At 43.0% G+C, this 72,089-nt stretch overlaps 1 pseudogene; it reads left to right on the plus strand.

The window, feature by feature from the left end:
* The first annotated feature begins 22,147 nt into the window (after window positions 1-22,147).
* On the plus strand, window positions 22,148-22,889 carry LOC132498912 (small ribosomal subunit protein eS6-like; annotated as a pseudogene).
* The last annotated feature ends 49,200 nt before the right edge of the window (window positions 22,890-72,089 follow it).

Raw genomic sequence — 72,089 nt, forward strand, 5'->3', positions numbered from 1 at the left:
CTGAGGATAAAGCTACCACAGGGGGGAGTTTGAAGCTAAGAGATGCAGTGGGAAGAGGTGCCAGAGCATTTTAATTTGCCAGGCTTGGGGTTCTCTTTTGCTGCTGCTGCTGCTGCAGGGAAGCCTAGAGGGAAGGTTTGCTATCACCACACAAAAGGTTGCTATTGTCTGTTAGCTGGAGATGTCCCTCTAGCTTTTCCGGATCCACTCCCCATCTTTCACCTCCCTGTTGCAGGATGTATACAGCTGCAGTCTAAGATGCAGTCTAAGAACTGCATCAATAGGCCTACCTTCCCTGCAGTTTCCGGTTGGGTTGGGCCAATGGGAGCACCAGCAAGAGACGGGAGGGAGAAAGACAGTGAAGCAAGAGTACTGATTCCTTTAGCTCCTCCAGCTGGGGGTCTTGCTGAGGGCTGCCTCCTTTTGCAGTTTCCAGCTCCCATAAGGCAAGCCTCTCTCCACAGGCCTCTCAGTCTCTGGATTCCAGTAAGTGCCCCCTCCCTCTCCTTGCTCCTTCAGGCCTAAGATGGGGAAGAGTGCCTTACAAAGCCCTGAGCAACTACACCCTCCCTTGTGGTTTCTCTATACCCTGCCCATACCTTTGAAAATAGCTTCTTTATCAAACTCTACTCAAAGGATCCCAATATGAGTGCTTCATCTCTTTCCTGCTGGAATCCTGACTGTGTACATTCCTCATTGTTAATCTGGGGGCATTTGAGAAGCAGATACCGAGATAAGACTGTATGTGTAAGAAATATGATGAAAATCTGACTCTGAGTGAAGGGGAGTGAGAAGGAAGGCTTGATGGAAGCATTCTGAACTGCCATGCTGTCTAGAGAAGGTTTGCCTAGGCAGCTACGGAGTTCTCAAGCCAAAGTGGCCATCAGAGCACCAGAGGAGACCCGTGTCTCCCAGCCAGCTCAAGAGCCTTGGAAGCCATCCTGTCTTTTTTCATTGACCTTTCCCATCTAATCTAACATATATTGTTATTAAAGTTTAGCACTCAAAAAGTCAGTCCCATTGCTCTCATTTCTGAATTTTGGGGGCCCTTAAATACCAACAAGTCAAATACTATCAATAAAGCCTCTTTCTCTTTTCAGGGCCCTGAGCTAGAAAGAGGAGCCTCACAGTATATTCCTAGGTCCACCTGGTTTTCATCACTGGCAGAAGACACCCCCCAACTGTTTCTTTTCCCTGCTAATGGAATCTCAGTGGCTCCTTTTCCCAGGGGTGTGGCTGGGAAGAACTGTCTGTAAACCCTAGCCCTCTCTGATTCCTTACCTTTTTGAAAGGGAAATGTAGTTGACCACATCTAACAATACAACCAAGTAATTCTTCAGGCAAATGTCTGCCTCCTAGGAGCCTGCTGAGCCCTCCTGGCAAGGAGAAATCCCTTCTCCTGATTTGGAAAATGGCCCCAGTCATGATGGCAACCTCTCCTGAGGCATATATGGATGGTAGAAACACATATTTTTTGCTTTTTGCCCTCAGGTCAGATTATCCTCCTCAGCCTTAGCCCACATTGCTCTTGTCATATTCATGACCTCCTTCACCAGACTCTGTTAGTATCGAGCATCTAATTCTCTCATTCCACTTGGTGAGAAGGCAGCAGAAAGGGCCTTGCCCCTATGTCCCATCATGATCTTTGTACGGCTGTTACAAGTCCACATATGCCAGCTAGAGGGGCATTTCCCAGGTCCATTTCTCTGTTTCCTCAGACTAAGAGCCACAAGACACATTTGTTTTCAGTCAAATGTGAATAGAGCAAAGATAAAGTTCTGAGAGTCAGGAAACCCAATTTTTAGGCTGGTTTTGTCCTGGACTCACTCAGCAGCCTTGAACAAAACACTTAATCCTTCTGGCATGCAGTTGTCTCCTCCTTTTAAAATGGCAACGGTGACACTTGGCCTCACTCACCTCCAGGAGGAGCTCTTCAGGGGTAAAATATGATCGTGGCTGTGAAAGTGCTGGAGGAGATATGAAAAATATAAAGAGCTCTGCTTTCAGTCGCAACCAAAAAAGATGAGGCGAAGTGTTAAAACTCTCGTGACTTCCAGGGATAGAATCCCATCTCTAAATAACCTGGTCAAGCGACGGGACTTTATTACAGGTACAGTCTCATAACTGAGGCAAGGTTAGACAGAAGTGCAGCTGGACCTCGGGGACAACTGGATTGGGGACTTCGCATCTGCCGGTACAGTTCTGTCTCCAACTCTCATCTGCCACGCTACACTTCATTCTCTTATAAGGATTCCTTTGAAAAGGTGTTCAACGTGGCCACTTTCAGGTGCCAGGACTCACATCTCACATCTTTACTTCCAAATTAGAGCCAATGGTCTTCTCTTAATTCTAGCTTGAAAAGTTCTGGGGAACAATTTTGGCTGGTCTGGTTTGGCTTAGATAGCCACTCCCAGACCAACTACCATGACCAGAAAGACAAATTACCACGACTGGCCAACTTGAATTTGGGCCCATATTCAGGGTGCCAGCTCTGTACCAGTGGTATCTAATGATAAAAGTCAAGGCCAATAATCCAGACACGGCCACAGAGGACAACTCTGTGATTTAGGGTCCTTCCTAGAACAAGGGGTATCATTGGAAGTCAGGCAATCAATCTAATTGCAGGGAGTGAAGGGGAGCTGATACAAATGTCTCCATGTTTTTGGTCTTTTACTGGAGTTGCACTTGTCCAAAAAACACACAGACTGAATGCTGTCTCTGCTCAGTACCACACTTGGCCATGCCACGCTCAGAGGGCTTAAGAACTCTGGGGACCTTGTCTGGTTCTGTTAGATCAACGAAGGCTCAACAGCTGAATATTCACATGAGGGGAACAGAGAGAGAGGGAACAAAAACCTGCCAGTATTTCTCTAAGGATTTTGACTTCGTGATGATATAGATGTTGTCATCCTTTCTCCTCCCCATCCTAAGCATCTCGAGTCATAGTTCAAACCACCAGCTTTGTACTAACTCATTTCCATGACAACAAATTACTAAGTCTCCCTTTTCCCCTTCCTGCATCACTTACACAGGATATAGAAGGGGCAGCAAATGTCAGTATATTTTCACACCAAGAAGAGGGACTTGTGTGAACAAGAAAAATGTGCCTCATTAACGATTACCAAACACTAGAAAAAGACAAATATATACATGAAGAAGTTGATCTTTTTACCCCAGAGATACAAAGTACATTTAATTCTTCCAAAAAACAGTAAAGTAAATGCAATTCACTTCAAAATACAACTAATTATAGGCCAAGTCCTTTGGAATTACAATGATTTTTCTTTAATCACAGAGTATCCTTTTTTTTTTTTTTTCGATACACAGGCCTGTCACTGTTGTGGCCTCTCCCGCTGCGGAGCACAGGCTCCGGATGCGCAGGCTCAGCGGCCATGGCTCACGGGCCCAGCCGCTCCGCGGCACATGGGATCCTCCCGGACCGGGGCACGAACCCGCATCCCCTGCATCGGCAGGCGGACTCTCAACCCCTGCGCCACCAGGGAAGCCCCACAGAGTATCTTTTATAAAGACTTTGTGTTTCAGGTAAAGAGGCTGCACAGGAGAATTTCCCAGAAGACCTCAGTCAACCCAATGTTAGGTGGAGAATTCCCATTTTAAATAAAGTAGAAAGCCTGACTTCTTTTTTAATAAGGAGAACTCCTAGAAACACCAACATAGTCTGAATGAGCAGCCTTAGCAAAAGGAGTTACACTTGATGAGCCACAAATCCTACAGGGAAAAAGAGTAAAAAAGAGGAGAGGGTTTTCTTGATTTTTTTTTTTTTTTTTTGGTTTGTAATATAATTACTCTTTTTGCTTTCCTGATATGATAGTGTGGACCTCCATTTGGCCACTTGCTTAAGTCACAAAGTGCTACAGTGGAAGTGAAATCTCTTCACTAAGTTCTGGGTTTATATAAAACACTTGATCACTAAAAGAAAAAGGTTACACATAAAATCAAGTTCATCCTAAAATGATAAAAATCAACTGAACTGTGAACTTTGTAATGCTCAAGACTACTCACCATCCTAGTGGGTTGAATACTGCCCCCCTCCAAAACAAAAAGGTATGTCCATGTCCTAATTCCCCAAACCTATGATGTGACCATATTTGGAAAAAGGATTTTGAAGATATGATTAATTTAAGGATATTGGATGAGGAGATTGTCCTGGATTATCCTGTGGGCCCTATGACCTATCCAATGACATGTGTCTTTATAAGAGACACAGAAGAAAGAAGAGGAGGAGGCAATATGACCATGGAGGCAGAGGCTGAGTGGTGTGGCCACACATCAAGGAACGCTTACCTTCTTTGATGAAAGAAAAAGAAAAATTCCCGTTATCGGTTAACGGGAAATAAGGGAGCAATTTACTTAGCAAACTAATGAGTTCTCCCTGCTTGAAAGGATTCAAGCAGAAGAGGGGATTAGGGCTGCCGTAGAATAAATTCTTACCTTTGTGAGGCAAGTTGAACTAACCAAACTTTAGATACCCTCCCAACTTTAAGATTCTATCATTCTATAATTCAACATGGCCTAGGGATGCTTGCTTAGTGTCATCCTATCCAACTTCTCCCATTTCTTGGGGTAACCAGCCCAAATATGACATCAGCTGAGAAGGTCACTGAGGGAAGGGGAAATAGAACAGGAGAATTTATGAGAAATATACCAGAGCACCAAGCCAAAATTTGATTACTACATCAATGTGACAGTCCTGAGATAGTAACTGTCCAACAAGTAGGAAGTTAAAATAATCATCAGATAAAGATAAGCCATGAAACTGACCAAAGAACAAGGTAACATGAAACTTACAGAGACACTGAAAAAAAATTGCTTGAAATAGGCCATAGCGTTTTGGCCAATGAATGGGAAGGGCAGCCAGGAGTCTCCGAATGGTACAGTCAAGGAATGACTAAAGCAAGAGCCAGAACCTTGGCGGCTGCTATGGTCAAATATCTCTGAATACTGCAAAGGTTACAGAAATGATCATGGCAAGAGTTCATGAATGTAGCAATTCAAGCTGAGACTAGATCAACCCAAATCTGGACGGGGAGAGTGAGCAAACTCAACTCCCTCCAGAAAATAGGAAGATGCTGACTGCCAGGATATCGCTAGCAAAACCCTAAAGACTAAACCATAGAACCTGAGCCAATAGCCTATCAATCATCAGCAGAGGCCACTGACTAGAACAGGGGTGGGGGTGGGGGTGGGAATCATAACCCAATTCCACTGTTCAAATTCCTGGGAGAGGGAACGTCTACTATGTCATCCACAAAAAAGATCAAAAGAAAGTAACTACTGTGGATACTTTACAAGTGGAACTCCTCAAATGGAAACAGAACGAGCTAAAAGGGCTGAGGTATGTAAAAAATGCAACTTGGCATGGGTATGCCTTCCCTTGGCTCCCCTGGAGGGTGCTTTCACCACTGTGTAGAACCCAAATTCCCTTTCAGATAAAATGCTGTATAGTCAGTCTCCAATTGTGATCATAGTATGATTACACAGAAAGAGCTAGAATGTTTAAGGTTTATGAAAACTTTGGAGTTGGCTTAATATTGAACAAGACTCAGGAGGTTCTAAATAATGTCCTTGCAGGTGAGACATCTGGAGCCTCATGATCCATCTGGGGTTTTTCCAATGCTACGAACTGATGTTGTATGTACCAAGAGGCTGAGAAACCTTAAGACAATAAGATCACCAGGTGAGACCTGCCCAACATTAACAGACATCTCCAAATTGGGGCAGAGGTCATGTTTTCAGCTATGCTGAGACCATCACCACTCACAATGGCCTCACCACTTATTTTGGCGTGTAAGTGATTAAGATGACGATAAGGGGGCCAGGCTGAGGAGACAAGTATGAGAAGACATCTAAGTGAGGCAAAGAGGCTTAACCTGTAAAAACTGTTTTGAGAGTTTATACATTTAACTTGAGTTTGTGATGTCACATGGTCTACTATGACATAGCCTCCATGGTCTAAGTCATAAGTCACGTGTACTTGCAAGCCACATGGAACAATGCCACCATTATGGAGTCAATGAAGTCCTCTAAGATTCTCTAGCCAGGCTGTATCCATCTTATCTCTCTTATGCCAGGAAGGCCATGAATCCCAAGGGGAGGGTCCTTGGTAATATTAATGAAGACCCCAGAGGGGGACCTTCAACATGGCAGAGGAGTAAGGCATGAAGATCACCTTCCTCCCCACAAATACATCAAAAATGCATCTACATGTGGAACAACTCCTACAGAACACCTACTGAACGCTGGCAGAAGACCTCAGACCTCCCAAAAGGCAAGAAAACACCCACATACTTGTGTATGGCAAAGGAAAAAAGAATAAACAGAGACAAAAGAATAGGGACGGGACCTGCACCTCTAGGAGGGAGCTGTGAAGGAGGAAAACTTTGCACACACTAGGAAGCCCCTTCACTGGCAGAGACCGGGGGTGGGCAGGGGGGAAGCTTCAGAGCCATGGAGGAGAGTGCAGCAATAGGGCAAGGTGGAGAGGTTCCCACACAGAGGATCGGTGCCGACCAGCACTCACCAGCCAGAGAGGCTTATCTGCTCACCTGTCAGGGCAGGTGGGGGCTGGGAGCTGAGGCTTGGGTTTTGGAGGACAGATCCCAGGGAGAGGACTGGGGTTGGTTGCGCGAACACAGCCTGAAGGGGGCTAGTGTGCCACACCTAGCCAGGAGGAAGTCCGGGAAAAGGTCTGGACCTGCCTAAAAGGCAAGAGACCATTGTTTCGGGGTGCGCGAGGAGAGGGGATTCAGAGCACCACCTACATGAGCTTCAGAGACGGGTGCAAGCTGTGGCTATCAGCTAGGACCTCACTATCCACAGCCCATCCCTCCCACCCCAGGAGCCTGTGCAGCCCGCCACTGCCAGGGTCCCGTGATCCAGGGACAACTTGCCTGGGCGAACACACGGTGAGCCCCAGGCTGTTGCAACGTTGTGCAGGCCTCTGCTGCCGCAGGCTCACCCCATGTTGCAATTATAACCACCGTACCCCTCCCTCCCTCTGGCCTCAATGAGCAAGAGCACCCTAATAAGCCGCTGCTTTAACCCCCTCCTGTCTGGGCGGGGAACAGATGCCTAAGGGCGACGTAAATGCAGAAGTGGGGCTAAAACCAAAGCCGAATCCCAGGAGCTGTGTGAACACAGAAGAGAAAGGGGAATTTCTCCGTGCAGCCTCAGAAGCATAGGATTAAATCCCCACAACCAACTTGATGTACCCTGTGTCTGTGGAATACCTGAATAGACAACAAATCAACCCAAAATTGAGGTGGTGGACTTTAGGGAGCAACTTTAGATGTGGGGTTTGCAGTTTGCGACCGATTTGTTTCTGATTTTTATGTTTATCTTAGTTTAGTGTTTAGTGTTTGTTATCATTGGTGGATTTGTTTACTGGTTTGGTTGCGCTCTTCTTTTTTATTATTATTTATTTTCTATTTTAATATTAAAAATTTTTTTGTATTTATTATTTTTAAATTTTTATTTATTTTTCCTTTCTTTTCTTCTCCCTGTTCCTCTGAGCCATGTGGCTGACAGGATCTTGGTGCTCCGGACTGGTGTCAGGCCTGAGACTCTGAGGTGGGAGAGCTGAGTTCAGGACACTGGACCACCAAAGACCTCATGGCCCCATGTAATATCAATTGGCGAGAGCTCTCCCAGAGATCTCCGTCTCAACGCTAAGACCCAACTCCACCCAATGGCCAGCAAACTCCAGTGCTAGACGTCCCATGCCAAACAACTAGCAAGACAAGGAACACAACCCCACCCAATAGCAGACAGGCTGCCTAAAATCATACTAAGTTCACAGACACCCCAAAATACACCACCAGAAAGACAAGATCCAGCCCCACTCACCAGAACACAGGCACCAGACCCCTCCACAAGGAAGCCTACACAAGCCACTGAACCAACCTCACTCACTGGGGGCAGACGCCAAAAACAACGGGAACTACTAACCTAGAGCCTGCAAAAGGAGAAACAAAACACAGTAAGTTAAACAAATGAGAAGACAGAGAAATATGCAGATGAAGGAGCAAGGTAAAAACGCACCAGACCAAACAAATGAAGAGGAAATAGGCAGTCTACCTGAAATAGAATTCAGAGTAATAATAGTAAAGATGATCCAAAATATTGGAAAGAGAATGGAGAAAATACAAGAAACATTTAACAAGGACCTAGAAGAACTAAAGAGCAAACAAACAGTGATGAACAGCACAATAAATGAAATTAAAAATTCTCTAGAAGGAATCAATAGCAGAATAACTGAGGCAGAAAAATGGATAAGTGACCTGGAAGATAAAACAGTGGAAATAACTACCACAGAGCAGAATAAAGAAAAAATGAAAATAATTAAGGACAGTCTCAGAGACCTCTGGGACAACATTAAATGCACCAACATTCAAATTACAGGGATCCCAGAAGAAGAACAGAAAAAGAAAGGACCTGAGAAAATATTTGAAGAGATTATAGTCGAAAACTTCCCTAACATGGGAAACGAAATAGCCACCCAAGTCCAGGAAGCGCAGAGAGTCCCATACAGGATAAACCCAAGGAGAAACACACCAAGACACACAGTAATCAAATTGGCAAAAATTAAGGACAAATTATTGAAAGCAGCAAGAGAAAAACGACAAATAACATACAAGAGAACTCCCATAAGATTAACAGCTGATTTCTCAGCAGAAACTCTACAAGCTAGAACAGAGTGGCATGATATACTTAAAGTGATGAAAGGGAAGAACCTATAACCAAGATTACTCTACCCAGCAAGGATCTCATTCAGATTTGATGGAGAAATCAAAAGCTTTACAGACAAGCAAGAGCTAAGAGAATTCAGCACCACCAAACCAGCTCTACAACAAATGCTAAAGGAACTTCTCTAAGTGGGAAACACAGGAGAAGAAAAGGACCTATGAAAACAAACCCAAAACAATTAAGAAAATGGTCACAGGAACATACATATCAATAATTACCTTAAATGTGAATGGATTAAATGCTCCAACCAAAAGACACAGGCTTGTGGAATGGATACAAAAACAAGACCCATATATATGCTGTCTACAAGAGACCCAATTAAGACCTAGGGACACATACAGACTGAGGTGACAGAATGGAAGAAGATACTCCATGCAAATGGAAATCAGAAGAAAGCTGGAGTAGCTATACTCATATCAGATAAAATAGACTTTAAAATAAATAATGTTACAAGAGACAAGGAAGGACACTACATAATGATCAAGGGATCAATCCAAGAAGAAGATATAACAATTATAAATATATATGCACCCAACATAGGAGCACCTCAATATATAAGGCAACAGCTAACAGCTATAAAAGAGGAAATGGACAGTAACACAATAATAGTGGGGAACTTTAACACCTCAGTTACACCAATGGACAGATCATCCAAAATGAAAATAAATAAGGAAACAGAAGCTTTAAATTATGCAATAGACCAGATAGATTTAATTGATATTTATAGGACATTCTATCCAAAAACAGCAGATTACACTTTCTTCTCAAGTGTGCACGGAACATTCTCCAGGATAGATCACATCTTGGGTCACAAATCAAGCCTCAGTAAATTTAAGAAAATTGAAATCATATCAAGCATCTTTTCTGACCACAACGCTATGAGATTAGAAATCAAGTACAGGGAAAAAAATGTAAAAAACACAAACACATGGAGGCTAAACAATACATTACTAAATAACCAAGAGATCACTGAAGAAATCAAAGCGGAAATCAAGAAATACCTAGAGACAAATGACAATGAAAACACAAAGATCCAAAACCTATGGAATGCAGCAAAAGCAGTTCTAAGAGGGAAATTTATAGCTATGCAAGCCTACCTCAAGAAAGAAGAAAAATCTCAAGTAAACAATCTAAACTTACACCTAAAGGAACTAGAGAAAGAACAAACAAAACCCAAAGTTAGCAGTAGGAAAGAAATCATAAAGATCAGAGGAGAAATAAATGAAATAGAAACAAAGAAAACAATAGCAAATATCAATAAAACTAAAAGCTGGTTCTTTGAGAAGATAAACAAAATTGATAAACCATTAGCCAGACTCATCAAGAAAAAGAGGGAGAGGACTCAAATTAGAAATGAAAGAGGAGAAGTTACAACAGACACCACAGAAATACAAAGCATCCTAAGAGACTACTACAAGCAACTCTATGCCAATAAAATGGACAACCTGGAAGAAATGGACAAATTCTTAGAAAGGTATAACCTTCCAAGTTTGAACCAGGAAGAAACAGAAAATATGAACAGACCAATCACAAGTAATGAAACTGAAACTGTGATTAAAAATCTTCCAACAAACAGAAGTCCAGGACCAGATGGCTTCACAGGTGAATTCTATCAAACATTTAGAGAAGAGCTAACACCCATCCCTCTCAAACTCTTCCAAAAAATTGCAGAGGAAAGAACACTCTCAAACTCATTCTATAAGGCCACCATCACCCTGATACCAAAACCAGACAAAGATACTACAAAAAAAGAAAATTACAGACCAATATCACTGATGAATATAGATGCAAAAATCCTCAACAAAATACAAGCAAACAGAATCCAACAACACGTTAAAAGGATCATACACCACAATCAAGTGGTATTTATCCCAGGGAGGCACGGATTCTTCAATATATGCAAATCAATCAACGTGATACAACATATTAACAAATTGAAGAATAAAAACCATATGATCATCTCAATAGACGCAGAAAAAGCTTCTGACAAAATTCAACACTGATTTATGATAAAAACTCTCCAGAAAGTGGGCATAGAGGGAACCTACCTCAACATGATAAAGGTCATTTACGACAAACCCACAGCCAACACCATTTTCAACGGTGAAAACTGAAACCATTTCTTCTAAGAACAGGAACAAGACAAAGCTCCCACTCTCACCACTGTTATTCAACACAGTTTTGTAAGTCCTAGCCATGGCAATCACAGAAGAAAAAGAAACAAAAGGAATACAAATTGGAAAAGAAATAAAATTGCCACTGTTTGCAGATAACATGACACTATGCATAGGAAATTCTAAAGATGCCACCAGAAAACTACTAGAGCTAATCAATGAATTTGGTAATGTTGCAGGATACAAAATTAATGCACAGAAATCTCTTGCATTCCTATACACTAATGATGAAAAATCTGAAAGAAAAATTAAGGAAACACTCCCATTTACCATTGCAACAAAGAGAACAAAATACCTAGGAATAAACCTACCTAAGGAGACAAAAGACCTGTATGCAGAAAACTATAAGACACTGATGAAAAAAATTAAAGATGATACAAACAGATGGGGAGATATACCATGTTCTTGGACTGGAAGAATCAACATTGTGAAAATGACTCTACTACCCAAAGCAATGTACAGATTCAGTGCAATCCCTATCAAACTACCAGTGGCATTTTTCACAGAACTAGAACAAAAAAATTGCATAATTTGAATGGAAACACAGAAGACCCTGAATAGCCAAAGCAATCTTGAGAAAGAAAAACAGAGCTGGAGGAATCAGGCTCCCAGACTTCAGACTATACTACAAAGCTACAGTAATCAAGACAATATGGTACTGGCACAAAAACAGAAAGATAGATCAATGGAACAGGATAGAAAGCCCAGAGATAAACCCACGCATATATGGTCACCTTATTTTTGATAAAGGAGGCAAGAATATACAACGGAGAAAAGACAGCCTCTTCAGTAAGTGCTGCTGGGAAAACTGGAGAGCTACATGCAAAAGAATGAAATTAGAACATTCCCTAACACCATACACAAAAATAAACTCAAAATGGATTGAAGACCTAAATGTAAGGCCAGACACTATAAAACTCTTAGAGGAAAACATAGGCAGAACACTCTATGACATAAATCACAGCAAGATCCTTTTTGATCCACCTCCTAGAGAAATGGAAATAAAAACAAAAATAAAGAAATGGGACCTAATGAAACTAAAAGCTTTTGCACAGCAAAGGAAACCATAAACAAGATGAAAAGACAACCCTCAGAATGGGAGAAAATATTTGCAAATGAAGCAACTGACAAAGGACTAATCTCCAAAATATACAAGCAGCTCATGCAGCTCAGTATCAAAAAAACAAACAACCCAATCCAAAAATGGGCAGAAGGCCTAAATAGACATTTCTCCAAAGAAGATATACAGAGTGCCAACAAACATATGAAAGGATTCTCAACATCACTAATCATTAGAGAAATGAAAATCTAAACTAAAATGAGGTATCACCTCACACCAGTCAGAATGGCCATCATCAAAAAATCTACAAACAATAAATGCTGGAGAGGGTGTGGAGAAAAGGGAACCATCATGCACTGTTGGTGAGAATGTAAACTGATACAGCCACTATGGAGAACAGTATGGAGGTTCCTTAAAAAACTAACAATAGAACTACCATATGACCCAGCAATCCCACTACTGGGCATATACCCTGAGAAAACCATAATTCAAAAAGAGTCATGTACCACAATGTTCATTGCAGCTCTATTTACAATAGCCAGGACATGGAAGCAACCTAAGTGTCCATCGACAGATGAATGGATAAAGAAGATGTGGTACATATATACAATGGAATACTATTCAGCCATAAAAAGAAGCGAAACTGAGTTATTTGTAGTGAGGTGGATGGACTTAGAGTCTGTCATACAGAGTGAAGTAAGACAGAAAGAGAAAAACAAATACTGTATGCTAACACACATATATGGAATCTAAAAAAATGGTACTGATGAACCTAGTGGCAGGACAGGAATAAAGACGCAGATGTAGAGAACAGACTTGAGGACACAGGGCGGGAAGGGGAAGCTGGGAAGAAGTGAGAGAGAGGCATGGACATATATACACTACTACCAAATGTAAAATAGATAGGTAGTGGGAAGCAGCCGCATAGCACAGGGAGATCAGCTTGGTGCTTTATGACCTCCTAGAGGGGTGGGAGGGAGACACAGGAGGAAGGGGATATGGGGATACATGTATACATATAGCTGATTCACTTTATTATACAGCAGAAACTAACACAACATTTTAAAGCAATTATACTCCAATAAAGATGTAAAAAAAAATTAATGAAGACCCCAAACGAAAGAGATCAAAGACCCATTGCATCCTCAAGAAATGTAATGTAAAATGAGAGGAAACGGCCCTACATTTTGGAAAAGAAACACTCCTGTGAGTTCTACAGGTTATGGAATCACACTGGTTTAAGTTGGAATCCTATTTTCACATTCCTTACTATGTGACCCAAGCAAGGGACATAACCCTTCACATCTCAGCCTCCTATATAACAAGGAAATATCATATTGCTCCTAAGGCTATAATGAGGGGTTAAATGAGTTGAAAGTAAAGCACTTAGCACAGAATACTTTGCAGTCGAGGCTCATTAAGCAGCAGCTCTTATTGTTGTAACTCTAAAGGTATAACATAAAGGCACCTTCTCCAAGTTCAGCAAGGATGTGACGGGGTAGTCCTCTATTACCCACCTCCTCTGATGAAGAGACAGTTTCTGATTCATCCCACAGGTCGCACTGTCTGCTGTACCCTCAGTGACTGCTGTATTGAGAAGCAGACACAAACAATTTAAAGACTGATATTTAAAGAACATTTTTCCCCAGTCTCCATTTCCATTCTTTGAGGCTTTAATAATGCCTAGATTCCTAGAAGCCTGGCAGGTAAGATAAATTAGTAAATAGTATTCTGGTTTATAATTGCATGTAAGACAATAATTTGCTACCTCAAGGGAAATTCTGTAATTATGGATCTCTGTATGGGAGCTATTGTTTACTGCCAGCTCCTTGTGGTAACAGTTCTGCAGGATGGTTTAGCCAACAATTTGACTGGTTTCTGACATTAATTAGCTTATTAGCTTGTTAATTCATTTATTTATGAAACAAATATTGATGAGTGTTTTCTATGTGCCACGCACTGTTCCAGGTACCAGTCATAGCAAGTTCTGTAAAGAAAAATAATGCAGAGGATGGGGATAGACAGTGATGGAGGGGTGCAATGGAGTGTGCTGGTTGTTTTGGGTTTTTTTTTTTGCGGTACGCAGGCCTCTCACTGTTGCGGCCTCTCCCGTTGTGGAGCACAGGCTCCGGACGCGCAGGCTCAGTGGCCATGGCTCACGGGCCCAGCCACTCCGCGGCATGTGGGATCTTCCTGGACCAGGGCACGAACCCGTGTCCCCTGCATTGGCAGGCAGACTCTCAACCACTGAGCCACCAGGGAAGCCCGCCCACAGTTTTTTTTTGTGTGGTAGAGGCAGGAGCTGACACATTTTAACTGCATGACTCTGACTGCTGTGTTTAGAATAGACAGAAAAGGGGACATAAGAGCAATAGTAGTTGAGGGGCAGTTATCACAGTCATCTAGACAAGAGATAATGGTGGATTGGGACTGGCAGTGGTAGAGGTGATGAAATATGGTCATATTTTGAAGGGAGAGCCATTGGGATTTGCTAAATAATTTGATATGGGGTATGAAAGAGAAAAGTTCAGGACAACTCAGGTTTTTCTCTGGGCAACTATGATGGTTACTTTTACAGGTCAGCTTGACTGGGCCACAGGATGCCCAGACATTTCGTCAAACATTATTCTTGGTGTCTGTGAGAGTGTTTCTGGAAGAGATTATCATTTGAATCAGCAGACTGAACAAAGCAGATTGCCTTCCCTACTGTGGGTGGGCCTCATTCAACCAGTTGAAGGCCTGAATAGAACAAAAAGGCTGACCCTCTCTCAAGGAAGAGGGAACTCCTCTTGCTAGACTGTTTGACCTGGGACATTGCTTTCTTCTGGCCTTGAGACTCAGACGGAAACACTGGCTCTTCCTGCATCTCAAGCCTGCTGGCTTTTGGACTAGAACTTCCACCATCAGCCCTCCTGATTCTTAGGCCTTTGGACTCAGATGGGAACTACACATCAGCATCAGATAAACCCACTTGGTCAGGGTATATTGTTCTCTATGCTACAGGATTCCGCTTGCTAACATTTCGTTAAGGATTTTTGCATCTGTGTTCATGAAGAATATCTGCCTGTAATTTTTGTTTCTTGTAATTTCCTTATCTGTTTTTATATCAGGGTTATGTTGACCTTATAAAATAAGTTGTATTCACTTTTTTTCTATTTTCGGAAAGAGTGTGTATAAGATAGATACTACTTCTTCTTTAAATGATGAATTCACCCGTGAAGCAAACCTGATCTAGAATTTTCTATATTGGGAAGGTTTCATCTATAAATTCAATTAACAGATATGGAACTATACAGATTTTCTATCTATTTTTGTGTCAGTTTTGGTATCTTTCAAGCAATATATTGTTTTCATCTAAGTTGTCAAATTTATTGGCATAAAAACCTTCATACTATTACTTTACTGTCTGAAGTATCTGAACTGATATTCGCCTTTTCATTTCTGATATTGGTAATTTGTGTTTTCTTTTCTTTTTTTTTTGATTAGTCTTGCTAGGGGTATATCAGTTTCATTAATCTTTTCAAAGAAACAACTTTTAATTTTCTCTATTATTTGTCTAGTCTATTCTATTGTTCTCTGTTCCTTCTGATTTCTGCTCTTACTTGCTCTTTTTTGATTACTTTGGATTTAATTTTTTCTTTTTTCTATCTTTTTAAATAGAAGCTTAAACCACAGATCTTAAAATGACATTTTTTCTTTTCTAATAAGGCATTTAAAACTATAAATTTCCTTCTAATTACTGCACTAGCTACATCCCACACACTTTGATATGTTGTGTTTTCCTCATCATTCAGCTTAAAATATTTAAAATTTCTTCTTGTGATTTTGTTTTTGACCCATGAGTTATTTAGAAATGTATTGCTTAATTTCTAAAGGTGTGGGAAAGTTTAAGATATCTTTTTGTTACTAAGTTGTTACTTAATCCTATATGATCAGAGAACTAACTCTGTATAGTTTAAATCCTTTGAAATTTATTGAAACTTATTTAATGGCCCAGCATTTGCTCTGTATTGATGTATGTTCCATGTATATTTTCAAATAATGTGATCCTGCAGTTGTTGAGTTTAGCATTCTAGGAATGTCAGTTAGACATAGTGCTGTTCAGACCTTCTAAATACTTACTGAATTTTTGTGTAAGTTTTCTATATAGTCCTGAGAGATAGGTGTTAAAATTTCTAACCATAATTGTGGATTTGTCTATCAAGCCCTTAATTCTGTCAGTTTTTGCTTCATGTTTTTTAAGCTTTGTTATTAGGTACATACACATTTAGAATTATTATACATTTCCAGTAAATTGACCCTGTTATGAAATGTCCCTGTTTATCTCTGATAATATTCTTTGCTCTGAAATTTAATCTGTGTGATATTAATATAGCCATTCTAGCTCTCCTACAATGAGGTATTTGCATGGCACATCTTTTTTCATAATTTCACTTCTAACCAATCTGTACATTTATGGTTAAAGTGTATCTCTTATAAACAACATATAATTGTTCTGCTTTTATCCAGCTTGACAATCTCTAACTTTTGATTACAGTGCTTAGTCCATTTACATTTAATGCAATTATTGATACCATTGGACTTGACTCTATCATTTTGCTATTTGTGTTTTATTTGATGTCCTTTTTCTCTGCTCTTCCTTCTTTCTTGTTTTTATTTGGGTTAAATAAATATCTCCGAGTATTCCCTTTCATCTCCTCTGTTGGCTTTTAGCTTTACCTGTTTATTTTATTTTATTAGAGGAACTACTATATACATTGTTAATTTATTATAGTCTACTACAAATTAATATTATACCACCTCACATATACAGGTATAACTTGGAGATGTTGCAGGTTTGGTTGCAGACCACAACAATAAAGTGAATATCAAAATAAAGCAAGTCACACCAATGTCTTAGTTTCCCAGTGCATATAAAGTTATGTTTAATAATGGCCATACATGACAAACCCACAGCCAATTGTTCTCAATGATGAAAAACTGAAACCATTTCCACTAAGGTCAGGAACAAGACAAGGTTGCCCACTCTCACCACTCTTATTCAACACAGCTTTGGAAGTTTTAGCCACAGCAATCAGAGAAGAAAAGGAAATAAAAGGAATCCAAATCAGAAAAGAAGAAGTAAAGCTGTCACTGTTTGCAGATGACATGATACTATACATAGAGAATCCTAAAGATGCTACCAGAAAACTACTAGAGCTAATCAATGAATTTGGTAAAGTGGCGGGATACAAAATTAATGCACAGAAATCTCTTGCATTCCTATACACCAATGATGAAAAATCTGAAAAAGAAATTAATGAAACACTCGCATTTACCACTGCAACAAAAAGAATAAAATACCTAGGAATAAACCTACCTAAGGAGACAAAAGACCTGTATGCAGAAAATTATAAGACACTGATGAGGGCCTCCCTGGTGGCGCAAGTGGTTGAGAGTCTGCCTGCCGAAGCAGGGGATACGGGTTCGTGCCCCGGTCTGGGAGGATCCCATATGCCGCGGAGCGGCTGGGCCCGTGAGCCATGGCCGCTGAGCCTGCGCGTCCGGAGCCTGTGCGTCTGGAGCCTGTGCTCCGCAACGGGGGAGGCCACAGCAGTGAGAGGCCCGCATACCGCAAAAAAAAAAAAAAAAAAAAGACACTAATGAAAGAAATTAAAGATGATACAAATAGATGGAGAGATATACCATATTCTTGGATTGGAAGAATCAACACTGTGAAAATGACTATTACCCAAAAGCAATCTACAGATTCAATACAATCCCTATCAAACTACCAATGGCATTTTTCACAGAACTAGAACAAAAAATTGCACAATTTGAATGGAAACACAAAAGACGCTGGATAGCCAAAGCAATCTTGAGAAAGAAAAACAGAGCTGGAAGAATCAGGCTCCCAGACTTCAGACTATACTACAAAGCTACAGTAATCAAGACAATATGGTACTGGCACAAGAACAGAAATATAGATCAATGGAACGGGATAGAAAGCCCAGAGATAAACCCGCACATATATGGTCACCTTATTTTTGATAAAGGAGGTGATAATATGAAATGGAGAAAAGACAGCCTCTTCAATAAGTACTGCTGGGAAAACTGGACAGCTACATGCAAAAGAATGAAATTAGAACATTCCTTAACACCATACACAAAAATAAAATCAAAGTGGATTAAAGACCTAAATGGAAGGCCAGACACTATCAAACTCTTAGAGGAAAACATAGGCAGAACACTCTATGATATAAATCACAGCAAGATCCTTTTTGACCCACCTCCTAGAGAAATGGAAATAAAAACAAAAACAAACAAATGGGACCTAATGAAACTAAAAGCTTTTGCACAGCAAAGGAAACCATAAACAAGATGAAAAGACAATCCTCAGAATGGGAGAAAATATTTGCAAATGAAGCAGCTGACAAAGGACTAATCTCCAAAATATACAAACATATCATGCAGCTCAATATCAAAAAGCAAACAACCCAATCCAAATATGGGCAGAAGACCTAAACAGACTTTTCTCCAAAGAAGATATACAGACAGCCAACAAACACATGAAAGAATGCTCAACATCACTAATCATTAGAGAAATGCAAATCAAAACTACAGTGAGGTATCACCTCACACTGGTCAGAATGGCCATCATCAAAAAATCTACAAACAATAAATGATGGAGAGGGTGTGGAGAAAAGGGAGCCCTCTAGCACTGTTGGTGGGAATGTAAATTGATGCAGCCACTATGGAGAACAGTATGGAGGTTCCTTAAAAAACTAAAAATAGAACTACCATATGACCCAGCAATCCCACTACTGGGCATATACCCTGAGAAAACCATAAATCAAAAAGAGTCATGTACCACAATGTTCATTGCAGCACTATTTACAACAGCCAGGACATGGAAACAACCTAAGTGTCCATCAACAGATGAATGGATAAAGAAGATGTGGCACATATATACAATGGAATATTACTCAGCCATAAAAAGAAACGAAATTGAGTTATTTGTAGTGAGGTGGATGGACCTAGAGTCTGTCATACAGAGTGAAGTAAGTCAGAAAGAGAAAGACAAATACCATATGCTAACACATATATCTGGAATCTAAATAAAAAAAAATGGTTCTGAAGAACCTAGGGGCAGCACAGGAATAATGACGCAGATGTAGAGAATGGACTTGAGGACACAGGGAGGGGGAAGGGTAAGCTGGGACGAAGTGAGAGAGTGGCATGGACTAATGTATACTACCAAATGTAAAATAGATAGCTAGTGGGAAGCAGCTGTATAGCACAGGGAGATCAGCTGGGTGCTTTGTGACCACCTAGAGGGGTGGGATAGGGATGGTGGGAGGGAGATGCAAGAGGGAGGAGATATGGGGCTATATGTATATGTATAGCTGATTCACTTTGTTATACAGCAGAAACTAACACACCATTGTAAAGCAGTTATACTCCAATAAAGATGTTTAAAAAAAAACAAAAAAAATGTTTACACTATACTGTAGTACATTAAGTGTGCAGTAGCATTATGTCTAAAAACACAATGTACATACCTTAATTTAAAAATACAAAAAAAAATTTGCAAAAGTAACATCAAAGATTACTGATCACAGATAACCATACAAATATAATAGTAATGAAAAAGTTTGAAATAGTGTGACAATTAGCAAGATGTGACACAGAGACATGAATTGAGAACATACTTTTGGAAAAATGGAGCCAATAGACTTGCTGGACACAGGGTTGCCACAAACCTTCAATTTGTAAAAAAATGCAGTATCTCTGAAGCACAATGAAGCAAAGTGCAATAAAATGGGGTATGCCTGTATGCCATATCCTTATGCAATATACTTTCCTTCACTTTCTCCTGTTCCTTCTGCTTTTATTGTCATATATTTTACTTCTGTATATGTTATAAACTCCCTTGATATATTATTTCTACCTTAGTCCATTGTCTTTTAAATAAATTAATAAACAATAAAAGTAGGGGCTTCCCTGGTAGCGCAGTGGTTGAGAGTCCGCCTGCTGATGCAGGGGACACGGGTTCGTGCCCCGGTCCGAGAGGATCCCACATGCCGCAGAGCTGCTGGACCCGTGAGCCATGGCCACTGAGCCTGTGTGTCCGGAGCCTGTGCTCCACAACGGGAGAGGCCACAACAGTGAGAGGCCCGTGTACCGCAAAAACAAACAAACAAACAAAAAACAATAAAAGTATTTCATATATTTCCCTGTGTATTTATCATTTCTGGTGCTCTTTATTCCTTCACATAGATTCAACTTTCTGTTATTATTTCATTTCAGCCTGATGGACTTCTGTTTGCATTTCCTGTACTACAGTCTATTGTAATGAATTCTTTCAGCATTTGTTTATATGGAAATGTCTTTATTTCTACTTCATTTTTTTAATGACTTTTTTTGCTGTATATATTGATAGAATTGTAGGTTGACAGGGTCTCCCCCCTACTTTTAGCCCTTTAAATGTTATTCCATTTTCCTCTGGTTGGCATTGATTTTGATGAGAAGTTAGTTCTTGTTCTTATCATCAGTCCCCTGTAGGTGATATTTCTCTCCTTTCAGAATTTTACCATTGTTGTTCTCAGCAACTGGGATATGATATCACTAGATAGAATTAGTTTTCTGTCTATTTATCCTGCTTGGAATTTATTGAGGTTTGAGGCTTTCAGGTTATTTTTCATCAAATTTAGAAAAATTTCAGTTACTGTTCCTTCAAACATTTTTCTCTGTCCCCTTGTCTCCTTTCTCTTCTTCTGGGACTATAATTACAAGTATGTTAGCTTCCTAGATATGGTCCTAGAATCACTGAGGTTGTGCTTATTTATAAAATTCTTTTAAGAAGTTTAAATAATTTCTTTTGACCTGTCTTCAAGTTTACTGAACTTTTCTTCTGCAATATCAAATCTGTTAGACCCATCCAGTGAATTTTTAACTTCATAGATTGTATTTTTCACTTTGAGGATTTACATTTGTTTCATTTTTAAGGTTTCCATATCGCTTTGATTCTTCTTCTATCCACACATAATGTCCACATTTTCTCTTAAATCCTTGAATATATTTATAAAAGCTGTTTTGAAGTCCTGGCCCATTAATGCTAATATCTCTGTCAACTCTGGATTTATTACTATTGACTCTCTGTTTCTCCAAAATATGTAACACATTGTCCTGCTTCTTTGTTTATGTAGTAATTTGTTACTGTGTGCTTGACTTTTGGGATGCTATTTGGTTGAGAGTCTTCCTTTAATAAGTATTGAATTTTGTTCTGGCTGGCAGTTAATTTATTTGCAGCTTAGCTTGATTTTGTCAAGGTTTGGTTTTAGGCTTTTTTAGGGCAGGTCTAAAGTTGTTCTTACTCTAGGGCTACAGTAGCCATACTCCTAATGTGTGGTTATTCTGGAGTCTCAACTAACTGCTGTGGATTTTTAGCAAGGGATTTAGTCTCTGGTTTATCAGAACTGAAATATCTCTGGAATCCCCATTCAGCTCACACCTCACAAGTACTTGTTCTCTGTCAGTCCTTCTGGAGCCTCACCCTGAACGTGTGCAGCTTAGTACCCAGCCAAGACTCAAGGAGATCTTTATCTATAATTTTAAGCCTCTCTCCTCTCGGGTGCCCTACCCTAAAAATTCCAGCAGCCTCAGTGTCCCTGAATTCTGATCTATATTTTCTCTACCCAAAGAAACCACTGCACTCTGTTTGGGTTCCACTTCCCTGTGCCTTGATTTGCAACATGGCAACAGGCAGATTTTTTTTCACATATTGAATTTTTCATAGGGATGAATGGGAAGTTCACTTCATGTAGTTTCCTTCTCTCAAGGATTATGGTCCTTATTGCCTATTGTCTAATGCCCACATACTGCTTCTTCATACATTTTTCCCAGCATTATAGTTGTTTAAAGTAGGAAACCAATCTGATACCTATTTTTCTATCATAGCTGGAACTGGAAGCTGTATTCATTAAGTTTTTGCTCTGCTGTAGGACCCTGGGAATCTAAGGCCCTAGGGGAGGAAGGGCTAGGAGGACAAGAGGAGGATGAAGCCTCTAATGTTTAGGCTCCAAAATTCCCATACTGGTAGACCTTAAGAGCAACAATCAGGGGGTCTCTTTTTCGTGGCGCCTTGGTGGCAGTCGGCCGCTTCAAAATGAAGCTGAACATCTCTTTCCTGGCCACTGGCTGCCAGAAACTCATTGAAGTGGACGATGAACAAAAACTTCGTACCTTTTATGAGAAGCGTATGGCCACAGAAGTTGCTGCTGATGTTCTGGGTGAAGAATGGAAGAGTTATGTGGTCCGAATCAGTGGTGGGAATGACAAACAGGGTTTCCCCATGAAGCAGGTGTCTTGACCCATGGCTAAGTCCACCTGCTACTGAGTAAGGGGCACTCCTGTTACAGACCAAGGAGGACTGGAGAAAGAAAGCGCAAATCTGTACGGGGTTGCATTGTGGATGCCAATCTGAGCATTCTCAATTTGGTCACTGTAGAAAAAGGGGAGAAGGATATCCCTGGACTCACTGATACTACTGTGCCTAGTCGCCTGGGGCCCAAAAAAGCTAGCAGAATCCACAAACTTTTCAATCTCTCTAAAGAAAATGATGTCTGCCAGTATGTTGTGAGAAAGCCCCTAAACAAAGAAGGTAAGAAACCTAGGACCAAAGCACCCAAGATTCAGCGTCTTGTTACTCCACGTGTCTGCAACACAAACATCGGCATATTGCTCTGAAGAAACAGTGTACTAAGAAAAATAAGGAAGAGGCTTCAGAATATGCTAACCTTTTGGCCAAGAGAATGAAGGAGGCCAAAGAGAAAGGCCAGGCACAGAATGCCAAGAGACAGAGGCTGTCCTCTCTGAGAGCTTCAACTTCTGAGTCCAGTCAGAAATGAGATGTTCTAAGAGTAACAAATAAATAAGGTCAGACATCACACACACACACAAAAAGAGCAACAATCAGGTTCCAGAAAAAGAGTTTCAATTTGCATGTGAATACCACTTTTGCATAAAAAGTCAAGAAAATATTATCTATTTCAAAGAATGGGAGGATGGCTTGTTGATGGATAATATGAAGGGGGTAGAGAGCACCTTAAGCTTACTTTGACAAATAACTACTAAACACCTGTTTTTCAACAGTATTGCAGGTTGGAGGTTGAAGTGAAATTTCAATTGATTAAAGAAAATGAAGCAATGTGGTCTTTCTTGCCCATAGAGTTTGGGGAGTATGTTTCAAATTTTCTAAAGAAACTCTCATAAAGATAATTAGTCAAGTGAGTTTCTTTGCTGTGGCAATTCCCCCTCATGAGATATTTACTACTAATCATTAGAAAATTAAAGAAAATGGAGGTAGAGAAGAGCTAACACCCATCCTTCTCAAACTCTTCCAAAATATAGCAAAGGGAGGAACACTCCCAAACTAATTCTACGAGGCCACCATCACCCTGATACCAAAACCAGGCAAGGATGTCACAAAGAAAGAAAACTACAGGCCAATATCACTGATGAACATAGATGCAAAAATCCTCAACAAAATACTAGCAAAAAGAATCCAACAGCACATTAAAAGGATCATACACCATGATCAAGTGGGGTTTATTCCAGGAATGCAAGGATTCTTCAATATATGCAAATCAATCAATGTGAGACACCATATTAACAAATTGAAGGAGAAAACCCATATGATCATCTCAGTAGATGCAGAGAAAGCTTTCGACAAAATTCAACACCCATTTATGATCAAAACCCTGCAGAAAGTAGGCATACAGGGAACTTTCCTCAACATAATAAAGGCCATATACGACAAACCCACAGCCAACATCATCCTCAATGGTGAAAAACTGAAACCATTTCCACTAAGATCAGGAACAAGACAAGGTTGCCCACACTCACCACTCTTATTCAACATAGTTTTGGAAGTTTTAGCCACAGCAATCAGAGAAGAAAAGGAAATAAAAGGAATCCAAATCGGAAAAGAAGAAGTAAAGCTGTCACTGTTTGCAGATGACATGATACTATACATAGAGAATCCTAAAGATGCTACCAGAAAACTACTAGAGCTAATCAATGAATTTGGTAAAGTAGCAGGATACAAAATTAATGCACAGAAATCTCGGGCATTCCTATACACTAATGATGAAAAATCTGAAAGTGAAATTAAGAAAACACTCCCATTTACCACTGCAACAAAAAGAATAAAATATCTAGGAATAAACCTACCTAAGGAGACAAAAGACCTGTATGCAGAAAATCATAAGACACTGATGAAAGAAATTAAAGATGATACAAATAGATGGAGAGATATACCATGTTCTTGGATTGGAAGAATCAACACTGTGAAAATGACTATTACCTAAAAGCAATCTACAGATTCAATACAATCCCTATCAAACTACCAATGGCATTTTTCACAGAACTAGAACAAAAAATTTCACAATTTGTATGGAAACACAAAAGACTCCGAATAGTCAAAGCAATCTTGAGAATGAAAAATGGAGCTGGAGGAATCAGGCTCCCAGACTTCAGACTATATTACAAAGCTACAGTAATCAAGACAGTATGGCACTGGCACAAAAACAGAAATATAGATCAATGGAACAGGATAGAAAGCCCAGAGATAAACCCATGCATATATGGTCACCTTATCTTTGATAAAGGAGGCAGGAATGTACAGTGGAGAAAGGACAGCCTCTTCAATAAGTGGTACTGGGAAAACTGGACAGGTACATGTAAAAGTATGAGATTAGAACACTCCCTAAGACCATACACAAAAATAAGCTCAAAATGGATTAAAGACCTAAATGTAAGGCCAGAAACTATCAAACTCTTAGAGGAAAACATAGGCAGAACACTCTATGACATAAATCACAGCAAGATCCTTTTTGATCCACCTCCTAGAGAAATGGAAATAAAAACAAAAATAAAGAAATGGGACCTAATGAAACTAAAAGCTTTTGCACAGCAAAGGAAACCATAAACAAGATGAAAAGACAACCCTCAGAATGGGAGAAAATATTTGCAAATGAAGCAACTGACAAAGGATTAATCTCCAAAATTTACCAGCAGCTCATGCAGCTCAGTAACAAAAAAACAAACAACTCAATCCAAAAATGGGCAGAAGACCTAAATAGACATTTCTCCAAAGAAGATATATAGATTGCCAACAAACACATGAAAGAATGCTCAACATCATTAAACAGTAGAGAAATGCAAATCAAAACTACAATGAGATATCATCTCACACCAGTCAGAATGGACATCATCAAAAAATCTAGTAACAATAAATGCTGGAGAGGGTGTGGAGAAAAGGAAACACTCTTGCACTGCTGGTGGGAATGTGAATTGGTACAGCCACTATGGAGAACAGTATGGAGGTTCCTTAAAAAACTAAAAATAGAACTACCATATGACCCAGCAATCCCACTACTGGGCATATACCCTGAGAAAACCATAATTCAAAAAGAGACATGTACCAAAATGTTCATTGCAGCTCTATTGACAACAGCCAGGACATGGAAGCAACCTAAGTGTCCATCGACAGATGAATGGATAAAGAAGATGTGGCACATATATACAATGGAATATTACTCAGTGATAAAAAGAAACGAAATTGAGTTTTTTGTGTTTTTTTTTTGTGGTACACAGGCCTCTCACTGTTGTGGCCTCTCCTGTTGTGGACCACAGGCTCCGGACACACAGGCTCAGCGGCCACGGCTCACAGGCCTAGCCGCTCCGCGGCATGTGGGATCTTCCCAGACCGGGGCACGAACCCGTGTCCCCCTGCATTGGCAGGCAGACTCTCAACCACTGCACCACCAGGGAAGCCCCGAAATTGAGTTATTTGTAGTGAGGTGGATGGACCTAGAGTCTGTCATACAGAGTGAAGTAAGTCAGAAAGAGAAAGACAAATACCATATGCTAACACATATATATGGAATCTAAGAAAAAAAAATGTCATGAAGAACCTAGGGGTAAGACAGCAATAAAGACACAGACCTACTAGAGAATGGACTTGAGGATATGGGGAGGGGGAGGGGTAAGCTGTGACAAAGTGAGAGAGTGGCATGGACATATATATACTACCAAATGTAAAATAGATAGCTAGTGGGAAGCAGCTGCATAGCACAGGGAGATCAGCTTGGTGCCTTGTGACCAACTAGAGGGGTGGTATAGGGAGGGTGGGAGGGAGACACAAGAGGGAGGAGACATGGGGATATATGTATATGTATAGCTGATTCACTTTGTTATACAGCAGAAACTAACACACCATTGTAAAGCAATTATACTCCAATAAAGATGTAAAAAAAAAAAAAAAGAAAAGCAGTGGAAAGCAAAGGTTAAGTAAAAGAAAGAGATCTAACATGTAGTCAGAGAAAAAAAAAAGAAAGAAAATTAAAGAAAATAATTAAAGTATAGAAACCTAACCAAGCGCTCCTGCAAACTCTGATAATCATACTAACAATAATTAGAAGAGGGGTCCTTTTCGTAATTTAAAACTGTGAACCATAAATACTGAAGGAATTTCGTTTTCTTTAGTGCACTTAGAGTAATGAAGAAGATGAAAGTGAGAAACATCTCCCCATAAGATTCATATTTAACCATCTGCAACAATTATCTTGCTGATAACTACCACATAATACATTGTAAAGTATTAGCTAAGCATACTCTTTATAATTCATCAAAGAGAATTAATATTTTCATCTTTAAAGGAGAAAAAAAGTCTGTTTGAAGGCATTCACTCCTGATCATAAATTGTTGAGCTTTCTGAGAACTAAGAAACGCACTCTGGCTCATTTCAGCAGTAAAAGGATTTTATTTTAAAAAGAATTAAACAGCTAAAGGTCACTAAAGGGGGCCCAGAGATGGATTGCAGGCAGGAACGATGTCTCCACCTGTACTGCAGAGCTGCTCCAATGAAGCTGGGTCCCCCCAGCTGGAGCTCCCTTCACAGCCAAGCACTGGACATTTCCTCCAGACCCTCTGAGGCCTGCAGCTTCAACAAACTGATGCCTCTGCCTTCATCCTTGCCAGATGGATTCTGTGCAGAGCTTACCTCTAACCATCACCAGCTTCCAAACAAATTCAGAACAGATATGCCTGAATTTGGTGGACCTAGATTCCATGGTTGCATTCTTAGTACATAGGATGGTGGGAAAGTAAGTTTCTGGCTTCTACATTAGAGAGAACTGCATTCATAAAATGGAATATCACCCCCAAACACAAGGACAAATATCAACCATAGCTGCTAAGCATAAGCCAATGAATAAAAGAATGGATAAATATCTTCTTCTAGGAGTTTTATGGTTTCAGGTCTTATATTTAAGCCTTTAATCCATTTTTTAGTCTATTTTTGTATATGGTGTGAGAAAGTAGTCCAGTTTGATTCTTTCACATGTAGCTGTCAAGTTTTCCCAGCACCATTTATTGAAGAGCCTGTCTTTTCCCCCATTGTATATTCTTGCCTCCTTTGTCATAGATTAATGGAACATATAAGTTTCTGCACAGCGAAGGAAACTATCAACAAAACGAAAAGACAGTCTACTGAAAGGAAGCAGATATCTGCAAACGATATCTCTCATAAGGGGATAGCTTCCAAAATATACAAAGAACTCATACAACTCAACAACATCAAAAAAACAAACCCAATTGAAAAATTGGCAGAGGACCTGAATAGACATGTTCCAAAGAAGACATACAGATGTATGAAAAGACTCTCAACATCACTAATCATGAGGGATTTGCAAATCAAAATCACAATGAGATGCCACCTTACACCTGTCAGAATGGCCATCATCAAAAAGGCAACAAATAATCAGTGTTGGCAAGGATGTGGAGAAAAGGGAAGCCCCGTGCACTGTTGGGGGGATTGTAAATTGGTGCAGTCACTGTGGTAAACAGTATGGAGAGCCCTCAAAAAATTAAAGATAGAACAGCCATATGACCCAGCAATTTCACCTCTGGGTATTTACCTGAGGAAAACAAAAACACTTACTCAAAAAGATATATGCACCCCAATGTTCATGACAGCATTATTTACAATAGCCAAGATATGGAAACAACCTAAGTGTCCATCTACAGAAAAATGGATAAAGAAGATATGGTACAATCAATGGAATATTACTCAGCCATAAAAATAATGAAACCTTGCCATTTGCAACAATATGGATGGATATAGAGGGTATTATGCTAAGTCAGGGGTCCCCAACCCCCGGGCCACAGACCGGTACTGGTCTGTGGCCTGTTAGGCACCAGGCCACACAGCAGGAGGTGAGAGGCAGGCAAGCGAGTGAAGCTTCATCTGCCACTCCCCATCGCTCTCCATCGCTTGCATCACCACCTGAACCATCGCTTGCATTACTGATGCCTGAAGCATCCCCCCACCCCACCCCACCTCCATCTGTGGAAAAACTGTCTTCCACGAAACTGGTCTCTGGTGCCAAAAAGGCTGCAATCACTGTGCTAAGTGAAATAAGTCAGACAGAGAAAGACAAATATCGCATAATCTCACTTACATGTGGAATCCAAGAAACAAAACAAACACAAAAACCAAAATGAAAACAGACTTATAGATACAAAGAACAAATGGGTTGCCAGAAAGGAGGGGGGTAGCAGATGGATGAAACAGGTGAAGGGGATTAAGAGGTACAACTCTCCAGTTACGTCATAAATAAGTCACAGGGGTGTAATATACAGCATAAGGAATGTGGTCAATAATACTGTAATAACTTTGTATGGTAACAGAGTGTTACTAGACTTATTGTCGTGATTTCATAATGCATGCAAATATCAAATCATTATGTAGTACGCCTGACACTAACACAATATTGTACATCAACTATAGAAAACTATTAAAAAAGAATGCATAAATGAATAAGGGAAGCAAGGAGGTACACTGTAAGTTATTTAGATCAATTCCCCAATTTTACAAATTTGCAGAAATAAATGCACATAGACTGGAAGTGACTTACCCCCAAATCTACTCCTTCTTACTCTAGACAATGCCCTTTTCAACTCACAGAGATGACAAACTCCTTGGGCACCCCTTTCTTCCACTTCCACCAAAGACACATTGAATCAACTATAATCTTCATTCTTCCTGAACCCAGATTTGGCCTCACAATCTTTCTCAACACAGCCCACTGGGCAGCCACAACCACAATTGGCACAAGAAATGAAAACTATTTGCCGTGCCTGTACTGCATCAGGCTGACATTTACTCAACAAATTCTTAAATGAATTAACGAACAGAACAAGGTCTCGTATAATTAATGCCTTGGAGTCCACAAAAGATCTTTTAGGTTGTTAGATGATCTCTTTGAGAATTAATGTTTATTATGCCCAGTTGTCTCTATTTTGTTTCATGGCACCAATTCACAATTTGTTTACAACAGTTAATAAACACCAGGCTTCAACTTGTTGTCTTGCCAACAATAGCACCAATCTCCCCGTTCATTCAGATGAAGATTTTTCTCTTTTTGCTATTGTCAAGTGTCAAAGTGGGTGGGATTATGGCTTGGGAGGTGTGTCTGTCTGGCACGGGAGGCAATCTCTGCAAAGATGCAGCTGGGCTCCGGTTATTTCCCTTTGGAAGTGGGATGGTGGCAAACCATCTCCATAGCTGCTGTCACTACTGAAATCCAGTAGGTTTCACTACACCCTGTTAATGTGTATCTAATCCAAAGATGAAATAAGGCTGGTTTTCTGTGTAGATAATTCAGTGAGTATAACGAAATTTGTGTAAAGTGGTCCCAGGTTTGGTTTTGTTTAAGTTAAACTTTAGGATACAAATGGCAGAAACTTCAACCCAAACTGGCTTAAGAAAATATAAGGAACTTTATTGTCTCATTGACAAAAACACTGAGGAGTGGATTTAGTTCCAGGGCCACAAACAAGGTCATCTCTGGACTTTACCATCTTTGGTGTTGGGCCTTGTCTTCAGGTTTCACTAAATAGCTACTGGAAGCTCCAAATCCATACGCTCCCAGGCTCAAATTCAGTGGAATAGACAGCACTGCTTGGTAGCTTCTCCATAAATATTGTTATTCCCTCCAGTGGGGACAACTTGGTTTATGAGACCATTTCAGAACCAATTACTATGGCTTGGGTGATTCAGTGTGCTGATTGGCCTAGATCACGTTTTAACCTGGATTTGAGTTTGGAACCAATACTGTTACACCTGGAAACAGTGAATGTCCACAACAAGGGCATATTCAGACACTGCCCAGTGGGGAAGAGACTGCACACTTGAAGGGAGAATTGAAGGAAGTTTAATGAAGGGACCACACATGAGGTGTGGGCAATGGTATGGAAACCAACAAGGGATGGAGAAGCTCTCAGGGCTGGGAATAGTGGGAAATCAGTACCACTTTTAGGGCTGAAGGGCAAGGAGAAGAGCCGGTACTGCACCTGGGTGAGAGGTGTAGCCATAGGTATGAACTACCCTTCAGAGCTGTGGCCACAGGAAGAGGAACACAGCCGTCGCCAAAGCACAGTCCGGAAGACAGGAAGTAGAGGGACTAAATTCCTCCACCCCTCTCCCCTCCCAACTTCCAATCTCTTGCCAGTGCCTCCCATTAGCTAAATCTAATCAGAAGCCAGAGGGCAAGGAGTCTGGGTGACAGAGTCTGCAGAAGTCAGCCTCTTGGGATAGAGAGCAGGGTGGAAAGGGCTATAGATTAGATCTGGAGAGGCATCAGAGAATAACCAGCACACTGTTTCTCTAAACTAGGGGTTAGCAAACTATAATCCATGGGCCAAATCTGGCCCACCACCTGTTTCTAAGAATAAAGTTTTACTGGAATACTTTCAACAGGCAAACATTTGTTTACTTATTGTCTATGGCTGCCTTTGTGCCATAGCAGCAGAGTTGACCAGCTGGCCCTTCACAGAATAAATTCACTGACCCCTGGCCTAGGCCAACACATCCACTGTGCCTGACACTTGTAAGATACTCAAACACGTTTTTTTAAATTAAAAATAAATGAATGACTGAAAGCACTGGTGACAGCCATAATATGAGTGACCCTGAGCTTCAACCTCATGAGACAACTGAGACTACAAGCCCCCCAGGCCACTTCCCCTTATTCCAGAATTCCCTGTGTGGCTTGCTGCCTTCCTCTGTGGCTACTGCTATACTCCAACTGCCCCTGCACCTCTTTTTTTTTTTTTTTTTTGCGGTACGCGGGCCTCTCACTGTTGTGGCCTCTCCCGTTGCGGAGCACAGGCTCCGGACGGGCAGGCTCAGTGGCCATGGCTCACGGGCCCAGCTGCTCCACAGCATGTGGGATCTTCCCAGACCGGGGCATGAACCCGTGTCCCCTGCATCGGCAGGCGGACTCTCAACCACTGCGCCACCAGGGAAGCCCTGCCCCTGCACCTCTTGATCTCTGCTGTTACCTTATCCCCACAGTTCAAATGATCTGGTCATTTTCCTTTGCTGCTGTATCACTGTTACCCCTGCCAAAGCCCTGGAATTTAGAAGAGGGTGTGCTTCTAACATATTATCATGCTTTTTAGACTTCCAAATGGGAGCCTACTCTTTTCCATTTTTATATCCCTTCTTTAGGGTAACTTGGGACAAGAACCTCAGAGGCTAAGGGCTCATTGCATAGCCCCAACAGTATCATATTCAAAAACTCTCTCCCCTGTGTCATCAACCAGGGTACCAGTGCCGATGAAGGCACTTGGATTCTTTCCTCTCCCAGGAGGAGCTCCTCACTTACCCAGGGCACTACTCACTCTGTTTTTGTTAATGAGTATTAATCTTAGCATTGCAGCTCCCCATTCCCACTCATTCATTCATTCATTCATTCATTTATCATTCAACAGGATGTCTCCCAAGAGCCCACCAATAGTTATAACTTTAATATACGCCTAACAGTCATCTTTACTACCCCATAGTTTTTGAGATGGGATGCAGCTTAGCTCCTACTTTGCGACCTGACTGTGACCCTTGCCCTACATTTTGTTTAAAGTTGTATAAAAACAGCCAGTCTACATGAGCAATGAGAACAAAGACTGAACATCTATGGGCAACATGGCACCATTGACCAATCAACTGAAGCCCAAATTAATCCAACACACAATGCTGTTGTGTTAGTCAGGGTTCTCCAGAGAAATGGAACCAATGGGAGATACATATCCCATATATCCTATAGTCAATTCCTTGTACTAAATCTCATGATACATAATGTATACAAGTGTAAAGAAATATATGTATATGTATACACATATATAAAATATCATATAGATTAATACATATGTCACAAGTATATATGATATTTTATAAGGAATTGGCTGAGAAGGAGGCCGAGAAGTGCCACCATCCGCCATCTGCAGGCTGGAGACCTGGGGAAGCTGGTGGTGCAGTTGGAATGCTGAGAGCTGGCGTAATGGTGTAGATTCCAGTCCTAGTCTGAAGGCCCGAGAACCAGGAGCACTGAGGGCAGAAGATCCATGTCCCGCTCAGAAGTCAGGCAGAGGGAGGCAATCCCCCCTTCCTCCATCTTTTGTTCTATTCAGGCCCTCAGTGGATTGCCTAATGAGCACACACTGGGGACAGCAATCCATTTTATTCATTCCACTGATTCAAATGTTAATCTCTTCTGGAAACACCCTCACAGTCACACCCTGAAATAACCTTTAACCAGATGCCTGGGTATCCCTTGATTCATCAAATGGACACGTAAAATGCACTATCACAGATATGCATAGTCATCCTTACTGTGCTATATGGCAACCAGGCATGGATGGTACATAAATGCTGTAATTGCTAGTTTTTACCCAACCCTAACAGGGATTAGCAGGAGAGAGGAAAAGGGAAACTAGAAGCAGCTAAAAAAATGCTCTGAGTTGTCTTCAGGGACTCTTGATACTATTTACAGATGGGAGGCAGGTGAGGGTGCCTGGAGGACAAGAACAGAATAAGATGGGAAAGAAGACAGGTATAAGAGAGGCAGGGGGAGCTGGGAGCTGGGGTTCCGCATCACCAATGTCGTCCACATTGCCTCTGGCCTAGGGCTGGGGAACGAACTCTCCAGCACTGGAGGGGTAGATATGGGACAGTGAAAGGAAGGGGCAAGGCTCCTCTGAAGGGATTTCTTAGGAGGCGGGCAGCTGACTGACAGTGCACTGGAGGCAGCTTTGGGAAAACACGTGCCTGAGCGCAGTTTAGTAATAAGTCTCCTGCTACTTACTGCCTAACAGTCTCTCAAAAGCTTGGGAATTGGGGCTTCCCTGGTGGCGCAGTGGTTGGGAGTCCGCCTGCTGCTGCAGGGGACACGGGTTCGTGTCCCGGTCTGGGAAGATCCCACATGCCGCGGAGCGGCTGGGCCCGTGAGCCATGGCCGCGGAGCCTGCGCGTCCGGAGCCTGTGCTCCGCAACGGGAGAGGCCACAACAGTGAGAGGCCCGTGTACCGCAAAAAAAAAAAAAAAAAAAAAAAATCTTGGGAATTGGAGCTCAGTCCCTAGTCATCAGCAGAAGCCCCTGCTAGCTGATTTTATCCAGATGAAGAGCCCTATTTCAATTCCCCAACTGAAATCAATCAAACTTGTGGCTGGATAATGAAAAGAGAAAGCAGCCTGGCCCTTCCACCAGCTGAGGGCAGGAGGAGATGCCTGCGACCCCGAAAAGAGGCCTCACCCAACCACACAGGCACCCCCATCTCAGACTTCCAGCTCCAGAACTTTCTGAAGCTCAGCAAAGAAGGGAAACTCATTGAGACAGTCTGTAAAGCAGCCCCACTAGGATCCAGGTCTTCTCTTCGTTTAACAAGTGAGGAAACACAAACATAGGAAAATGTGTTTTTGTGGTTTCCGCAAGGTCCTACAGTGCCTTTGGCCAGAACTGTAACCCAGCTGCCTGACTCCTACCTCTAATGCTCTAGAAAGACTGATAAATAGGCCAATTTGGACAATGACGCAGGCACAAGCATCCCATTGCAAATCCAACAACAAGATGAGAAATTCTCATGGTACCCGGAGGAAAGATGACAGAACACATGGGAAACTAGTGGCCACACCCAGCTACGCATGTATTGTGTTTGGTCTGCTCAGCATTTAAAAAACGAATTTAGTTGCCAACATTTTAAAGTTGAGGTGTTTAAAATAAACGTTCAGTTTCTGACATCCCTGGGAAGATATGGCACCATCTGGCCCTCTTCCTTCTAGGGCAGTATTTCCTTGGAGAGGAATAGTTGCTACCTCTCTCTGTCTCCCTGCCACAGTGCTTACCACCCCTCATGGCGTCCTTGTCTCCAGGTGGAAGGGTGCACTGCGTGGTCTTGGCGAGGCCTGCTTTGCTCATTTACATCACCTGCCTGACCTGCCAGCTTTTTGCTTGTTACCTCTGACTAGAGAAAACCACAATATCCTTCCGCAAATGATTTAAAGGCTGGGAGAGGAAGAGGCTGGCTCAGCACTGCAGAGAAAGAGCTAGTGCCAATGGGGAGGGAGGAGGAGGGGAAGGGGAGGGAGGAGGAGGGGAGGGGGAGGAGGGGGAGGGGGAGGAGGGGGAGGGGAGGGGGGGGAGGAGGGGGAAGGGAATATGGACTTTAGCTCAATGTCAGAATGAATTTTAGACGTTTGACTTCTCAGTCCTGAAACTGTCAAAGAAAGTGTTTAGACACAGATGCCTGTCTATCAGGGAAAATGAAGAAAGGATTCCTCCATTGCCTTGGGAAATGGACTTAATCCCCTTTAAGGAATTCTTCAATGCTCAGATTTAAAAACACTTTTTAATTGGATAACAGAGTCACATCATTTTTAAAGTGCTAAAAGGTGTGCAATGGAAAGTCAGTCTCCTTCCACTTCTGTCTCTCAGGCCTCAGCTCCCCTCCAGGAGGCAACCATTGTGCCTTTTATGTGTCCTTCCAGAGATGACCCATGCCTACGCACACGATATATTTTTCCTTACGTAAGTGATAATTCACTATGAGAAAGAGAGAAAGCAGCCTTGCACATAGACTCTCGGATTTACCAACACACACACGATTTTGCCAATCCTCTCCTGGGAATCTTCAAACACACAGATCCAATCAAGCTAGTCTCCTACCTAACATCCTCCAGGGGTTCCCATGGTTCCTGGAACACAGGACAAACTCTAAGCTGGCTGATGAGTTCGCCTCTGTGATCTGTCTGCTGCTTCCCCCTCACGGTCCCTTCTTGGCAATGCCATCTGACATGCTTTGTTCCACCCAGACCGAACTTCTCTTGCTCACTTCCTGCTGGGAACCTCATCTCCTTTCCCTGTTACGTGCTGTTCCACTGCCCATCCCTCACTTATTCACGTCTCCTGGCCCCCAGGTGTTTGTTTATGGAAGTCTTCTTGGCTGCCCAGACCAGGTTAAGTGTCCCTCCTCCTGTCCCCGACTCTGTGTCTGTGTCCCTGGTTGTAACACTCCCCACAGTTTAAGGAAATCATTTACACAATTGCCCGTCTTCCCAGCCAGGCTACATGAGGGCCATTTTCACTTACCAATGTACCCCCAGCACCTGGGCACACATCTAGCACAGAGGAGACACTAAAATATCATCATTGAACCAATGCAGGAGGCTCACTAGAGAGGGAAAGAAAGCTCACAGCCTTTGCTACACCCCACACCATTTCCTGGCACAAATATGAGTTGGTGGCTGGGTAACTTGTTTTCCCAGAAGAAAGCATTTTTATGATAAAAACCTGATTCCAAATGTCCACTTTCTGTTATTTAAAGATAAGTCACACCCTATGAGATGTGAAATAAGGATTTTCTTTGATCTGGCTCCTGCTTAGCTCTGAAAAGCTTTGATCCTCACCATTCTGACAAACGAAACTCAATCTGTATTAAGCAGCCACTAAACTGATCATAATTTTCTGTGCCCAGAACAATAAACCAACCAGCCAATGTCTGGAAAGGGCGTTTGAAGAGACGAAAAATAATTTATAGGAATACAATGGAACCCACAACTCAGGACCCCCAAAACAATCATATTTAAGAACTTAAAAACAAGACAACAGGCCCTGAATGGAATCGCTTATGCTAAGTCCCCCGTCACCAAACTGAGACTTAATTACAGTTTTGATTCTCCCAGAAATGGAACCTTAAACCAGTCAGTCAGGAACCACCTGATCAGCACTAGTGGGGTCATCTGCCTGACAGGCCCCTGCCATCCCCCTGAAGGAAAGTAACTGCATTAACCCACCGTTTCTTGGCCTAGTTTACTTTCCTCGTTCCTGCTCCCTTCTTCCTGTAACTCTTTCATTTTCAACAGCTCCCTGGAGCTCCTTTCTATCTTCTAGACTGGATGCTGCCCGATTCAAATTGACTTTTGCTCAAATACACTCTTAAAATGTTTTCTATACCTCAGTTTCTCTCTTAACAGTTCTGTTAGTAACAGTGAGAAGCAGGGACCGAAGGGGACCCCCGACGGCCCCAGGAGCAACGAGCAACCAGACGTGGTACCTGCTGAGCCCTGAGCTCGCTGCCTCTCCCGCCTCAGGAGGTGCTGGGTCCGTCCCTCGCGGAGCCTCCATGGCTTCTGCCTGAGGAGCTTTCAGGCTTTGAGCATTTCTTTTCCAGACTCCGTTAGGAAACGGCCAGAGCTGGAGTGGGTCCGACTGAAAAGCCGGATTGGGTTCAGAGTGGGACCGGTTCTGACTTAGCTGGATTGGCCCCGCGTGAGGCGTCAGGTGAGTACAATTTTGTTTTAAGGCTGAACGAGCAGGTTAACCTCACCCAGGAAAATCGTTAATTACAGTGGCCACAGCTGAGAACTTTTAACCTGGATAAGCCTATCTGTTTACGAGGAACCTTAGGGAAAAGGTCTCAGCCAGGCATTCACCATAAAGGGTAGAGGGAAAATTATTTTTCCTTCTCTACAGTTTCTAGTGACCAGGATGAGACCCTCTGGGACACCCCACACACCTGTGTTCCCAGGATCCCATCTGCTGGATTGGATGCTGCCTGATGTTTGCTCAAACAAACTCTTAAAATTTCTAATATGCCTCAGTCTATCTTTTAACAGAACCTAAAAATAATTGCCTCCTATTACCAAAAACTTTAAATGCCACCTTCTAAAAAATATATATAACTGTTAGAAACAGAGAGAAACTGAGGTTCTATGTCTGGCTACTCACATTCTGTGTGATTCACTCCCCTCATCTTTCTGCTAATGCCTCTCCAACTCTGCAAGCTCCGTGGGCCACTCTGGGCCCTCTGAGCTCACTTTCTCACCCATGAGGACTTCTTTCTTCATCTGGTCTGGACTCAGTGCCTTAATGAAGCACTCCACCTCAACTAGTTCTCTTCTCAAAATGTTACTTTTTTTGTTTTAATTCATGGAAATATAGGACTTCATAGCTCTCATGGCCCTCAGAGCAGTCATTCTCCATATTTAGCCTAAGTCTGATCAATGTGGAAAACCAGTTTGGGTTATATCTGAGTCCTTAAGTCGCTTTAGTTCTTGTGTCAGATGGAACGTTGAGATATGTGGATCACGTGACTTGGAACAAATAGGCTTTGAGAGGCATGGGTGCGATGTCAAGCCCGGGCTAATGAAACGTCACGGAGCTTCCAGAACATGTGAGAGCTCTGACTCTGTGTCCATAAGAGAAGCAGGTCAGGGCAGTAAACAGTTCAAAGACCCAAAGAACCATAAAGTGGTGAAGTACAGCTGAAGACGGAACCATAACTGTGGGTGATTTTATAGTCACTGGGAAACACTGCTGTACTGGAGTCTGAAGTGTATTTAGTGATTGCCAACATTTTTAGTGTTGTTTTGAGTCTTTTAAAGCTTTTAATACTGCTACTCCATAGTCTGCTATTTGAAAGTAGGCTACAAACACAAAAAGAATGAGATCACCAACTTAGAAAGAGTATCAAACCCCCAGTCCCCTATTTAAGGCTAAGGAACGAAAGTCTTAAGAGGAGAAGGGATTTGAGGTGGAGCAACACAGCTGGATTAGGGTACACATAGCCAGGACGAAACTTCAGGCCTCAGGACACCCAGTCAAGTGATTTTTCTACTACATCTTATTTCCTCTCTGAGTCTATAAACCTAGGTCATCAGCATTAAAAATGAGTAGCAAAGAACAACTGGCAAAAGCCAGGGACTTAATCACATCCCTCCCTGCACTGAAGACATGTCTCTACTTGGCTCTTAAACTGCCTGGGGCACTGCTGACCTTCTCCTTCCAGAACACTCAAATTCACAAAGATGGAACCCATCTAAATATTTGCATTGAGAGCTGGACATTTTGTTCAGATAAGCGTGATTCCATTCGGCTTGTCCTTGTTTTGTAACTTCAGGAGACCCTTACACAATGCATGATGGGTCTTCATTAACAAGAGTGGACAAGAGTAGGACCTGTGGGATATCTGGAGTTGATGGGACAGAGGTGGGGGACTGAAGAAATGTGCCTGGCTGCAGCTCAGCCCCTGAGAGGAATGGCAGGAAGCACATTTTACGGTTACCCATCTTGACCTCAGGTGTGCGTTCTGCAGGAGTTGGTGTATAAGGGGATCCAATCCATCAGATGGAATGAGGCAGTGGGAATCCAGGCGATGGGAAGGATTAAAAGCAGGTAGGAATTCACAGTGTGATAACTTTATTCACAGCAAACCCACAGCCCATGGCTGAGGAAGGAGAGCAGCCCCCAGCCCCTGGGGAGGGGCCTGGGACTATGTGGGCAGGAGTCAGGTGCTCACCTAAGTAGTCTGGGGTTTTAAAGGGGATCCAGTTCCAGCAAGATTGTTGGGAGGTGAGATGAAGAAGGATAAGGCCAATGAGGAGTGGTGAGCGGGCCACTCAGTGGGCACAGAAGTCACCAAAGATGCAGTGGAGATCGTGATGGGATGAAGATGTCTCTTTTACAGAATACTCGGTTAAAAACTTTTTTTTGAAAGTTTAGTAATTTGTGCTTAGAGACAAGAAACAACCCACAAATGTCTACAAGTGTCCAAAGCATAAAAATGTTTTACCGAAATTCCCCAGTCAAGACGTCACGTGCCAAGTCTCTGGGCGCCCCTCCAGTCTCAGGTCTTGTAAATGTTCTCCCTGGCGCCCCACCCCCTCAGTTGGCCGCAGCAAACAGTTTGCAGACCCTGTTGCTTGTTGTCCTCCAGCCTCCCTGAAATGCCCTTCCCTTGCCCTCCTTCCGATGGTTTAATGGACGATCTTGTTAATCCTTCCACTCCCCACCCGGAGAGCTGATTCCTCCCACTTTTATCCCACTACTCCATATTCCAGTTCATGTGTTTATGACTAGGGTTCATATTTGCCATTACACACCAGGTTGGCTGTACCAGTTGTAAAATTATTCAGTTACTTCTGAACAACTTGATAAAAAAGCTTCTATCCCAAGACCCCCAATGCCCCCTCCCCCCTGCTCCCACTCAGCCTGGCCCCTCCTCTTGCACTTTCCAGACCACCCCAGGACGTGGGGAGATTGGTGCCAGGTGCAGCAGGACCCTCCCCAGCTCCCTGGCCAAGATCTTCTCTTGCTCTCACCTAGTCCTGAGAATTCCCAAGTGGGAGTCAGCACCCAGGTTCAAGTCTCATCTCTGGCTTGTGAATCCCTTAGCTCCTCTGAGACTTCTCTCGTCTGTAAGATGGAGATGGAAGCCCACCCTGCAGGGCTCCCAGTAAGACTGCCGGGTCTATGGGCATATACATTCAGATTTCAATAGCCAGGTTGTGGTAGCTTTGAATCGGACACAAAGTTGAGTAAGGACACTAAGAAAATTCCGGATAAAGGAAGCCAGTCCCGGCCAGCACCCACCCCAGCCACTTGGGCTGACAGACACTGCTGCTGTCTGCCACTGCCAGCCCTGTCCTACCCTGCGGCCAAGCGCAGGACTGAAGGCGGGGCCTCGCCTCCCAAAGCCAGTGCGGTGGCCTAATTGGCGCCAGGCTTCTTATCTGACTTTAGTTGTGTAAACTCTCAGGGCATATGAGAAAGCACGGCTTTCACTGCCTTTGTTTTTGTCCAGAAAGCTCTTGAATGGGCGGGTGAGTTCGAAGGCTGCAGTCTTCTGAGAATCAGAGTTTCTTGGAAGTTTTTAAGAGCCCAGGCACTATTCCCTGGAAAATGTGAGGTTCCTGGGGTTTATTAGAAGCTTAAACTTTTGGTCAAAGTTAAACATCTAGAAAAATGTTCCTGGGAAGTGTCGTCAACACCTTCTTAATTGGCTGCCTTGGCACTGTCTCAAGGCTGTGGTTTCTACTTCAGATACTGGAACAGGACCAAGCCCTGCTCGGGGTCCCCTTCTGGGATGGAAGATAAGTAAGAACGTCCAGCCTGTGTTTCCGAGTCAGGGAAATAAAAGGAGCCTGGCTGCAGGAGTTGCATGAATCATATTTACATTAGTGTTAGAAAGTGCATTTCTCTCCAGGAGATTATATCCCTTCAAGGGCTTGCCCTCCTCCCCTCGCCTCCCCTCCTACCTCCATCCCCACAGTGAGGGTGAGAGGCGAGATAAGAAAACTTGGGACATCCCTGGTGGTGCAGTGGTTAAGAGTCCACCTGCCAATGCAGGGGACACGGGTTCAAGCCCCGGTCTGGGAAGATCCACATGCCGTGGAGCAACTAAGCCTGTGCACCACAACTACTGAGCCTGCGCTCTAGAGCCCACGAGCCACAACTACTGAGCCCGCATGCCACGACTACTGAAGCCCACATGCCTAGAGCCCGTGCTCCGTAACGAGAAGCCCCCGCAGTGAGAAGCCCGCGCACCGCAACGAGGAGGGGCCCCCGCTCGCTGCAACTAGAGAAAGCCCGTGAAGGCCCAATGCAGCCAAAAAAAAAAAAAAAAATGAAAACTTGATTCTTCTTGGATGGATACCTTTGTCCTGGGCTCCAAGGGGCAAGGACTAGGACCCAGGAAGCCCTCTGTGTGTTTGCATCCAGATGGGCAAGAGCATGGACCACAGGACCTGGGTAGAAAGAACAGCCAAGGGGACGGCCCCCCATGCCTCCTCTTAGAAAGCTGTCCTCCAGGTTGCCACCTCCCAGCCTGCTAGGAGGAATTGGGACCCAGGGCCCTATAAGCACAGCGGTGTGACCCCGCTGTAAAACTGTATCTGGCATTCCTTCCACCTTCCTAATAGTTCACCTCATGCCCCTTCTACCCTTCAAATGAGGCTGTTTGGAGTTTTTGCCTGAGTGATGGGAACTGAACAGCAGAAGAGAGAAAATGGGACCCTCTCCTGACTTTTTCTTTTGAAAGCTGTGCCCTTAAGAGGAACAACAATGACAACAAAAATTCAGAGGATGAATAATAGATTTGGAAGGTCCCTTGAGGAAGAGGAAAGCTTCTTCTGAATTCTCTTCAGATGCTGGGTGGAGGGGGTCAACTAAGCAGGAAAACCATGACTCCACAGGCATTTGTAGACCCTGGGAAAGGGGAGCCTGCATTTTCTTCCCAGGCACAGCCTGGGCAGGTGGTCAAGAGCAAGAAGAGATGGCCCAGAGATGTGTGTGTGCAGGAAGGGCTTTAGGTAACCAGGGAGCATGTCCTGGGCCCTGGTGAACTGACCTCTGTGTCTGAGAGTGAATCGATAGGGCCCCTCAGACAAGCTCACTGAGTTTCTTGCAGCTGGGCATGACCCAAGAGGGGCACAAACATAGCTAAAAGGATGGGGGTCTGGAGCATTAGCAATCAGGACAAGAAAGGGCTCAGCAGCACACTGTATGGACTGGTGACTGAGCACTGAAGCAGGTGAGGAAACTTTGACCCGAGATTACATTTCCATCCCTGCTCCCCCAAGAAAATGCAAGCTTATGACATAAATTAAGTTACCCGAGTGAGTTGATTGATATTCCTATATCCTATTAAGAGTAGAATTCCACTCTTGGAAAAAATTTAATAATACTTGGGTCCACTGAAAAAACACTGAAAAGATATACATCCGAAGTTCACTGTGGTTGCCTCTGGCAGTGGAATTACTAGAGCTCTCCTCTCTCTAACTTCTCTATTCTTTCCTTCCTTCCTTCCTTTCCTCTCTCGCTCCCTCCCTCTCTTCTTTTCTTTCTTCTCTCTTTTTCTTTCTTTCTATGTATCTTCTTTTATAATTTTCACAATGAACTATTTTCTAATCTTCTCCAATAAACTTGTTTTGTTAAGAAAAAGCAACACAATAGAATAAGAAAAATGAAAAATAATCAGCATTCAGGGTTTATTCCGTTTCACTCCGAGGATGAAGGAGTTTCTGTTGACATGTGTTTAATTTTCCTGTTAGACCCGGGACAAGCCAAGGATCTCCTGTGTGCTCTGGACTATCCTTCACCCTTCCTCCTCTTCCATACATATCTGGGATCTGGGCTTTCTAGAAAACCTCCAAGAATATTCTTTGCATAGGACCTGCTGTTTGTATCTGCTAAACTGGCTTTTGTCCTTCACAGTTTGGGAGTTTGCAGCTCAAAGTACATTTAAGGCACTTCCCTCCTTCATCCAAGCAGGATGCTGGCCCTCTTACTTGCCTGTACTTGGGAGGCTAAAACAACTTACACATTTGCATCTGAGGGCAAAATCTAAATAATATCAAGGGCATTTATCAAGAGGAGGGGATTGTGCTAAATTCCCATCTCCCTGTAATGTAGAGAAATGGCTAAATTAGTCATGTTCAGTTTCAGTTGAAACTCAGTTTGATATGAACATCCGATAAGGAATTTGATTAACCATCATGTGAACTATCTACCTTGTATGTTTCTAATCATGGTCTGGAATCCCCATGGTACCCAGCAGGCCTCTGGGGATAGCCTGGCCCCTGTATCACTCTGTGAGAACCCCAAAAGTGAAAATTCACTTAAATCTTGGTCTATAGCTCAGCAAGTAAATTTATTACCAAAAAAAAAATGATATCCATTCTGGTTTCAAAGTTCTAGGCTGAAAGGATTTTGCACATTTCACACCATTAGTTACTACCTACCTCAGCCCCTACATATGGAATAATGAGGAAAAGGCTCAGGGTGAGTCTTGATGGCTTTCAACATCTAGAGGTTGCTAGATGGAGATTTTTAATAACTTCCTGATAATTTGATAAGTCAAAGCCTTGACTCCTTTCCCCTACCTTCCCCCAGACACCCATGTCCTATCACTTCTACCTCCTACATGTTTATTGAATGAAAACAATTCTCCTCCATCTTCATAGTCATTTCCCCAGGTCAGACAGAGACACTGCCATCTTAGCTTCCTACCTGATCTTCAATAGGTGCCCACCTACTAAAATACAGGTGTGATCCTGCCCTGGTCCCTTCTGAAGTTCTGCAGTAGATCCCCATTGCTTCTAAATCTCCCATTGCTCTTAGGGTAAACTTGCAACTCTTTCTCATGGCTTTCAAGACTTTTCCTTAGAGATTACAAACCAGAAGCCTGTGGAATGATAGGTTTTGCTTGGCTCACACAGTGCTTTTATAAATTTCAAGTAGAGCCAATGTTTATAATTTTGAAAACTTTGTGTACAAATCCAAACGTATGGCTTCTCTTGAAAACTCAGGGTATCTGGTAACTCTGGGCACAGGTTCCCACATGGAAAGGGCCTCCCACATGGATGGGGGCTTTGTGTTCCAGTTCTCCCAGTCTGCGCCACGCCTGCTATATACCCTTCCTCTGGTTCACGGAGGCTACCTGTCTGATGATGCAGACAGGTGGGCTCTACATTACTGGGCCCCGATGGCGCTCCTGTTCCCTCTCTCACTGCTCTCCCCACCCCACAGGCCTGGGGGGAGAATCTGGGGAGCTAACTTCTCTCAGTCTCCCTCTCCCCATCCCACCCCCTCATATGCACAATCTGGGCTCTCTCTCACTTTGCTGCTCTGTAGAGGGAACCCACATTTGGGAATGTTTGATTCTAACTCATTCTTTGGGTCTCAGTTTTAATGTTCTCTTTCTTAGGATTGTCTGCCCCGACCTCCCCTACCCAGGCCCCATCCCCAAGTCATGTTTTAATTGTCCCTCCTTAGAATCCCCTATGGTGTAAGAACTAAATTTGACACTCAATATTACATGCTGCCTTGACGTCCGGTGAAATCAGGGGGGTCTCAAACGGCATAACGGCAACTTCCCCTCCTCACCCTACTCCCATGGATAATTCCCCTAGTCAAACAGCCCTCCTTATCAAACCCCCCAGGTGCAGTTCCCATTAATCCCTGAGCAGTGGGTTTCAGTTTCCTGCCAGCTCACAGAACTAGTCAAACAAGCCAATCACATCCTCTTGCAGGAACCAGGGGCCTCCTCACCCTCTTGTTACTACAAGCCTACCTCTCACAGCCCCTGATGGTTCACTCGGTTCCTGAGTGCCATCCTTGTGTGACCTTGTATGGCATGTGGTGTCCCCTGCCCCCCACCGGGCTGTGAGGATATGTGATTGATAAACTGCTAACAGTCTCAGCTGTCCAGTGCTGAGTGTTGCATATTCAGCCATCCCCCTAACCCTAGGTCGGGAATCCCTCTTTCAACAATAGGGTGAATAGGAGGTGACTAAAACAGCCCACACGTACCATAACTGCTTGCTTACTCGCCTCCTCCCCCACTGGATCACTGACTCCATGAGGGCAGGGGCTAGGAAGACAGGGATGGGTATACTGTTTGCCTCCAAATCCTCAATACCTAGCACAGAGCCTGTCACATCACAGGTGTTCAATAAACTCTTGTTGGCCATCTCAGCAGGGTGGTAAGTATCTTATCAGTGGAAGTATTCAGCCAGAGCAGAAGAAATAAGCATCTTTCAGACATTGTAGAGGTTTCTCCCGGGTGATGCTTACTGCACATTTCAATTCTTAAGATTCTGTGATTCCAATAGTTTGTTACTTTGTTTCTTCAGAGTTATGGCAGTCCCTATCTTGCTGAATAGGACAAGGTGGAAAACCAGTCATCTTTTACCATGAAGCAAGCTCTCAATTTTCAAGATGCCATCACTAATGTTAAATAGCCTTTGTTTTCAAGAACGAGGGCCCCAGTTCAATGAGCAGGACATTGCTATGCAACATATGAAGAGGCTGCAGAATTGAGCCCGTTTGTTCTAAAGGGCACTATCACAGCCCCTGGTGTTTACTGGGAAAAAACCCTACCATCTGCAGATGGTTTAGCAACAAATTTATACCATTTGCATGTGTTAGTAATGCAGTTCTAGAAATGAATCTAATCAGAGTGCTGTTTTAGCAGGGAGGATGTTCTCACTTAAATCCAAAAAACCATTTCCATCATTTACAGATTTTTTTTTTTCATTTCCAGATTTTTAAGAATCAAAATCCAGATGTCCTTCTGCAATATGCCATTTAAACATCTTGGAAATAAATCTACATGTTAAAATAGTAGCAACACTAATGGGTTATCACTGAACATTGTAAAATATCACCCTGTAACCTGATGGTACCTTAGAGAGGATATACTTACAATTTAAATTTCAAGAATGTGTCACTGCTTTTTGTTTCATTTATTGAGTTAAAATCTAAACTATTTTAGAACCATAAATTTTGCAATTTATGCAGAATTTATGCCCATCAGAGCAATCAGAGAAAGACCTTCCAGTGCTTCATTTTAAGCTATGCCTACACATGAAACTAATCTGACTAAGGGCAATTCTTATTTGATCAAACCTTTGGCCTAATTAAATCTTAATTTTGTTCAAACTCTATTTCAGGGGTGAGGAAGGATGTCCAATAGAGATACGTTATCAGAATAAAAACACCAGCTCTCCACAGGAGACAAAAGAGGTGAGTGGATCAGAGCTCAGGCCTTAGATTTCACTGCCCGGGGTCCTAATCTTGGCTCTGCCACTTATTAACTGACTCAGTTTAAACTTAACCACCCTCAACCTCATCATCTTAAGACGGCAACAGTGAGAATACTTCTGCCATGGTGATGTTGCGAGGATTAAAGGTGAAAATGAATACAAATGCTTATCACAGCTATTGGCACTCAAAAAGCATTCTATAAATGTTAACTATTATTGTTTGGTAAACTGGCTTCACAAAATGTCCTAGCAATGAAATCTTTGAAAATTTGATTCTGCAACTGACTATTGGAATCTGGAATTTGCCTCTTGGATTGCCAATACCATTGGATCCCCACCAGTTCTCATGATTTATTTAATGAACATAAAACTGCCAATTTCCAGAAGGGAGAAAGCCAAAGAAAAGTAGGGATGGTATTATAGACAATAACTCATTGTGAATCAGGAAGGGACATTATCTTCCTAGTCATTAATGAATTAAAAACCCAGTGAAGGGACTTCCCTGGTGGCGCAGTGGTTAAGAATCCGCCTGCCAATGCAGGTGATACAGGTTTGATCCCTGGTCTGGGAAGATCCCACATGCTGCAGAGCAACTAAGCCCGTGCGCCACAACTACTGAGCCTGCATGTTGCAACTACTGAAGCCCGCACGCCTAGAGCCCATGCTCCACAACAAGAGAAGCCACCACAATGAGAAGCCCGTGCACCACAACAAAGAGTAGCCCCCACTCACCGCGACTAGAGAAAGCCTGCGCGCAGCAACGAAGACCCAACACAGCCAGAAATAATAATAAAAAAAACAAAACCCAGCCAAGGCATGAAGCCAAGGCATGAAAGGGGATCATCAGCACACAGAGGTGGCTGACTGCAAATTTCCTTGGATCTAGGAGCGTTAGCCCCAGTCATCACATGTTGTCCCTTGGGGCTTGTCATGCCATCACTGGTCTTGGCCATTTGGAGTCCAAGAAACAAAGCCAAGAGACTGAAATGAGAGTGGGCATCTAGAGTGGCTCTGAGGCTCCGCAACTGGATAGTTTTCACTATGAAATCTGACATAGAAAAGTGGGCCTTGGCACTGGCATGTTTTTATCCCTCTCTTCAATGCCTATCTTTTTCCTCTAGCCCTGATTTTCTGCAGCACCAACACACATCACTTAAGACATTGATTAAGGAAGATAGACAAGACGATCCTTCTTCAGAAAAGGACAATCACCCAGATAAAACCAAATATGCCCAGTATTCTGACAATTATCTCACCACTACTTATAGGAATGCAGGTAAGAAAGTATATTCTTCTTTACCTCCCAAGACACAAGTACTTAATGGGAACAGGGACACACAGTTCCTTTATTGTGACCTCCATATCTAAATTTTTTCAAGGTAACATAATCTACGTGCACAATTTGGAAATATGTAAACATCCTGTGGGCAGGAATCCTGGTTATCTTACTCACTGTTGTATGCAAAGAAACTAGCACAGTATCTAGAACATAGTATGTATTCATGAATATTAAATAAAGAATGAATGAATGTATATGAGCTCACTCACTTTTGCGCTTCTATCTGAAATCTCTTTCTACCATTGCCCATTCGGCAAACTTCTACTCACCCTAAGAGTCTCTGCTCAGTTACCATTCATTCTGTGAAATCATTTCTTTCATTTCAGGAAGGAGTAGACCTCTTTGCCTCTGTTACCATACAATCTAGAGCATGTCTCCATGTAAAGTTTTCTATATGCAAACAACAAAACCCAGTCTGGCGAGTTCAAGCAGAAAGTGACTTGTTAAAGGATATTGGGTGGCTCCCAGAATTTTGGGGAGGGATGGAGAACCAGGTCTGAATGCTACCTACCTAAATGTAACAGCCAGGAAAGAGCCCAACCACGCCAGCTGCTTGAGAGAGACACGGCAACAGCTGCTGCTTAGCACTGATCAGCCAGTGTAGACCTGAGGATGTAAGCATGGCTACTACCCCCTCAGAATAACTAGACACCTCTACCATGTTCCTCATCAGAGGATCCCATCACCTGTGCACTGCTGCAATCCCATGTTGATCACTTCCACCTCCGCTTGGACGAGCACATCCAATTAGAAGAATGTAGACCACGTACCTGACATATAGCCACAAGGGGTTCTGGGAAATGTACGTTTCAGTTGTCCAGTCTCTGTAGCAGAGGAAGGTGAACTAGAAGGTATGCTGAGTGAGTCATCCAACTCTAGATGTGCTACGCTCCATGACGCCACTGTCTCCTTCGCTCGGTATGAATTCCCTAAAATCTGAGAGAAAAAAATCAGCACCATGGAAGATCAATGCAGAAAATCCAACATGTGACCAATAAGAGTTCCAGAGAGAGAGAACAGAGAAATAGGAGAGAAAGAAAGAATACAAATTAATTTCCCAAGATGAAGGACAGGAGTTTCCATACTGAAAGGTGAGAATTTAAAAAGACCCCTCCTAGATACATCTCTGTGAAATTTCAGAACACCAAAAATAAAGACCCTAAAAGCTTCAGAGACAGAAAAGGGTCATCTACAAAGGAAAAAGAAAGAAACCGATGGGCATAGCAGCACTGGGTACTGAAAGAAAATGGAACAATATCTTTAAAACTGAAGAAAAATGGTCTTTGACTTGAGTTCTATCCCAGATAAAATGTCATTAAATAATGACGGCAGGATATCTTTATATATGCAGGGCTCAGAAGGTTTACCTCCTATCCATTCTTCAGTTGGGAGTTACTTGAGAAGATGTGCTCCAGTCAAACCAGGAAGTAAATCAAGAAAGAGGAAGTCATACGATCCAGGGAATGGTGGGCCCGATTTAAAGGAGAACCGAAGGGAAGGAAAACAACAGCTAATTATCAGTCCCAGAAGACCATCAGTCTACATTAGAGGAGGTAGGTAAATGGAGAGTTCCAGGAGGAAGGCTCCGGGGAGAAAAGAACCTCCATAAACTACACAGTATGCTGGAGACATTTTAGGAGCATTGGCAGATGATAAAGGCAGAGAATACAAAAATTAAGGCAATTAGAAATTCCAGGAAAAATTAAAAACTGTAAGAAGATGAATGTAGTCATAGCACACTACTCTGCTCTCCAGAAAGATAATACTGTAAAGACTCTTTAATGATTTCTAAGTTTTAAAATCAGCAAAACAAAGTACACACAGAAAAGACTAGGAGTATTATGAATCTTGTTAGTGTAAAACTACAAATTCAAATGAGAGATGTAAGAAGGAAAGAGAGAGGTGACAGGAAGGCAGGGGTGACTATGTAATATATGACGCCTTACAAATCGAGGAGTATAGTACCCAGCATCCTTAACCCCCTCTGCTACTACTAGCACCCCAATTTCCCTTTGGGTCATTTCCCCTCCACAACATGCAGGCTTAGTGAGACTGTTCATCCACAAGACCTACACTCTCTAGCCAGTGGGTGAGTGTGTGGCCCACTGTAAGCCAATCAGACTTTCTCTTCCTGGTAAATTAAGAATCCCCACGAATTCACATCAGGGAGTGCCCTAAAGACACAGTGCATTAATTCCTACTCCTTTTGGATTCCCACAACAATTCTTATTCCTTGCTTTTCTAAAGCCTGACTCTTTAGCAAGAGCTGGTTTCAACTGATAAGATGTAATAAGATAAATAGAAATTTAATTACAGTGTTTTAAATTGCAAAATCTGGGAAATGAAAATAGTGATGTAAGTATGTGAAGGGTGAGGGATTAGAGGAGGGATTAAGTAAGCAAAACTCTCATATCTTAACAGGAAGTCAGTGTAAAAAGTGTAAAGCTCAGGGCTTCCCCGGTGGCGCAGTGGTTGAGAGTCCGCCTGCCGATGCAGGGGGACACGGGTTCGTACCCCGGTCCGGGAAGATCCCACATGCCATGGAGTGGCTGGGCCCGTGAGCCATGGCTGCTGAGCCTGCGTGTCCGGAGCCTGTGCTCCGCAACGGGAGAGGCCACAGCAGTGAGAGGCCTGCATACCGCAAAAAAAAAAAAAAAGTGTAAAGCTGGTACATCATGAAAGGGCAGTACGATAGCAAATTATTTATCAATGTGGAGGCAACCATCAGAAAATTTAAAACTTTGAAATTTAAAAAGAGAAATGGTTTCTGGGAAAAAAAGGGACCAGGCTAGGGAGAAGTATAAAAGGAGGCTATTTCTTTTTGTCATAAACTCATCTTAACTTCTTAGTTTTTTCCCGGTGTGTATTTATTAATTGATAAAATTTTTAATGTTAAAGAGGAGGGAAAAATAAAGATTGTTGGCCTATCTATAATGGAGATGGCTCAGAATTTCAAATCCATCTTAAATAGACAGAAATAAGCTCTGGAAGCTGTTCTGAAAACTGGCATATTACCTAACGTCCCTGTCTCAGACTCCAAGGGAGGAAGCAAGACTCCCTCCATTGGTGGATCGCCCCTGGACTCCTGGGCTAGGCAGAGGCCACTGCCTCCTCTGAATGCCCTCACAGGGACCCCGCCTGTGGATCACCTCGAGCATGTCTTTGCACTTTCTTACCATGCCCTTGCCAAGTTCAGAGTAGTTGGCACAGGATTCAGATGCTTTGGCTTGTTCTCTGCCCATCTCCTTACCCAACCTTCGCCCTGCTTTCCTAGAAAATCAGAATCAGTCTTATCTCTACTCTCAAGGGATAAAGAAAACAACATCTCCACATCTTTAAGACCATGAGATTTGTTTTGAATGTGAGTCCATTTTTACTTTTCTCATAAGACAAGGATAGACCTTGATACTGAAGGTATGGAGACGGCACTTTTCCTGGGATGAATTAGAGGAAATCAAAAGCTTCAAGGTATGTTTGCCTTTCTCTACCAAGTAAAGCTCTGAAGGTGACTGAAGCCTCCACAATGACCCAAGTCACAATAGGAGGCAAAAGGTGGCTACACGCGTCTTTTCCCCACCTTCACATTCCTGTACTCTTGGGTGAGAGTAACCAGCTCCTTTTTCCACATTCCTCTGCCGTGCTCAGTCCTAGTTCTGAAAGATGGTGGGTGTTCAGAGGAGAGGAATGAAGGAGCCTGAGGCTGGAAGATGTGAGGGAAGAAATGAGATCAGTTAGAACTTTTCAGGCTGCAGACATGCTGGAGTCAGGTAAGGAATTACTGACATTTTAAAGGCAAGCTGCCTAGCACCTTCAACACGTCACTGAGTCAAATCTGGGAATTCCCAGAGGTGTCTCATATATGCTCCTGACAGTCCCCTCATCCTCTATTCTGGTTCTCCTGTTAAGATGTTTACTTCTTGGCTCAATTAGTAATTATAAAATGGAAGTGATAATTCTGGCCCATAAGAAAAATGCATGCAATCACTGAGCAAGTCAGAGGGAATATGCTCTGTAAAACCACGGTATGGTCCTTTGCACAGTGTAGTACCTTGGACAGTATTAGGAAGTACTGATATCAACAAATGGACTTATGAAATTTATCCAGCATATCATCTGGGCACATCATGGTGAGATTCTAATCCCAACCTCATGGATCAATATTGGTCCACTGGCACAACTATATGTGCCAATGGCACTATTTTAATAAATTACAAACAACTATTATAGCAAATTTAAACTCAATTGAAATCTCAAATGATTACCGCTCAAATTCTAGCTCCATTTTTTAGCATCTGTGTGACCCTACAGGGAAGAATCTAGATTTTTTAGGGCCTGAAATGTATACAAGTTGGGGAGCCTTTTAAGAAAAAGAATATGAAATGCATAGATTCAAAATCAGTATAGAGGGACTTCACTGGTGGCACAGTGGTTAAGAATCCATCTGCCAATGCAGGGGACACGGGTTTGAGCCCTGGTCCGGGAAGATCCCACATGCCGCAGTGCAACTAAGCTCATGTGCCACAAGTACTGAGTCTGCGTGCCACAACTACTGAAGCCTGCGTGCCTAGAGCCTGAGCTCCGCAACGAGAAGCCATCGCAATGAGAAGCCCGCGCACCTCAATGAAGAGAAGCCCTTGCTCTCCGCAACTAGAGAAAGCCAGTGCACAGCAACAAAGACCCCATGCAGCCAAAAATAAATAAATAAATAAATGAATTAAATCAATACAGAGGCTTGGAAGAGGCTTGTATAAGTGAGAGGACTGAGCTTAAACTTTATTAGCTTCATTAGAGACCTGCCTCTAGGTACCTGGGAAAGTTACATGACTGTTCTGAACGATAGTATACTTACCTATAAAATTAGGATAACAATCATTACTCTGTGGAATTAAGGAATATATATATATGATATATATATGATCTGTCTATATATATAATTTTTGAGTTCCAAATGCTCTCAACACAAGATTTTATATATATATGTAACGTGTTATGAATATTCAAATGTAGAGTCCATATAATCTAATGATTAGGTTAAAATTTTTTCTTTTCATGATTTCTGATTAATTGTGGTTTTATATGGATAGATCCCAATGGACACAGAGACTAGATGCTCAACAGCCAGTAACATAAACTCTCAGAATTGCATATAAAGCATCGAAATGGAGCAGCAGTTGTCAGAGGGGATCTTGGCAAAGACAAGGAAAGCAATTTGAGGGACCGAGGTAAGTAGGGTGGAATGTTGCAGATTTGAATGTTAAGACCACTCCACTACCACATCACCCCTCAAAAAGGGTTTTAACTGACACAGCCTCACTTGAGCCTCATAGCCCCTATGAGGTAAAGGTGATGCTCATCCTTCAGAGGGTCTTCTCAGCCAGCTCATTCCACAGCCCACTTTACATGCGGCAGAGAATCGAGCCTAACACCTTCATCATCATTTACTGTCTCTCAAATGTCAGATTATAGAGCTCAGTGCTTCACACGTGTTTTCTCATTTAATCTTCCAAGTGCCATTATTTCTATTTGACACTGAACCACTGGAGCTGAAGTTCAATATCTTTCCAAAGATTTGCAACTAGTAAGTGTCTAGGCACCAACGATTTTTCTAACTATGTTAACAGATTTGGAGTCCATTTGGGACCCACAAACGTTTTGGAACCAGCAGAGAAATTACTTGAGCCCTGGCCTGCCTCTAAAACTGAATCCTTATCCTCTTTAAGGGAGTATAATCTCCTCAAGAATTGACATGGATAACATCACTAAGACCACAGGTAGATTAGATCATTTCTGGGGCTGTGTCTTATTTGTCTCTGTATTGCTAATGTCTAGTACAGTTGCTTGCAAAGTAAATGTTGTGAGATGAGGGAGCAAAACGAATACTTTGGTCATGCGACACATGAGGCGCAGGGCCAGGAAACCCAGATCTTCTGACTCTTGGCTATCGACGCTACTACTGTTGACACTACTGCTCCTTCTCTATGTCACTTTGGCTGCTGCAACAAAAAGACCCCAAATACAATGGTTTAAACACATAGAGGATTATATTTCTTATGTAAAAGTCCGTGTAGTCAATTCAAGAGAAGAAGATGCAAAGGAAAGCAAATCCCTTTCCTGTAAACACCTAACCAGGAAGCTTTAGATATCACTTCCAGGCACATTCTACTAGCCAAACAGTCATATGGCCATATCCAGCCACAAGGAGTGCTGGGAAATGTAGTCTTTACACCCATCTAAAATTTCTATTAGCAGTAAGACAGGACAATGGTAGTCCGGGCCACAGAGAGGCAAGTCACTGTGTACAGTGGGAAAAGGACTAAACTCAGAGATGGGTATAGAGGGGTTTTCTCACCTGCAAAATATAATAATAATCATAACTACCTTGACTCAGTTTTTTCAACTCTAAACAATAACAACAATGGTAATTAGCATTTACTGAGCATGCCCCATGCTCTAGGGGCTATACCATATACTTTACACATATGATTTAATTCAATTTTCCCAACAACCCTCTAAGGCTGGCATTATTATTGTCCCTTTCATTTTAGAGATTAGGAAACCAAGCCTCAGAGGAGTTAAGTAGCCTGCCCCATGTTCACAGTGAACGTGTGAGTCACAAAACCAGACCTGGGTTCGCTGACTCCAAAGCCCAAGCACGGGCCCCTTGGCTACACCTTAAGTGGAGATCATAGCAGTATCAGCATTGCAGGGTTGTTGGGAGCATGAAAGGGAATGTGACGGATGGAGCACACAGTAGGCCCTCTCTACCTTCCTCAAGGAAGGCAGTGTGTCTTGCTGGGGCTTTAGGCTCCCTTGTCTGAGTTGTGTAAAGAACCTGGCTCCAGAATGGGGACTGTCCAGAAACAGTTCACAGTCGCTGGAGACAGGCTGGAGCCGAGAGGAGGAGGAATCAGGTTTGAGAGAGAAGAGGAAAAAAGCAATAAACTGAAAAATCACAGCTCTGCAGGCAATGGAATCTATTACTCAGAGATTAAAATGTCACAAGGAGTACACGTCAGCTCCAGACTTTGGAAAATGTTTTTTTCCATCATAATTACTGCTCGCCACTAACACAGAAGACTATTTCCTTTCCTAGGGAGGAGCTTGCCCCACTTGGTGTCTTTCTAGCCTTCTGCAGACCTCAAAAGTTGCTTCTTACATTTGTTCAGAGTATTAACAATGGCCAACACCAGTAAGCACTTACCACATACTAGCTACTTAGAGCTTATTAATCATCCAATAACCCTGTGAGATGGACACTATTCATTTCATCCTGTCTTACAGATGAAGAAACTGAGGCACAAAGGTATTAGGTAACATGCCCAACCTCACACAGCTTGTGATGAGAGAATCAGGATTTGAACCCAGCTCATCTGTTCAGGAGTGTGATCTCAATCACTCCTCGAAATTTCCCTCTCACAGCCCAATTCTGTTCATGGGAAAGTGGGAAGCAATACAAGTCCTCCCAGAAAGAACCTGGCAAGTCTTCCTTTTTCTTCTTCCACATTGACGCACAATGTGAGCCAAAAATCTGAGGCATGGAGGGAGTCCACGTCTAATGTCAAATCCAACCTCAGCTGGGGTTAGTAAACTAAATTAAGATTCATACCCAGTGGGATCTTACTAGCTAACCTTTAAAAATGATTTTGTAGAAGAATATTATTAAGTAGGTGAGATCATAAACAGCATGTATAGTGTAATTTCCATTAAAAAAATAAGTTTCTAAACACACACACACATGACTGGAAACTCACACATCAAATCATCATGAGTCCTTCTACCTGAATAGCAAGATTACGGACAGATTCGTTCATCTGATGGCTCTCCTTCCCCCCATTTCCATCCAGATCCCTATATTTTTAAATATTTTTAAAAATCAAGTTTAATAGCCTTTATGTGACTGATTTATTATTTTTTACTAGAAGAAATACCTTAAAGCTGATTTTAGCCTACCTGTGTCAGTGACTCTTTTTAAAAATATTTCCTTTTTAGATTGGGAAAAAAAAGGAAAATTTAAAATAAAAATTCAGGGCCTCCCTGGTGGCGCAAGTGGTTGAGAGTCCGCCTGCCGATGCAGGGGATACGGGTTCGTGCCCCGGTCTGGGAGGATCCCATATGCCGCGGAGCGGCTGGGCCCGTGAGCCATGGCCGCTGAGCCTGCGCGTCCGGAGCCTGCGCGTCCGGAGCCTGTGCTCCGCAACGGGGGAGGCCACAACAGTGAGAGGCCCGCATACCAAAAAAAAATAAATAAATAAAAAATAAAATAAAATAAAAATTCAGTATCAGAGCATTCATTTTTCAGATTTCTAAACGACAAATTAACACCTTATCGTTTATTCTGTGAAGTCATATTTTTATTCATTTAAAGGAAGAAAAAAGTTGAAGAGGACAAGGAAGTATAAGAAGAAAACAATGAGAAAGGAAAGGATGACCAAGAGACATCAAACATGGAAGGCATGCTGTCACCGGCCAGCGTTCAAGAGCCTCCCAAATCTCGCCGGCATCTCCACCACCAGGAAAACTCACAAAGATGACTCAAGTTCAGGAACGATCACAGGCTGGTACCTGAAATCACCTGAAAAAAGGCTGAGCATGGCTACCTTCTAAACAAACAAGGTACTGCTTCTTTCTCTTCTATTTTTTTGAACCAAAATTACACTAATAGAAAACTTGGAGGACAGCACAATTATTTTTTTTCTAAACCATTTGGTAGTTAAGTTGCCTAACTGATGGCCCATCACTCCTGAATACTTTCACGTGCAATCCCAACAATCAAGGACATCATCCTGTATAACCACAGTCCAAGCATCAAAATCAGGAAATGCACACAGACACCACCACAGTCTAGTCCTCAGACCTCATGTGAGTTATGCCAATTGTCCCGATCACGTCCTTTACAGCAAAATGACTCAGTCCAGAACCGAGCGACAGTCGTTGTCTGTCTCTTTTCAGACTATTCCTTTAGTCTGGAATAGTTCCTAAGTCTTGTCTTTTGCAACCCGACACTTTTGAAGATTTCAAGGCCAGTTATGTTGTAGAATGTCCCTCAGTTTGGGTTTGTCTCTGTGCTGTGCCTTTGTTAAATTAACATTTGTTAGGTTGGAGCACAGGGTGCTGGATGGTGAGACGCGGTTCAAAACAGATCATAGGGGCCTCCCTGGTGGCGCAGTGGTTGAGAGTCCGCCTGCCGATGCAGGGGATACGAGTTCGTGCCCCGGTCTGGGAGGATCCCATATGCCGCGGAGCGGCTGGGCCCGTGAGCCATGGCCGCTGGGCCTGCGCATCCGGAGCCTGTGCTCCACAACGGGAGAGGCCACAACAGTGAGAGGCCCGCATACCGCAAAAAGAAAAAAAAAAAAAAAAAAAAAACAGATCATAGGAGAACTTGACACAGAGAGACTTATGACTCGCAGGTCCCGGAGGAAGGACATGGCACCCCTTCAGGGGCCACCCGGGGAGGTGGAGGCAGAGTGCAGACAGAGGCATCACCTGGGCAAGTGCCTTTCTTAGGGTCCAAGCGTGGAGTGCCTGGGGGTTCCCTGGGCAGGGCCACATTGGTGAGTTCAAACCAAAAGAGCAGGCAGACACGGAGGGCCTAACCCCTCAGGCTGTAGGTCTGGCAGGGAACCCAGAGAAAGGGTCAGCGAATCTGAGGTGGCCGTGAGGAGAGGCTGATCGGATTGTTGTTGCTGTGGAAGAATTAGCAAAGCGCTTTGACCACCACTGAGAACGTTTTCTTTCTGTGTGTGATAAACAGCAGGGCCAGGACATGTGGGGAAACAGGAGGAGGTAAAAGGCATTAAAAGAAAAAACATCGCAGGGAATTTAGCCTCACATTTGGAAATCACGTTCTCCTCCATCGTAGTAATTGAAAAGGCAGGGATCACATGCACACGTTATGGTTCCAGTGCTCAGAAGCAGGTGAGGCCAGGATAGTTTTCATCTGGATCTGTAGGCTGGTGTTCCGGCAGAGCAGCAGAAGCCAGCAGGCCTTCCTCATCCCATCCCCACTCCCTCCTCCTCCTCAACCTTCCTTTTCTCATCCTCCCAAAAGCAGTTAGCCAAGATTTCAGTGAGACCGAACTTCAGGAAGAATGGGGGCCCACCCAAGTTTTTGTTTTTAATTAAATTTTTATTGTGTAAAATATACACGTCATGAAATGGACCATTTTAATCATTTTTAAGTGTACAGTTTAGTGGCATTAAGTACATTGACATTGTTGTGGAGCAATCACCACCATCCATCTACAGAACGTTTTTCATCTTGCAAAACTGAAACTCTGTCCCCATTAAACAATAACTCCCCATTCTTCTCTCCCCCAGACCGTGGCAGCCACCATTTTATTTTCTGTCTCTGTGAGTTTAGTTACTCTAGGTACCTCATCTGAGTGGAATCATACAGTATTTGTCCTTTTGTCACTGGTTTATTCCCGTTAGCGTAATGTCTTCAAGGTTCATCTGTGCTGCAGCCTATGTCAGAATATCCTTTTTAAAGGATGAATATTCCATAAGATTTTAAAAGTTATGTAACTACAGTAGTCTGCTAGGGCTGCAAAATATAGCAGGCTGGGTGGCTTAAACAATGGATATTAATTTTCTCACAGTTCTGGAGGCTGGAAGTCCAGCACTAAGGTGTCGGCAGGTTTGGTTTCCTCTGAGGCCTCTCTCCTTGCTGGCAGATGGCTGCCTTCTTGCTGTGTCTTCACATGGCCTTTCCTCTGTGTGCTTGCATCCCTGGTATTCAAATTTCCCCTTCTTATAAGGACACCAGTCAGACTGGATTAGGGCCCATCCCAATAGCCTCATTTTAACTTAATCACCTTTCTAAAGGCCCTATCTCCAAATACAGCCACATTCTGAGGAACTGGGGGGGTTAGGGCTTCAACATATGAATTTGAGGGGGAAACACTTCAGCCCATAACAGTAACCTTCCTGAGAAACAAATTCCTCAACTGTATGAAAATCACTGTGGCCACCCCATAGGTTGCTGGCTCAGAAGATGCCCGTGAAGAGCTTGGCACGGCACTGGAGCGTGGCCACCTCTCCACGAGATCAGCTACCATCACGTTTTCCCAAACCCTAGTATGTGTCTTTCCAGCACATGTTGAGTGCACAGTTAACAACGTGTGTTACTTCTTTCATCTTGGATTGGGTGGGGGCTTGGACGGCAAGAGGAAGGAGACCCAAGAACACATCATTGCAGGACAGGGAAAAGATGGGGAGGCTAACACAGACTTCAACTGCTAAGTTCTCCTGTCCCAGCCAACCTGAGATTTCACAGCTGCCTTATTTTAATGATGGGTGAGCGTAACGGTTATAACTGACTGTGTGCCAGGCACTGAACTAGGCACCCTATAGAAGCTGTCTCATTTAATCCTCAAGTTGGTACTATTACTATCCCAGTGCTCAGATGAGAAAGCCGAGGCCCAGAGAGTTTAAGTAACTTGCCATGTCATAGACAGGCCAAGTGCTGGAGTCAGCATTCAGACCCAGAAGTTCTGCATGGTGAGCCCAAGGGGGTCCAATGACCATTACATAAAAATTAAATATGAATATGAATAAAATGATAAAAGTACTTATATCATAAGGGGGTATGGTTAGAGGACAGGATATGGCTATTTTCCTTCATTTAAAATTTTCCGCTTCTTCAATAGTGTCTGTGGAATTCATTATTTTTAATTTAAATTATTCTAACATAAGACTTTGCATGCTGGGGCACTTCTCTCTGAAGGATTAAAAAAAAAAAGTGCATATACCATCTATCAGGTATTGCTGCCTAAAGAACTGGTGTGTTTGTCCTCACCTGGGATTTTAAGAGCAAGCATCCACCTGCCCCCTTACAGCCCCATCTGTCTCCATCAATAATAGATTTTCAAAACACTGATTTTTAAATTTTTTTCTTTTCTTTCTTTTTTTCCTTCCTCTCTTTGTTTTTAAAGAAATACATATGTGTGAGCTCATATCAACTTATCCTTGGAATATGTGTGTTGCAAGCTCTGGGCCCCTCAAATTTCAATGTGATGGATGTCTTGGATTTGAAGAGTTCTGGGAAGAATCACAGAGGGTTGGGTTGTTTTGTTTGTTTTCCTAAACTGTAGACTATTTTATTCTCAAAGCAGTAAGAAACCCCTAACCTCACCACACCCACCCTTCCAAGCCAATTTCTAGGTTGTTCCTCTAAGAAATGCATGAAGTCCCACGTAATTCCCTGGTGGTCCAGTGGTTAAGACTCCATGCTTTCACTGCTGAGGGTGCATGTTCGATTCCTGGTCAGGGAACTAAGGTCCCGCAGGCCATGCGGCATGGCCAAAAAAAAAAAAACCAGAAAAAAAATTGGTGAAGTCCCTATAAAGGACAGTAAGAAAATCCCTTCCTCTGCAAATTGTCTAACTTTCTGGATTCCACTGGAAGAACCACCTTTTTAATTTCTGACTTCTTTGCCCTGAACCTTGGACAGATTTTGATCTTGTATGATTGAATTTGCGTGGGATATATAACATTAGAAGTAATTAACTCTCCTCCATGCTCTCTCAACATGAACCAATCTTACTTTTTCAGCTCCATGGAGATCTCAGTGACATCTCCAGCTCACTCACCATGTCTACACCATAAAACCTACTGGTTTCACAGCTAGTTACACAGCTCCTGAGAGGGTGGACTTTGACACACCTTGTCAGGTGACTGCTATGCTGGCCACACCTGCCACTCCAAGCCAAAGGCATCCAATATGGGCCAGACCTAAGGAAACTGTGAGGTGGTCTGAACTGAGAATGCATCCTAGTTGGGAAGCCCCACACTAAATGGTAAATATGCAGTCTGATCATCTTGAATGCTGGACGCCAAGAATATAACCACAGCACAGAGGCAGGAAGAGGATAACTAGAGCCAGAGCCAGAAGCAGAGAGAGTCCTGAGCAGGGAAGACTCAGTAAGCAAAGAACAGTGGTTTCTCCTCTTAAGACTAGACTATAGTAACTGGAATTGCTGTGGTCTCCCGCATAGTTTTCCAGTTGTCCATTAGGTCTGAGCGTGTAGCTGCTGGGATGGTTTTCTTTGCTAACTCACTGCACACGTGTATTTCTGTCAAAATCTCCCATCTCTTGTGGTGTTCTTAAGTGTATCATTTTTTTGTTTTTTTGTTTTGGGGTTTTTGGTTTTTGGTCATTGGAAAAAGCCCAACACCTTATCTAAAAATGAATTCATAATCCTCTCTCCCAAACCTACTCTTTCTCATTCATTGCCTATGTCTACTTTTGGTATCACCATCCCAGTTTTTCGATTTCTCCCAATACCTTACCAGTCTGTCAATCCATTTGCCAGGTCCTCTCAATTCTATCTCCACAATACAGCTCCAAGATATCAGGGTTGGGTAAAGATTCCTCTCACATAGCACTACCCGCCAACCCTTCACTCTTGGCAGACATCACTTATTGAGCACTGCACTCTTTCCCACTTACCTAAGCAAGGCTAAAAGCCATACTAGATCTGCTCCTTGAGTGTTTCTTTTATATATAAGGCATCGTGCTAAGCATTTTGCATGCCTTATCTTATTTCTCATAGAAACCCTGTGAAAATACTCCATTGGTTTTTTCATTGTATAGGTGAGAAAACGGAGGCTCAGAGAGTGAGGAGAAATACCCTGGTTCCTCCCTTCCTCCAGTCGACTGGTCTTTCTCTGTGGCCACCCACCGATGGAACTCAGCTGGAATCAGTTGGCAGGGGAGCCAGGGAAATAAAGTTTGCAGGAGTTAGTTTCTTGTGGTACAGAGCAAAGCAGAAGAAGAACAGGGATTGGATCTGAGACCAAAAGAATGTCTGGTGAGAAGCTTCTTCTGATTTCACAGTCAAAAGGAACATGCCCTGACTCTGAAAGATGATAGCACTTGATCCAGAAATTTCCTTCTGCACTGAACACTATTTATCATAGTTGCTTGTGTATATAATATATTATTTGTAAGTCTTTTCTCCTTTGGTCGATAGCCTGTAAAATTCTCTTGGGTAAGATACAGGTGAGAAGCTTCTTCTGATTTCACAGTCAAAAGGAACGTGGCCTGACTCTGAAAGATGATAGCACTTGATCCAGAAATTTCCTTCTGCACTGAACACTATTTATCATAGTTGCTTGTGTATATAATATATTATTTGTAAATTTTTTCTCCTTTGGTCGATAGCCTGTAAAATTCTCTTGGGTAAGATACAAGTGCGAATTATTATCACTCCTGTCATAACGGTTAGCCCCATGCCTTGCTCAATAAATATTATTTAATGAGGAATGATGGATTTTCAATGCCTGTGCTTCTTTAGACTAAGGAGTATAGCGACATGTCAGGAGGGTATGCCAACTACAAGACAAACACCTTACATTTCCCTGGAGAGTCAATTTCACAGTGTGGTAAGTAACTTTAAACACAATTTTTATATGAAAACAAAAAATGAAATCAAACAAAATGTACATGGTTTTCTTTAAGATAAATTACTTCAAAAAATACTAGGCTCTATGTACTCTTTTTTTTTTTTTTTTTTTTTTTTGGCAGTACACAGGCCTCTTACTGTTGTAGCCTCTCCTGTTGCGGAGCACAGGCTCTGGACGCGCAGCCTCAGCGGCCATGGCTCACGGGCCTAGCCACTCCGCGGCATGTGGGATCTTCCTGGACTGGGGCACGAAATTGTGCCCCCTGCATTGGCAGGTGGACTCTCAACCACTGCGCCACCAGGGAAGCCCTGTATTCATTTTTTAATTCTTTTGTTTTTCAACAAGTATTGACTGAGCATCTTCTATATGCCTGGCACTGTTCTAGAGAGACCTGACTCCTGCCTTCAGGGATCTTACAGTCTAGTGCAGAATTCTATAAAGAACCGACAGCAAATGTTTTAAGCTTCCTGGGCCAAACATTCCTTGTTGCATTACTCAACTCTTCCTTGTAATATGAAAGCAGACACTGACAACAACAAAATAAATGAGTTTTTATGTTCCAGTAAAACTTCATTACAAAAACAAGCAGCAGGCAGGATTCAGCCAATGGGTCATAGTTTGCTGATCCTGTCTAGCAGGGAAAACAGACATTAAATAATTTAGGATGACACACTGTTAGAGAATAATATAAGATGCTCTATGGGCAAAACTAGGGTAAGACACTTAGCCCAGGAGCAGGACCAACTTTGTGGGTGTGCAAGCAGGGCCACTCAGAAGGGACAGCGTGCTTGGTTTAGTGCTCTGTTGTCAGCGTCTTGAAATTCTTAATTACGTTATATTTGAACTTGTGAAGTCAGAAAGGACAATGGAGCATGCGTGTGAGCAGAGCTGCTGTGCCAGGTGGTAGTGCACACACGTGGGGGATGGAGCTCCATGGAGATCTCAGTGACATCTCCAGCTCACTCACCATGTCTACACCATAAAACCTACTGGTTTCACAGCTAGTTACACAGCTCCTGAGAGGGTGGACTTTGATACACCTTGTCAAAGTGTGTCAGCGGGCAGCACCAAGCACCCAGCCTGGCCTTCTGGTGAGCATGTGCACACCTGGGGCTGTCCAGAGCCCCTCGGAGCAATGAGGGCAGCCCTGCCTGGGACCTGGACCCAGATTGGGTGAGGGCGGCAGCAGCAATAGCAGATGCAGTGGTGGTGGCAGCCGTGGGAGAGTGGAGCGGCTCCAGGGGCGGTGCTGGGACGCATGGCGGGAGACTGGCTAACCCATTTCTCCCCAGAGCCTGTCCCCGTGGCATCTGCACAAATATTAACTCTCTAATATGAGCACCAGGACACTCAGGCACTCAGGTGGTAAAGCTTGTCAGTAAATTATTACAAATTAAGGGTGTACACATTGACATTGCAATAAAGCATATCAGGGACTTATTAAAATGCTTCAAAGACTTTAGAATTTCTGGTTTTGAAAACTGTTCCAGCATTGCAAACCAAACATACGTGGGCTTAGAAATAGAAATTAAATGTAAAGAGTGTTCCATTCAATAGACTAGAACACTGTCTTCACACAAAGTTTCAGATAAACAACTAACAAGGAAGACAATATGTAAATGAATTTTCTTATATTTGAAGATACAGTGATAGAATGCATATCAGGCATTTTGAATTATATAAAAATCATGAAGCCACTTTTGGTTTCTTGTAGATTTTCACAAGTTGCAGGAACTGTCAGAAAATACTAATTAACATTAAATTTGTGTATAAAAATCATATAATTAACTGATTAGGTAATATAAATGCTATATGTAAATAGCACTTATTTAATTATTTATAAATAATACAAATTTGCATATTAAATTCAGAATTACATGAAACTGATTTGTATAAAGAGTTAACTCTTTGTAGAAAATAGTTCCACAGGAATCATCACCTCTAGATGTACTGAAATTTACATTTCAAAATAATTTACCAGATGTGTATCCCAATGTTGTCATAGCCTATAAAACTCTCTTATCTGCTCTGGTAACAATTGCATTAGTAGATTTTAATTGTCAAAATTAAATTTATCAAAAAATATTTGCAATTTTACATTTGCCAACAGCAACTGACGTTGCTTTCAATTATATAAATTGAAAATTAAGTTATTAAAAGTACACATTTTTATGACCTAATGAATGAATATGTAGGAAAGCAAACCAGAAGAATCTCGGTATCATATTAATCAGTATTATTCATTGTATTATATAAAATTATGACATCAAAAATATGTTTTACCATTAAAAAACCATTTGTGGGCTTCCCTGGTGGCGCAGTTGTTGAGAGTCTGCCTGCCAATGCAGGGGACATGGGTTTGAGCCCTGGTCTGGGAGGATCCCACATGCCGCGGAGCAACTAGGCCCATGAGCCACAACTACTGAGTCTGCGCGTCTGGAGCCTGTGCTCCGCAACAAGAGAGGCCGCAATAGTGAGAGGCCCGTGCACCGCGATGAAGAGTGGCCCCCGCTCGCCGCAACTAGAGAAAGCCCTCGCACAGAAACGAAGACTCAACACAGCAAAAATAAATAAAAAATTAATTAATAAACTCCTACCCCCAACATCTAAAAAAAAAACCCATTTGTATTGTTACTCATGTATCACTACACTTATCACATTTTATAAATAATAAAATTATTATAAATAATATAATATTTTAAAAGGAAAAGCTTTATATTTTACCTTTAACTGCCCTTTTTTCCCTGCTTTTCGAACAAGGGGTCTGTATTTTCATTTTGCCTTGGACCTCACAAATTATGCAGTTGGTGCTGTCCAGGAATCCAGGCAAGCTTTCCTGAGGAAATAAGTAGAAAAGCCCAAAGCAAGAGAGAGCTTGTCACACTAGGGCTGTGCTTCTCAAAGGGTGGTCCCTGTACCAGCAGCATGGGCATCACCTGGGATCCTGTGAGAATGGCAGATTCTCAGGCCCCACCATGGAAAATAGGGGGTGTGGGGGGAACCCCTGCAATCTGATTTTACACCCCCCCAGGTGGTCCTGATGCCCCTCAAGTCTGAGAGGCACTGCTACAGGGGAACTGAGAGAAGAACAGTGGGTGTGTTGGGAGGTGGGGGAGGAGCCAGGACCAGGTTCTTAGGACAAGGAGGAGAAAATGGAGGTTTTTAAGCAGGAGTAAAAGCACAAGGTCCTCAAGGGTCAGGACATCCCACCCCCATCCCCTTCCTGATCTCGTCTTCTACTGCTCTCCGTCTGTCTCAGCCACAGGGCCGTCCTCTGACTCGTCAGGCAGTCCCCTGCCTCAGGGCCTTGGCGCCAGTTACTTCCTCTTCTTAGAATGCTTTCACCCCAGAGCTCTCTTGCATTCTTCGGATGTCTGCTAAAATGTTACCTTCTCAGGAAGGCCTTCCCTAGCCCCCCTATTTAAAATCATCCCCTCAGTGCACACATACACACACTCACACCTTGATCCCCTCTTTCCTGTTTTAACTTTCTCCCTTGCACGTACCAACACCTAATATATTATACCACTTTCTTATTTTTCAGGTTAAGTGTCTATCCTCCCCCATTCCCCACTGGAATGCTAGTTCTACAAACGTAGTGGTTTTATTCTGTTTCATTTACTGATATATTCCCGGGGCCCTAAAACTACTGGTAGAGAGGGAACACTCAATAAATATTTATTGAATGAACAAATGAAGAGGTTTCAATTCAAGTAGATACATGACAATAATGAATAAGAAAGGGGTTCTCCTAACCTGGTTAATAAAGTTGCTAGCAGTTGTTCTTAACTTGAGGCTACGAGCTGGGTTTATTCATAGAGGTAGAGACCACCACAGCTCTGGGAAGGGAAAGTCCATGTGCTCCCTTCACCTCCTCGCTTGCAGGGGTTGAGGCCACGTTACTATCCTGCCCAAAGGACTGTGAGTAGAAGAGGCACGACCAGACCATGGATGTTAATGGGAGTATCTCCTCCACTTCTTCCGTCTCATATGGCTGTGACCGTGCACATTTGTGTGGAACCACAAGGTCAATGCAGAGAGGAAAGTTCCTTAGGCTTTCTGTGAGGGAGAAATAAACCTTTGTTGTGATAACAGCATTGAGATTTCAGGGTTTATTTGTTACTGCACTGTAGCCTAGCCTAGCCTGATGACTAGAGTCATTATCAACAAGCAGAGATAGAGAGCAAATTCAGAAAAGTTGTATCTTCTGAGCAATTCTACTATGAAGGATATGTATTTGGTAGCTTTAAGGAAGATCCTGGACCTTGTCCACAGGTGTAAGTATACAAAAACGCCACCTGACAACGTCCCAGTTCTAAAAGGCAGACACTATGAAATGAACACATAAAAGTGTACAGAGGGGCTTCCCTGGTGGCGCAGTGGTTGAGAGTCCGCCTGCCGATGCAGGGGACACGGGTTCGTGCCCCAGTCCGGGAAGATCCCACATGCCGCGGAGCAGCTGGGCCTGTGAGCCATGGCCACGGAGCCTGCGCATCCGGAGCCTGTGCTCCGCAACGGGAGAGGCCACAACAGTGAGAGGCCTGCGTACTGCCAAAAAAAAAAAAAAAAAGTGTACAGAGGCAGAATCTCTAAGTACGGACTATGGATCAGTCTGTCTAGGTTTGAATCTCAGCTGTCCCACTTACTGACCTTGACCAAGCTAATTAGCCCTCTGGGCCTCAGTTTCCTCAAATGTAAATAAGGATAATAATATTAACTACTTTGAGAATTGTTAGAGGACTGGATGAAGTAAGGGAAGTAAAGTACTGGGTTCTCAGTGCTTGACACAAACTCATTAAATTTTCTCAGCAACTCCATGGGCTAGATACTATTTCTACCCCCGTTTTATACATGATGAAGCAGTTGCACAGAGAGATTAAATAACTTACCCAAGGTCATGCAGCTAGTAAGTAATGGAGCTGGGATCTGACCTCTGCAGTCTGACGGGAGGGACAGGGATGACTCCTGAGCTGGGAGTTAGGCGGACTGGAGGCAAATCTCAGCCCGAACACTCACTCATCAGTTGACTTTGAAACAGCAACTTAACTTTTTGCGGTCGTGATTTCTCTCTCTCTTAAATTAGGGAAATAGTAATATGAAAAATAATAGTAATCCCTACAACATTAGGCAGTTGTTGAAGGCCAGCTGGGATAGTGTTTATACAGCACCTCCCACATGCCTGGCCCAGAGGAGATGCTTGCTGAGTGTTAGCTACTGTTGTAATGACAACATCGCGCGTGGCCACAGTCTGAGCAGCTGTCTGGAATAGAGTCACAATATGGTGGGCCACTGGTCAGTCTTTTCTGCTCCTCACTGGAGTTTATGGGGAGACCTATTCCCGTGCTCTGGTATCACACATCTAATAGTGCAGCCCAGGTAACCGAGGGCAGCCCCATTTCCAATCCCCAGGATACACGTGGGATGGGGGGCTCAAAGCAGGGTCCCCTCCATCCCACCACCACCACCATGACAGCTTTTCCCTATGAGGCCTGCCTCTCTCATCCCCCTAGAAGCCTATTAAGGCGTCTCTATTTGGGTCAGGCCCACCTGGCCTCCTATCTGCAGGTCAGAGAACAAGGGGATTAACAACTGAGGAAATCTCTGCTGTCTGCATGCACTCCCTGCTCCTTACCACTTTCACCCCGAGGCAAAAGAAACTACTGATTTTCCGAATCATCATCAACAACAAAAAAGTTCCATAGAATCATGACAACCAGCCCCGTTGTATTGTTCAGATGCCAATTCTTTGAAAATCCACAATCCTCTGAAGACAGCAATGTGGGTGCGGGTGCGTAGGGTGAGTGGATGGGGGACAGGTCTGAGGGTTGGATATAGTCTTAGGTTTGGCTTCAACCTGCCTCCAGGGTAATATTGGCCTAGATGCTGCCATCCTAGCTTGAGGACTCATTACTCCCTAGTGGTCACCGTGGGTTTTACCAGATAGAACAAAGAGCAGCAGAAGATGCAGGAACAGTGGTTAGCTAAGGAAACGGCCTTTCCCAGGGAAAGAGCATCCTGTGAACTGTCGCCGCATTTTAGGTCTTCCAGAGATGTTCCTGTTTTCATCTTTCCTCAGTACTTCCTGTTCCTCTTTCACTTAGTTCCTTCCTCCTTCACTTTGCCTATCTCCCTTTCTTCTTGATCTTCCTCTCCCCTTCCTTGCTATCCTCCTCCTTCCCTGCCTTCCTCCTCTAACAGCTATGATCTTTCATATGTGTTGAATCTGTATTGCTGTTCCCTGTTATGAACAACGAGGACAATGTATCCCCCCAAATAGAAGTGACCAGATTTAACAAATAAAAACACACAGCGCCCAGGTAAATTGGACTTGGAGATACACGTATACCAGAAATATTATTTGTTGTTTTTCTGAACTTTAAATTTACTTGGGCATCTAATAGTGTATTTGGCAGCCCTACCACCAACTAATTGTAGGTCAGTGTGGGTCTCGAATAATGTTTGTCCTGTGAATCAGTGGCTTTTAGAAATGAAATAGATGCCCCATACTTGCTCTGTGGTAAACTTGATAACGCTCTTATTATTTTTAAAAGGAGAGGAACCAATATTCCCTGAACCCTCCACATAGCAGTTTTTGATTTCTTGCTTTTTTACAATGCCTATATCTTCAAGGAGCTTTTCTTTGAAGGCAGCTGGCCTTCTTAGGGCATCTCTAAGCCTGACAACCCCTGGGCAACCCCCCAGAGGCTGGAGAAGGCCGTAGCTCAGAGAGCAAAGAGTTCCAAGTGGTCACATTTCAACAGGAATGTCAGGCCTCTGTGAGGGGGAAGGTTACTTCTGCAGGGGGTGAGGGGAAGGGTGGATTATACTATTTTTCTCTCGTTACCACATCTTTGCCTCTTATTTGCTAGACCCCCACAGTCACAGTGTGCGTGGGGTTGGTGGGGTGGAGTGGGGAATACTCCCCCTTTCTTATGTTCCTTTGGCGCTATTTGCGAGTGAAGCTTACAACAGAAGGAGAGATGGCCAAGGCTCCCCAGATGACACTGAGGTCAATCACTGCTGACAGTTAATACCTAGTTAATACCTGGCCTCCAAGCCGGATAGCCTTCCAGTCCGCTGGTGTCTGAACAAACACAGCAGGCATTTAAAGGTCACGGGGTTGCAGGAGGTCAGCAGGGCCCGACCTTCTGAAAGGAGTGGTCATCTCCCCTCCACACTGAGAACATTTCTAAACGACTCCAGAAGCTACAGCTCCTCTTCCCCAAGGCACTGCCAGGGCCTGCAGCCAGGCCCTGCAGTTTCTGAGTGGCGTGGTCCAGGCCGGGCTTTCTGCTCTCCCTGCTGGAGGCCCGCCATCCTTATTGAGTGTATTTCCAAGAAAGCAGTTGACAGGCTTGGCAGTGCTATTCCTGGAAATGTTCAATAGGCCATCCTCTGGCAGGGGCCGCTGCTGACGGATGGGTCGGAAGGGGAGACCACGTGCTCAGCGCCATCTCCACCCTGGCCTATTCCCAGGTGCCTCCGAGCAACAGCCGTCCCCAAATACCACGGGCTGTCAGCTGGTGGGGGTGCTGCGGGCCTCTGCGGGCCTCACTTCCTCCCTGGCAGGGCAGCTGCCAGCGAGCTTGCTGCTAAATGAAGACAGGCGTCCTGTGACTATAAATTATAACACACAGCAGCTCCAGCTGATGCACTGCCTGTCCCGCAGGAAACTCCACAGGGGACACTTGCCCGCTGCCAAAGGGCATTCTAGACAGTGGCTTCAGCTCTTGTGGCAGCCTCGGGAGAGAGGCCAAGCCTGTCGCTGGGCAGAGGAGCCCTGGCAACTCCCAGAGGTTGGAACTTCCGTCTGATGTGGGGCGCAGTCCTGACCTTGGCTTTTCTGCCTCTGCTCTATTAACCTTTAGGGCCAGATACTTCTTCGTGGGAGTAGTCTGAGCACCAGCGGATGTTTAGCAGCATCCTTGGCTTCCGCCCACTGGATGCCAATAGCACCTGTACCTGCGCCCTCCTCCGCCAGTTGTGTCAACCAAAAATACCTCCAGACGTTTCCAAATGTCCCCTGAAAGGCAAAGTTGCCGTTGGTTGAGATCCACTGGTATACAGGAAAGGAGAAGGGGGCCTTTTGAGGGTGATGCCAGAAAGAGAAAGGCAGAATCGCAGAATTTGGTCTCCATTCGAGCTGTGTGATGCCAGGCAAGTCAGAGAAACCTTGGGCCTCAGTTTTCTTATCTCTAAAATGGAAAGAAACAGAAGGGCAAACCAAGGGAGTGGGGAGGTCAGTTGAGATAATGCATGGTAGGCACTTTGAGAGGTATTAAAGCACCACAGAGAACATCATAGCAGTAAGATTACCTGATGCTTGAATCCTTCCCTACCTCAAAGGGTCTGCCTCCCTTTGAAAGGAAAAAATAGCTGAACATTTATAAAATTCCCAAGACTCTTAAAAAAGAAACAGATACTTTAGAAAGCTTTTCTCTTTATTATTATTTTTTCTTCTGAATTCAAACAAGATTAAGTATGCTATGACTGCCTGAGGTTAATGAACATGATTTTTTCTTATCTTCCTTTTTTTTTTTTTTTCTTTTTTTGCGGTATGTGGGCCTCTCACTGTTGTGGCCTCTCCCGTTGCGGAGCACAGGCTCCGGATGCGCAGGCCCAGCGGCCATGGCTCACGGGCCCAGCCGCTCCGCGGCATATGGGATCCTCCCAGACCGGGGCACGAACCCGTATCCCCTGCATCGGCAGGCGGACTCTTAACCACTTGCGCCACCAGGGAGGCCCTTCTTATCTTCCTTGAAAGAGGTTTTGTATCTTTTCTTTTTTACCAACACCCTAGAAATTGCACCCCTCCAGTGAAAGAACAGAAAGTAAGAATGGGAGGGTCCTTCTATTTTCTTCATAAAACTAGTACCTTTTTCTTTATAATTTATAACAAAACCAATAAATGAAACCCTACGGCCCTATAGAAAGACACTGTTGCTTTAAATGAGCTTTGCTGTTATATAATTCTCTGGCTGACTTCACCCAGCCAGCTTTCAAGGAACTGTAAAGAAATCTTTAAACGCTAATATTTCTCTTATTCACACTGGCAGAAAAACACAAAGGAAATGGGCAACCTGAACTACCTCAATGGTAAAAAGTGAAGAGCCAAGTCCTTGACGACAGGGCTACATATGCCACCCCTGTACCGGCCCTAGTCTTGGGGTCCTTGTCAAGCTCCAGGCAGCCATGGCCCTTCCTTTGTGGCTGTTGTCCATTGGAAGATCCAAGGCCACATCTGCTTTGGGAAACAAGACACTGTTATTAATCAAAGAAAACAAAAACAGCTTCTTTTCCATAATGGGCCCATCGAAGGGCTTTTCTAGGAAAACCCCGATCAAGCTGTTCCTTCTATTTACCTAAAGGCTAACAGCCAAGGGACGGGGTTGGAGGGGTGTGTGAGGAGGTATCCACGGAAGTTTATTCCCAAATAGTCCCTTTTTCCAGAAAAAAACTTCATTGTGCGCTTTGTGCTAACTCCAAGCGCTGAGCATCAGCTAACAGCAGGGGCCCCGTGGAAGAATCAAGTCTCCTCTTTCTGAGGCATCACTGATCCTGGACCGACCCAAGAACTCACCTTCTTCTACAGAATTATTCTGATCAGACAGGATTCCCAGAAGGGACCTGGGAAGTGAGACTCCGAACCAAACTAATGAAGAAGTGTCAGAAAAGGCAGCCAAGCAGCACCGTTGTAAAACCAACTCTTACCACATGCTTACCTCATTAGAAGTAAACACAGTGTTAATTCTGGCACAGTGGTTCCCCCTTACCCGGGACGGATACATTTCAAGACCCCCCAGGGGATGCCTGAAACCTCGGATAATACTATATATATATATATATATATATATATATATATATATATATATATATATACTATAGATAATATGTTTTTTCCTACACGTAAATACCTGTAAGAAAGTTTTGTTTATAAGTTAGGCACAGGAAGAGAATATCCCAATTGCCAGCATCACTACCCTTGTGCTTTGGGGCCATTATTAAGTAAAAGAAAACTTACTTGAACACAAGCACTGTGATACTATGACAATTGATCTGATAACCAAGACATTTACTAAGTGACTGACTAACAGGTGGGATGTGCTGGACAAAGGGATGATTCTCGTCTTAGGCAGGATGGAGCAGGAAGATGCAAGATTTCACCACGTGACTCAAAATGGCATGCAATTTAAAGCTTATGAGTTGTTTATTTCTGGGATTTTGCATTTAACATGTTCAGACTGAGGTTGTCTGTGGGTAACTGAAACCATGAAAAGCAAAAGCATGGATAAGGGAGGGGTTACTGTGCTAGGTAAAGACAGGTAGGGTTGGGGCTAGGGTGAGGACAGTGAGGCATCATCTCTGGTGCAAAATTTAAAGATACCAAATAAACCCAGCCATCAAATAAATAATATAAATAACATTTTAATGCAATATTTTAAAAAATCAAAATTAATGTCAAAAATTCATGATGAACAAAATATCAAAATTTAAAGACAGGATCTGGTTTCACAAGTATTGTGTGTTCCCAGTGACCAGCACTTGACTTCGAATGGACTCATAGGTCTCGGTGAAGCAGGGTAACCAAAGGAGCCAGGATTCAGAGTCAGAGACAGAAGATCAGACTATGGCTATGTG

Source organism: Mesoplodon densirostris, chromosome 11 (assembly GCF_025265405.1).
Source record: "Mesoplodon densirostris isolate mMesDen1 chromosome 11, mMesDen1 primary haplotype, whole genome shotgun sequence".
NCBI classification, from domain to species: domain Eukaryota; kingdom Metazoa; phylum Chordata; class Mammalia; order Artiodactyla; family Ziphiidae; genus Mesoplodon; species Mesoplodon densirostris.